A 63,307-nucleotide genomic window follows, 5' to 3' on the forward strand; every position below is an offset into this window, starting at 1 on the left:
TGAGTTTAATGTCATGTGAGTAACATAAGCCCTAAAATAAACTAAATAATATCCAGTTCCAGTTATTTGTCCCTGTCAAATGAACTCTCTGGTCCGCTTCCCCTGTCGGCCACTCGAGGGCAGCGTTCCTCAAAGGGCTCGTGAGGTTGCACAGAGAGTGATGCAACCCACGTTTTATCGTGTGTGTCGTATTCACAGTTGTGTGGGAACAGTTCAACTTTGATACACTTTTCATTAATACATTATCAATATACAGGACTTATTATACAGTTTGGCAATTTATTAATGATTTGATTAGTTTCAAATTTATCTGAAAATGTCATTCACTAAAATTACAATTATAATTGTGAGTCGGCTCCTGAATAAAAAATAGAAACCAATGCGTGAAAATCTCATTTAGATTATTCTTTGATTTAAATTTGACTGTTTTTGGCATATTCAGAAACAATAATTTAAACAATCTTTAATTTGAAAAGTAAAACATTTTTTGCCACAGCGATTCCTCTGATCCATTTCTTTATTTCGTATGTGAACAAGTCCCTCTAGGTGGCGCTATAACGAGGCGTTTGATTGGTGCTCCTGATCCGATTATTACCAAAAAAACAAAAATATGAATTTAATTTCTATGTAAAAAAACATACTGTGACCCAGAGCATCGACCATTTCAAAAACACGTGATCATGTTTTATTAATTTATATATATAAATGTATTTAATATATATATATATTAGGGCTGTGAAACGATTTCAATTTTTAATCAAATTAATCACAGGTTTCTGTGGATTAATCATGATTAATCACATATTACCGATATTCTCGGTATATTTGTGAGAACATAAATATTTATGACAAAAGACGGATATATACATTTATTCATTCTTTTTTTATTCATAAAAAAACAAACAATGGTGCTGCAACTCAGCAGTTATATAGCAGTTCTCTTCCATATGGAACATTAATATAAATCATCCTAAACAGAATGTTTAAACCAGTGGTCGCCAACCCGTCGATCGCGATCGACCGGTCGATCTCGGAGACGTTCCCTGTCGATCTCCAAAATAAAATGAAAATAAAATCAGAAACACATTGTTCCTCGTTCTCGAACATTTTCTGAAGTGTCTTCTGAAACGTTTTCTTCCTGACTGGAACATCGACGTCAGAAAAGATCTCCGCCTGATTTTAATGAACGCCTGAAAGCGGGTTCTCTGACAGCCGTGTTGTCAGCTGTGCTCCCCGAAAGAGCGTACCACAAGTGAGGCGCATAGAAATGCAGAAAGACCTTTATTCATAACTTTACATATTACACAAGTTCAAAGTACAAGGACATACAACTACGTCATCAATAAATAAATGTTGTAATGCCTGTACCTTAGTGTAAATGTTTACGTTACGGCATTTACAGGTTACGCCTGCGCATGCGCAACTGCGGAGATTATTGGCGATTTGCCAGGTCTTACCTCCGTGAGATCGGCTTTTCTGCTTTTGTCCTTCAAAACAAAAGCTCAACATTGAGCTTTTTCTTGTCTGATGGAGCAATCTGGTTTACTTGAAAGTGATTGCAATTATATTTATTCTATTATTTGAAAAAGCACAGATGCAGGAGTCACAAATGGTGATTCTCATATTTATTATTATTATAATTATTTAAATCTGAGGATGTCTTTAGAGCTGATGTGAATGTATTCACCAACGGGCTGACTTCAGAACCAGTCCCAGATGATAAAACTTTCATGAATACCACATTTGCCCCGAAAAACTCGTCAGTGAAGTTGAGAAAATCACCAAATCAGAGACCAGGAGCTGGATTACTGACAGCAGCTCACAGACGGCCTCAGACTGTCTGTCTGTGCTGATGAACTAACTACAAGCTCACAGACAGAGTTCAGTCACAGCCATCACACTGACTGGAGTCACATGACTTGATGGCATTATGATGAGAGCTGAACTTACATGAGTTGCACTGACTGATCATGTTGTCAGTGTCGTAATGTAAATAAATACAACATTTATATTGGTAGTTTATCCAGCTGCTCATTGAAATGTGTTTTTTCTTGTTCATATTGTGTGTGGTGAACAAATATCTTACTTTTTATATTGCACTTAAATTCTGTGTTCCTGGTCTCATCAATTTGAAAGCTGGACCAATGTGTTTTGATTTCATTAAATTAGAATTAGGCCAAATAAAAAGCCTCAAGTCATAAGTCCAGTCTGGACCGTCGTTTTCTCTCAACGCCTCAATAGGTAGATCTTGCTGGTCATGAAGGTGGAGGTCAGTGATCTTGGGCTCAAAAAGGTTGGTGACCACTGGTTTAAACAGAAATGTTTTCTCTTTTTTGTCAACCATTAACTCCACCATGATACAATCTAAAGGCCCTGTAGTCTTCCTTTAGCAGCTGCTGAGGCAAACTCACTGTGGGTTTTCTTCATGAACTGGGGCCATGATGAAACATTTGTTTGCATAACTATATGAATTCCAGGTGTCAACACTTGAACATAGACAGCAGAGTATGAGGGGCCACATCCTTAAAAATCAAAATGGTTGCAGAAAGAAAAAATTCTGTTTTGTGAATCCAAAATCAAGGCCTGAAACAATCTTTGGAACATGGTTGTGACACGTGTGTAGCCGTCACGAGTAGGTTCCCCACCCCTAAAGCACCAATAAGCAACAAGTAGCCAGAGGGATATTCGGTAATAAGGTTTATTCCGACAGCAGACTCTGTCTCTGCTCTCCACGCTCCTCTCATCTCCTGTCTGTCCAGCTCCTTTATGGAGACAGACTCAGCTAACCAACACAGATCGTCATCAGCTGGACTGATTACCAATCAGTCCAGCTGATGACAATCAGACACCGTTCCCTGAACCACCCCCCCGCTCCACCCACTCTGCAGTATTCCCAGTTCAACTCCTTTCACGTAAGATTCCTCCGGGTCTGTATTCTACACAAAAACAAGCATACAGAGACTATAATAAATATTCACCGCCTCTTTTACATTTTCAGATTTTTTCTTCCCATTCTGTAACAATACAATTTAAAAGTCAAAAGACATTTTTATGCAGATTTGTAAAACTAAAATATACCACTTTCATACAAGAGTCACCTCCTACACATTAGTATTATAGTATTTCAATCTTCATAGTCTGCTAAATTAAATAAATAAATTGAGCAAAATACAGGGAAACATTTGCTCTCACGGTACAGGCTCCCTTTAATTCAATAAGTGACAAAAACCTGAACTGGAGCAAATCTGCCATTAAACAATGGACAATATCCTTCCAAATCTAATCCATATCTAAATATAATAAACAAACAATGGTATCAAAAACCAATGTATTTTAAACAGGGGCTAAAGAAAATATTTTTATATTATTTAAAATATAAGATTAAAGTAGTATATACAGGACTGTCTCAGAAAATTAGAATATTGTGATGAAGTTCTTTATTTTCTGTAATGCAATTAAAAAAACAAAAATGTCATGCATTCTGGATTCATTACAAATCAACTGAAATATTGCAAGCCTTTTATTCTTTTAATATTGCTGATTATGGCTTACAGCTTAAGAAAACTCTAAAATCCTATCTCATAAAATTTTAATATTTCCTCAGACCAAGTAAAAAAAAAAATTATAACAGCTGAGTATTTGTCAAGGCTCAGGAAACCCTTGCAGGTGTTTCGAGTTAATTAGACAATTCAAGTGATTTGTTTAATACCCTACTAGTATACTTTTTCATGATATTCTAATATTTAGAGATAGGATATTTGAGTTTTCTTAAGCTGTAAGCCATAATCAGCAATATTAAAAGAATAAAAGGCTTGCAATATTTCAGTTGATTTGTAATGAATCCAGAATGCATGACATTTGTTTTTTTAATTGCATTACAGAAAATAAAGAACTTCATCACAATATTCTAATTTTCTGAGACAGTCCTGTATATGTATTTACATATATATGTATTTGTATATATATATGTGTGTGTGTGTTTACTGACATACATGCGCAGTGGCCTTAGTTACCTCAGCAGATGCCCAAACCACTATATTAAGTTTTCTCAACTTAACATTTTAAGTGGATTCCACTCTTTATTAATGAAATTGACATTTTGAGTTAGTTCAACTTTTTTCAAAGGCATTTGTTGACTCAACTTAAAAAAAAGGTGTTAGGACAACAAATTTAAAGTTGGGCTTTTTAGAGTGTGATCTGTCTAATAATGTCTACCGTTAATCTACGTTATAGCAAGTCAAGCTCAGAATTTAACATTTGTATTTACTCCTTTGGCAAAAAATTTAAACGCTAATAGTATAGATAATACAATAAAAGCGATAACACAATGTACCATCAGAACACTGGAGATGGGCCTCTACACACCTATGTAGAGACTTCATTAAACACCAGAGAATTGTCATTTACCACATTAACTATGTAGAGAGAGTATTTATGATTAATTTAATGTGTTCTTCATTGGAAAAAACAGTGCTTTGAAAAATAAGGACATTTCTACGTGACTCCAAACTTTTGAACGGTTGTGTATCTCTGCATGACGCTTCATTTATTAATAATTAATAAAAAGCTCTTTCTCTTGTTGTATCTTCTCGTCGACCGGAGGTGGTTTGAAGAAATTGATGATGAAGAAGAATCTCCGAGTGACACTGTCAGGGTTTTTCCTGGGTCAAAATGGGTCTTCGGTGCTCCCAAAAAATTGTTTGCCGCGCACAGCGCGCAACATCTATACGTCTATGGAGGACTTAAAATTACTTAAGTATAAAAAAATAAATGCATGAATAAATACAAGAATAAATAAATAAATGCTTAAATAAATGTATAAATAAATACAGGAATAAATAAATAAATGCTTAAATAAATGTATAAATAAATAAATAAATACAAGAATAAATGTATAAATACAGAAATTAAAACAGAAATTAATAAATATAAGTTATAACTCAACAGGACATCATTAAATAAATGTATTTCTACATTTCTTCATTTATTTATATCTCTATTTATGTGTCCACACGTATTTCTTCATTTATTTATGTGTGACATTTATGTGTCCGTATATTCAAATGAGCTGGGCGGTCCGAACCTCATTGTTGAACAGGATTGGTCAAGTCGGAGAGCAAGACAGAAGCAATCGATCCCTAGCACTTGGATCTGTAGACGAACAGCGTTTTTTATGCATTCTTGTCTGTACATTCTAAATACTACTGTTGTTGAGTCACGGAATGTAATTTAAGGATGTTTTCAGCCGAGAAGTTAGTAGTTTAAGCATCAAATCTGTGGTCGGTTTATCGAGATTCAGCCTAATAAGGATATGCGACGGAGATTTGAGGTCCTGCTCGCGGGACCTCTGAGCTCCGGCCCTCAGCGCGCTGTGTGGCCGCCGAGAGAAGCCTGATCTCCCCCCCCCCCCAGTGTTGCCAATTCCGCGGTTTAACTGCGGAATTGGGCTCCTTTTGAAGTGTTGCCGCGGGTTGAATTTGTTGTCCGCTGGTTCGGGTAGACCTATTTTGCATGCAAATTACATGAATATCTTTAAATAAAAATCCATATTTTAAATGAAATAATTTATTTCTACCCAAATCCTACCAAACTGACTCCAGATCAGCACGTACACACATGGACATGGGACATGCCCACATACACACACGCACCTAAAGCTCTCGCCGCTCTCAGTCTCCCGCGACCCGCTCGATCCCAACTCTGGTCTGGTAGTTAGTGTAGCTAGCTACACTGGAGAAACATGCCACCCGGTAAGTGGGCTAAATACGGGAAGAAATATACAAAAGAATGGGAAAGTGAAAACGGAATTAAAGAATGGATAGAACGTGTGGCTGGGGATGATACCAACTTATTGTAAGTCGCTTTGGATAAAAGCGTCTGCTAAATGACATGTAATGTAATGTAATACCAAAGCTTTTTGTCGGTACTGCAAAACCGAGATTCGTGCGCACCACAGTGATCTCCAAAACCACAGCAAAACTGGGAAACACATTCGAAATGCTGCTCCGTTCTCCAGTTGTCGAGTGCGTACATTGTTTGACAGTGGCATAACCACAGTGAGAATTGACCACTCTGTGAAGTTAGCCGAGCTTAAAATGACAGCGCACATTGCTTGCCATTCAAGCATTTTGACCGTGAATCACTTGGGAGAGCTTGTTGGTGAAATTGCACAGAAGGACATCAAACTGCACAGGACGAAATGCTCTGCACTCATAAACAACGTAATCGGCCCAGACATGCAGCACCAGCTTCTAAAGGATATAGGGGAAGAACTGTATTATTTAATTATCGATGAAAGTACCGACGTGGGCATGCAAAAACTGCTTGCTGTTGTCATAAGATACGACAGCCAAACACAGCAGCGCATTGTGTCTACTTTTGCTGGTATCAAAAATTTAGACGGCGGAGATGCCAATTCAATAACAGAAGCATTGCTGAATTTTTTGCAAGAATGCAAGCTGTGTCCAAAACGATGCATCGGGCTCGCAACCGATGGATGCAATACTATGTGCGGCAAGAACCATTCACTTCTCACAAAATTTCGAGAGCACAACCCCAACGTCGTGTTTGTGAAATGTGTGTCACTCGATTCAGCTGTGCTCCTCATATGCAATGCGTGTGTTGCCGAGAAACATAGAATACCAGATTTCGCAAACTTATGCGTGGTTTTCACACAGTACTCTCCGCCAGCAAAACTACAGGCAACTTTATGAAACAATTAACGTTGGAGAAGCTCCACTAAAAATCCTCCAACTTTCAGACACAAGGTGGCTAGCTGTCAGCGCGTGCCTGAATCGGGTGCTCGACCAGTACGAAGAGCTCAGACTGCACTTCTAGTTGGCAAAAGACAAGGACCGAAGCTACAGTGCGGAGATTGTCTTTCAGATGTACTCTGATCCAGTCAACAAACTTTACTGAGTGTTCCTTCAGCCCATCGTCCAGGAGGCAAACCGAGTGAACAAGATGTTTCAGATGGAAAACACAAATCCATGCAGGCTTTTCCACAAACTCATCACGTTCTATCTGAGCCTGCTACGAAGAGTCACAAAAATCAGCACCGTGGTCCTGGACAGCTCAAGGTGGACAGAGATCATAGCCTTTGACGGGGCCATTGAAACCAACCAGCTGCCTCTCTCCGCTGTTGATTATGGAATTCGGTTCCAGATGGAGCTGGAGAATGCAAATCTACATGCACCAGCAGCAGAGAACGTCAAACAACGTTGCAAAGAATACCTGCTTGAATTTGCGAAGCAAATGAAACAACGTCTGCCTACCAACATGCAGCAACTCCAGTCTCTCGGGGTCTTGAGTCCATCTACGGTGCTCAGTGTTCAGAAAAAACCCCAGCTAGCATCTCTGTCATTTCTGCACCTGTACACAGGAAACCTCGGCAAGCTTGATCAACAGTGGAAAGTGCTGGACACGCTTCAGTGGGAGAATACAGAAGACTGCAAAACCGAACAGTTCTGGATTGAAGTGAAAAATCACATTGATGCTGCCGGTGACAAGGACTTTGATGAGCTTGGATCGTTTGCCCTCTCACTTCTGGCATTGCCATTCAGCAACGCAGCTGTGGAACGCACATTCTCGGAGATGAATTTGATCAAGACCAAATTGCGCAATCGAATGAAAGACAGCCTTCTGGAGAACATCCTTCGCATTCGGGCCTTCATGCAGAGGCATGGAATCTGCTGCCACCAGTTCGAGCCAACCAGAGAGATGCTGGCCTTGTTCAGTACAGACATGTATGACAAGGACCAAGAGGGCGAGGGATCTCAAAGCGTCTAAACAAAAGACATTGGAAATTGTAAATAGTTCCATTTCAAGGAGTTTTTCTCTTTTTTTCTTTTTTTACTGTAAGGCACCTTCTACAAGTCAAACAGGTAAACTGAAATTATTTTAATTCAGTAAATGCATAGCCTATTTACACATGTATGAACTATAAGTATATGATAAAAATAAGGTGTTTCAGTTGAAATAAGGTATTGCATTAACTACAGTAAATGCATATGAAGTAAAAACAGTACATTCATGTTGTCCAGGCAGGGAGGAAGAGAGAAAAGGGAAGAGAAAGCCTCAAGACAAAGCAACAGGTTAGTTTGTCCGTCAGTGAATTGGTCTTCACGTTCACAGAGCTATATTTTATTTATGATAATATCTGTATCTAATTGCACAAGGCCATTTTAGGACATAGGGGAAATAACTGTTACGGGAAAACTGCTTTTAATGCTGGCATACTAACCATTTGGTGTTACTTTGTAGATATTACAATACATTTGGCAATGATAGCAATGCTGTTGGACTTTAGAAGCAGTGTATATGGTTTGGCACAGGCATATTTTGAGTTCTGAAATTGGGCTTGTTTTTTGGGCTTGTTTTATTGGCCATTGGGCTGGTTTGGGCTGGTTTTGATTGGCCATTGGGCTGGTTTTGTCACACAGACCTGGCAACCCTGCCCCCCCCTCAACACTTCTCGTTGAATATGAATATACACTTTTATTAATCCCCAAGAGAGCGATGCGCGCGCCTGCATCGAAGCTCTGCCGTGATGCGCGCACACATCCGCGCACACGGGTGAGCACACTCGCACCCCCCCGTCAACAACTCCTCTCGGCTCGCGCGCGCCAGAGCTCCGATGCCGGCGCGCGCCTCCCTCAGCCGAGATGCGCGCACACAGGTGAGCACACCTCAGTGTTAAATTAAGCTTAGCAACATGGCTAGCGGCACTAGTCCCGCCCCCCTGAAGCTGTAAACCTAGGGGAAACACTGAACTCGATTACTATTGATCAAAACAGAATGAGGGTTCGACTGTCGCCGACTTGAAACATACTATTGAGAACATATTCGCTGACATGCACCTGATGAACACATTATTATTTTATATTTTTCATCGCGGACTTTTTTTGCCTTAGGCGCTCGGGATTTGTCATAGGCGCTCGGGAAAACAGCGTAGGCGCGCGCCCAAATGTTCTCTATGCAGGAAAAACCCTGACTGTATTTCCAAGAATATTCAGTTTTATTCTTAAAGATACATGTCAAAAACAGGCTCCTGGGACGTATGGAGACTCTCAGGAGGTCGAATTTGAGAGAAGTCTGCCGATAATGCATTCTACCACAAGCTTTATACACAACAAACAAGGAGGTGTTCATTATTCCCGGCCTTTGTGGTCCAATCACACGCAGGCATACCAGGTCGAACACAGGGACGTGGACCCCCTAAGTCCAAACCTGAATCGAGGCCCGTTACACAGGTTCTTATCTACACTCAGGGACGTGGACTTGGACTTTCAGAGGTTCAAACCCAAACCGAGGCACGTCACCCAGATTCTCGAACCTTGAGCTCTGACTTGCATGTTTGAGATAATCTGACATTATAAAGTAGATGAAATTACACTACACTCTCTCTCCTTGCCCCCCCCCCAGAACGCCACCGGAGAGACAGCATGGGGATCACCGTCCGCCGCTCCCTCGTCCTGAGAAGCAAAGGAGGTCGCTTCCTGACAGTCAGGAAGTTCCGCGACGGACCGATGCTGTGTGCCGTCGCGGGTCAAGATCCCCAAAACGGTAAATGTGAAGGTTACGACCGGAAAGCAGCAGAGGAACCGTCGTGCAGAGTCACCCGATTGGTCGATCGCACTCGGCCCCGAGTGGCTTCACGTCGCTTCATTTCCATGTTGAACTCTGGCGGGTTACTTTGGGGCAAATGACTCGATGTCTGGTCTCGCTCTCCGTCCGCAGCGCCGCAGGTGGACGTTTTGATAAACGACAAAAATCAGCTGGCTTTCAAATTCGAGCGATCGGACGGGTTCTATTTCCCGAAGGTGGTTGGAAAAGACTTAAAGGTAAAAACACAGACTAATGAAGGAGCCACCTGGAACCAAAAACGGTTATTCAGAATGATGATGTATTTATTAAGAAACATTTTTGGTTCCACAAAGAACCTTAAAAATATGGTTCTTTAAGGCACCATTTTTGGTTCCACAAAGAACCTTTCAAACCAGGATTCTTTAAAGAACCATTACCTTAAAGAGATCTTTAAATAACCTATAAAGGTGCCTCAAATGAAAAACATGGTTCTTCAGTAGTTGATGGTTCTTGAGAACTACAAAGCCTTTTAAAAACGTTTAAGAACCATAACTGTTCTGTGTGTATACAGATATATTTATATCTAATGTACGTAGCATATATTTATTGTCCCTGTGTGTGTTCGCAGTTGGAGAAGATCGACGCCCCGATAGTTTTGACTGAGAGTCCTTGGTTTGAGAGGTACAGCCTCCACAGCGGGGAACATTACGGCCTGCGCTCCGTGGTGGAACCCAGGAAGTACCTCTACATCAAGGCCGGGAGGCAGAGGAAAGTCACCATCCGCTCCACCAGTCAGGACTGTTTTCAGATCACCGGCGTATGAGCGGCCAGGTACGGCTCCCTCATTATTTTATTTCTTTATATAAATGTACACTACCATTCAAAATGTTGGGGTCACCCAGACAATTTGGTGTTTTCCATGAAAACTCTCTTTTATTTATCAAATGAATATAAAATATAGTCAAGACATTGACGAGGCTATAAATAATGATTTTTATAGTAAATATTAATGTTGTTTTCTTGTGGCTCAAAGGAAGGCCAGTTTTATAGCTTCTCTCACCAGCATAACTGTTTTCAGCTGCGCTCACATAAAAAGGGTTTTCTACCCCTCCGTTAGTCTTCTAAGGCGATAACACAATGTACCATTAGAACACTGGAGATGGGCCTCTATACACCTATGAAGAGACTTCATTAAACACCAGAGAATAGTCATGTACCACATTAACTATGTAGAGAGTGTATTTATGATTCAATTAATGTGATCTTCATTGATAAAGACAGTGCTTTGAAAAATAAGGACATTTCTAAGTGACCCCAAACCTTTGAACGGTCGTGTATATCTACTCAGCTTTTTGTGGAAGAAAACTTTATTCTTTATTCTAGCGCGACGACGGATCCTGACTGTCGACAGTGTCACTGTAAATGTAATAAAGTGTCTAGACGCCATCGCGCTTTTCATTTCAAAGGTAACATCATGCTTCACGCAAAAAAAGCCACATTTTAGATGAAATATCTACAGTCGCCAGATAGAATAACGGAGATGACAAAAATAACATCCACTAAAGAGCAAAGACATCACTTGAGCAAGTGAGTCTTGATACCATTCTGGAAATGAATCAGATGATCAGAAATGCCGTGCAGACCTTCGTGGAGTAGAGCATGCTGGGTAATAAAAAAGATCCAACACTGTTACAGCAGATTCAATTTTCAGCGCTTTTAAATTATAAAAAAATGTCTGACTCACTGAAATCTGGTTTTGGCTGTAAAAAGGACAGGCACCATGCCCTTTTCCAGGAAAGAGATGTCCATGTGTTTTTTTATTTGGTTACGAATCAATGATTACAAATGTATTTATTGTCCTTTTATAACTTAAGGTTGCTCAACGAAGTGCGGGTTGTTTGAATCACAGTAACCAATGAAATGCTGTTAAAAACTAATTTCTGTATAACCCAAAGTCTTCTGTGGGTTGTGTGTGAATATTGAGGAATTCCTGGGCCAGACGACATCTACATATTCTCTCCAGCTCATTCTGGGTTCTGGTTCTGGAGCTCCTTCTTGCCTGTCTCAAAGATGGTGGCCGGGATGGTAGAAGTAAAATAAAGATTCTACTGCAGCCTTGCTACCAGCTCTGCCAAATGCCTTTCAAGCATTGTGGACCTAGAGTAGGAGTCAAGGGATCCCCTGAGTCATGTGGATCCACCCTCTTGGAAACATGAATATCCGCACTAAGTTGCATGACAATCAATCCTTCAACGTGCAACTAATGGGCGGGGAATCGCGGGGAATCGAACTGGGTACCTTGTGGTACCCTCATGAGCTATGGCCGACACCGAAGATTAGATCCAGAGCCAATGCAAAGACATGAAATTATGCAACATTTTGGCGACGTTGTGGTTTCCAGAAAGCCTTCAGCGTTGAGCTCCTCCTCCAGTCTACAGAGAGTTTAATGCTGTGTTGACATCAACAGCATTGAGAATTTTTCATGCGAGTAGATCCCATACAAAGTCAACGTAAAAACGTGAATGGTTGCGATTGACGCAAATTCTTCGCCGGGGGCGCGAATACCGCTTATTACGCAATGCGAAAAATGTGCCTCTTTTGCTTCAAGTTGAAATATTTCAACTTTGGCCTCCCACTCTTGCGAATATTCGCAACGCTTTTGGTGTGAACGCTGTGGATAAAAGATACATTTATGCTATGCTATGTTTGAATACATGTTATATTTAGCTCATTGCAGAATTGTAACCGTATATAAGAAGGTTAAATGCTTCGGGCCGACTAGCCTGCACAAAGGAGAAGTACTGACGGTTTCGAAAGAACGCTCTCTGCCCCACTTCCGTTTTCACGCTTAAAGCCGATCATGACAGGAAGTGGACTCATGATCGCCGCTCTTGAACAGGCATACTGTTCTAAACCAGCGAAAGAACAGATGACCCACAGATGACCCACGAAGAAGGAATCATGGATGTGAGCCAGTGTGGGTGGAGATACCCAGTGCTCCAACCAGGCCGCTCTGTTTAAACTTAGTTCCACCTGCAGCTTTGACTTTGACCAATAGGCTCCCTTCAGGAGAACCTATGTAACCCGCTGCGCACTATTGATTAAGCGCCTTTTTTCCTTAGTTTCGTCTGCTCCCCACGAGCTGACGTTGAATTAGGCCCGTGCACGTTTAACTGCCGGACAACCTTTCAGTTACTGAATAAACTCTATTGCTTGAATTGAGCTTAAACGCCTCGAACTCAGACTGTTTTAGGATATTTCTCGCTCAACAACGCAGCATAAGAGAGTCACCAAACATTGCCGTTCACCGTGTTGTCAGGTATTAGCTGGGATCAGGTCCCGTCAAGTATTTCCCACCTCATTTGTAAATCTAAAAAAACAAACGTGTCATGTTTAGGGATGGGTATCGTTTGGGTTTTTTCCGATACCGGTGCTAAACCGGTACTTTTAAAACGATACGGGTGCCTAAACGGTGCCTGAACCGATACTTTAAAAAAAAAACGCACAATGAGGATGTGTGTATATATATGTATCAGGGATCTCAAGTTTTGAAGGGGAAGGGGGGGGGTGCGAGTGACTTTTTATACTCCGACAAAAGTTGTTGGAGGGGGGGGGGGGTTTGCTAGTGACTATTTTTTTGCTCCGTCCCGATGCGCGCAGATCGGCCGGAGCTCTGGAGCGACCGCGATCGACCTATCGATCGGCGTATTGAGCACCCTGCATTCAAGCATTAAATAGCCGAGAGTTTTTCAGCGTGAGGAATACGATGTGTGGCGGGAGTGCGTGAGTTAAGACCGAAATCGTGAGTCTCACGCTCAATGCGTGAGACTTGAGAGCCCTGATGTATGTATTGTCATGTGCAGACCTTATAGGGTTAATCCTGTCACTGTTTTGATGGACAAAGAGAACAACCAATCAGAGGTACTGAAGATGACACGTGACAAATAAAGTTTTGCTTCTGATGGCGAGAGGTCCACTGAAACAAAGTGATGCCCCACGGTCTTTATTCCTCCGTCATTATATTCCCGGTAACATCGGGTATACAGCCGGGATCGCTGTACATCAACACATCTGCTAGCAGACTGTCACGCTCGTAGCTAGCGCTAGCTACGAGCTAGCTTAAACATGATTATAATGGCTAATTTATTATTTGTTTGCCTACTTTTATGAATGCAAGACTTGCAATCAACGTTCCGGTACTAATCTGAGTTACGGCTGTTCGTCATCATCGGTCTCCACGTGTTCAGGGGGACCGGTGACGGCCTCCCCATCGCGCCCAGCCTGACGCTGATGTGCTCGGGCTCACGTAGTCACACACGGCGCATGCCTCCGCTTTCAAAGTTAAATATGATAGGCTATTGTAACCTGCTGACAGGGCGGAGTCACCTGAGAAGTTCAAAATAATTGTTTTTTTTATTTCAATCGGCTCAGGCACCGAAAGGAAGCACCGGAATGTGCGTTGCGTTTCGGTCCGGGTATTGGCACCGGCTTTAGTTACCCAACCCTAGTCATGTTACATAAATACATTGCCACTGCATTGCGTTGCATTGTGAGGCATTTCTTCAGCCTGTGCTTTAAACACCAATAATCATAAAACATTTGATTGTCTTACTACATTGATAGCCGTGTGAAGATTAGAGCAACATGCTACAACAAGGCCTCCCCGAAGGCAAAGGTTTGTAATCTCTTACCTGTTAGGATTTGAGTGTTTCCTGTTTTATGTTGAAGTCCCTGTCTCGTTTCCTGTTTCCCTGCTCTTCCCTCCCTGTGCTTGTCTGTTTCTTTCCTGATTGTTTCCAGCCACGCCCTGATTGTTTCCACCTGTGTCTCCACCTGTGTCTCGTTCCCCTGTGTATTTAATCTGTGTCCTTCTGTTTGTCTGGTGTCGGATCATCTTTTTTTGTTCCTGTGTGGTGTTCGTCTGTGTTCCTGTCCTGAGAATAAACTGTTTTTTCGAGAAACTCCTGCTGCTTTTGGTCCAGCCCCCGGTGTTCCGTCGCCGGTTCTAGTCCCCGGTATTCCAGTTCCCTCTGTCCCGTCTCCATCCCTGGCTCCTACTTCTGGCTGTTCAGTCGCCGGCTTCCCGTGACCCGTCCCGTCCAGCCCAGCCCCGGTTCCCCGTGTCCCGTCCCGCCCAGTCCCGGTTCCCCGTGTCCAGCCCCGGTCTCATCGCCTGGTCACGGTCCTCTAGCTCCCCGTTCCTGTCCTCCGCCCGCCTCGAACGCGTCCCTCGGCCGGGTGGTCGTCCTCCGGCCCGCCCCCCGGACTCCGGCCGTCATACCCTTGGCCCCTCCTCCGGCTCCCCTCCACCCACCCGTGTTGAACACTTTGGGACGTCTGGAAGCCGTCTTTTAAGGGGGGGGGGGGGTAGTTAGGATTTGAGTGTTTCCTGTTTTATGTTGAAGTCCCTGTCTTGTTTCCTGTTTCCCTGCTCTTCCCTCCCTGTGCTTGTCTGTTTCTTTCCTGATTGTTTCCACATGTGTCTCGTTCCCCTGTGAATTTAATCTGTGTCCTTCTGTTTGTCTGGTGTCGGATCGTCTTTTTTTGTTCCTGTGTGGTGTTGTCCGTGTTCCTGTCCTGAGAATAAACTCTGTTTTTTCGAGAAACTCCTGCTGCTTTTGGGTCCTCCGCACCACGCATCCGTAACATTACCCTTCAACTGTATTACTCATTGCCCCAACACTTCACCAGGCTGCCGTGTTGTGTAGTAACTGATTGTGATTAACTGTAATGGGCGGAGGACCAGGGAGTGCTTTATTTAACATGCAGACGAATGTAGAGGCTACTCTGAGTCGGGCTCACACGTATAGTATGTTTGATTTAAGTTCTTTATCAGTGCTGGATCCTCCCTGCATTAAAGTCATCCGTGAGCAAATACAATGACTACACTTGCAGAGTTATTAATGTGTGATGGAGAGATGTAACTTCATCCAGAACCAACATTAGTCACGGAGTTCCACAAGGTTCTGTGCTCGGACCAATTTTATTTACCTTATATATGCTTCCTTTGGGCAATATTATCAGGAAACACTCCATAAACTTTCATTGTTATGCAGATGATACTCGACTAGAAAATGCTTTTCCTGCTGAAAATGCGTTGGAATGCTAACATCTGAAAGCTTGAAACTGAAAAATATATACTAAATTGCTCAAAATGTTTGAAAATGTCTGAAAATAGCTGAAATATGAAATGAATAACTGAAAATCTCTGGAAATAGCTGAAAATGTCTGAAATTAGCTGAAATATATATTTTTTAAAGCTGAACATAGCTGCCAACAGCTGAAATTGGCTGAAAATAGCGTAAACATCTGCACATATAAAGGGAAACTTCCTGCTGAAAATGTTGAAGCACACACATATTGGGTGGAAATGTATAACTGGAAAAGATAAGCAAAATGTTATCTTCTAAATATTCAAAGATATGAATCACAATCCAAGAAATGAGAGAGGGGGGGAAAAGTCAGACCTGAGAACAAGAGAGAGAAGGAAATTGAGTCAGAAGGAGAAAGATAAATAAAAAAAGAGAGGGAGAAACCATGGTGAAGGATAGACGAGATCTAAACATTGAGTGGATTTTCTCCAAAAGTATTTGTTAAACCCTGTTAAAAAAACATGATCAAATCACCAAAATAGTATAATCAATAGAGAGGAAAGATTCAGCCGAACGCACGGATATGTTTGTTATTTTTGTGGGTTAAATGTGACCTGAGAAACTCTGAGCTGATATCTCTCCATTTAAAGACTGGGCCACACACACGCACACAAACGTTGATCTGTGTGTGTGGGTCTCACAATAACAGATACACAAGAGTGTGTGTGAGATCCGCCACTGATTAGCCTAACGTGAAACACCTGTGTGACAGAGAGACAGACAGCTCAGAATCTGATCAAAGCAACGTGTCAGAACCTTTGGATTTGACAGAGAACTATAAATCTGATTCTAAAGGCGTCTACATTAGGAGATGCTCAAGGCTTGTGTGAACGTTTACATGTCCTTTAATATGTTTTAGGTTAAGAAATGAGTTTAATCGCAGTTTAGAAAGTGTTCCTGCTTGCTGTAAAAAAGTTAAAATGTCGTCAGGTTTTCAATGGAGATGACTGAGGAGAAAGCCGGACTTCTCCCCTCGTTAAGGCTTCTCTAGAAAAATCTGGGAAACTGTTGGATTCCACAGTCACATGTCTACGATAAGCACACTATTCTCTACTACTTTACCAGAAAATAATGCCTAAAGAGTAAGAATTGTGGCCGTAGTGACGATATACAAAAATAGTTTCCGCTTGAGCCTGACCAGCTGTCCCCTCTAGCGATGACGTCACAGCTCTAGACTTCCCCATACACACCCATTGAAAACTCCAGGAGGAGCGGAAAAACACATAAAACTAAAACGGGGACAGTTAAATAACTATAAGAGCTATCAAAAGAAGCTGAATTATAAAGTTTGAGCTAACAATGTTGTCAACATGGTGGAAGGTGGAACTGTTTCTTTAGCTTAATGCTGATTTTAAATTTGAACAAGTTTAAGCGGATTAACAATAAAAAAAAAAAATGATTGAATTAACTGAAAGTATTAAGATCTTAGACACTTTTAAAGTTGAAGACTTTCTCCATTGTGATCCCATTCAAAATAATAACCATAAAATATTATAATATCAACAGCTGAAGAGTTAGAAATATGAAAAGTCATTCCCCTCTATTCCTGAAGACGCTGCATTTTTTAAATATTTGAATGGTTTAAATAGCTGAATATATGAAGGACTAGAAGAGGGACAAAAAAGGTACGGAATAAATAGAATAATACGTTTATTAAAGAAGACAAGAACAATAGTTGGACTGCTGAAGCATTCCAACTAATTATATCTATCGATCAAACCAGAGGAGTCCAACCAGCTAAGTAAAATTCAAGCATGACTTAAAGACATAAAAACATGGATGACCTGCAACTTCTTGATGTTAAACTCAGACAAAACTGAAGTAATTTTACTCGGCCCTGAGCACCTCAGAGATCAATTATCTGGTGATGTGGTTTCTGTACATGGCATTGCCCTGGCATCCAACACCACTGGAAAGAATCTTGGCGTTATCTTTGATCGGGACTTGTCCTTTAACTCCCACTTGAAGCAAATCTCAAGGACTGCATTTTTTCATCTACTTTATTTTTCAAAAATCAGGCACATCTTGTCTCAAAAAGATGCAGGAAAATTGGTTCACGCGTTCGTTACTTCTAGACTGGATTACTGCAACTCCTTATTATCAGGCTGATCTAATAAGTCTCTTAGGTCCCTCCAGTTGATCCAGAATGCTGTAGCTCGTGTTCTCACTAAAACTAAGAAAAGAGATCACATCACTCCTGCATTAGCTGCTCTGCTCTGGCTCCCTGTAAAATCAAGAATCACTTTTACAATTCTTCTCTTAACCTACAAAGCCTTGATTGGTGATGCTCCATCATATCTTAAGGAGCTTGTAGTACCATATTGCCCCACTAGATAGCTGTGCTCAATAAATGCGGGGCTACTTGTAGTTCCTGGAGTCTTAAAAAGTAGGATGGGAGGCAGAGCCTTCAGTTATCAAGCTCCTCTTTTATGGAACCAGCTTCCACCTTCAGTCCGGGAGGCAGACACAGTCACCTCGTTTAAGAGTAGACTGAAGACTTTCCTCTTTGACAGAGCTTATAGTTAGGGCTGAATCAGGTTCACCTGGTCCAGCCCCTAGATATGCTGCTATAGGTTTATAGGCTGCTGGGGGACGTTAGGATACACTGAGCACCTCTCTCCTCTTTTTTCTCCTTATGGATGAATTTTCATCTCTCTATTGCACATTCCTAACTCTGCTTCCTCCCCGGAGTCCTTTTGACGTCATAGATCCTATCTGCCAGATGGATCATCGAGGTATGGATCGTGGAATATGCCTACTACCAACTATGCCATGGCCCTGCTGAGACTCCGCCCACTCCTCCTCTCTACCTCCATCTGCCTGATGGATCGTGGAGGTCTCGATCATGAATCATGCCAACTACCAACTATTTATATACTCTGTCATATTCATTGATTGTGTTGTTACTGTGTTTTAATTTGTGTATAATGTTCTATTTCATCCTTCCTGACCGCCAGAGGCGGTGCTTAGCACTGGATATCTTCCGTCTTGCGCATAGCAGGTCGAGTATTAATAACAACAAAGTCACCCGTGACCTCGGATGACCCGCCCACCGGGTATAAGTTCCGGTGTCATCCCGAGATCAGTTCTTTTTCATCTTCTGGCAAACGCAGGCATCAGCTAAGGCTGAAGTTTAACTGAAGCTCGTCGCGGGGAGCCTTGTGACCAAATGGTCGGAGTTGCGATCCGTCGCCCTCCAGAGGCTGCGACGAGCTCTCCTCCTCGGAGGAGGACGTTGCGTTTCTCTACGGCGGACCGGAGAACGCACGAGTCTTTTTCGGTCTTCACCAGAGCGCCTTCACCGCGAAGCTTCAATCGGGTGAGATCGAATACAATTGTTGCCTATGACGGCATATCCCACAGGAGCAGAGCTCGTTCCTGCTAACTGTGTGCTAACGAGCACGTCCGCTCGGTGCTGCCACACCGCGGCGCGACCGCTCTCTGTAGCGATTGAGATAGCGTGTGTGTTGACTTTGGTAGCATTGCCGCGTGCATAGCTATCAGAGTGTCCACTCAGGCTAACGGAGCCTACGCTAAAATCCGACAGCTACCTCCTGTTCCACAGGACCTCGGCCCAAGTAGTGGAGCTCTCGCTCAGGCTACTGGTGGCGATTACAGCGCTAACGCGAGCTGGATCTACACTGCCACTACCGGCTTCCACCGGTGAGCAGGCCGCTCAGGCTCACCGGGGGGACGCTAAGGAGGCTATAAGTCGATACTGATGCATACTGCACATGTACCTCCATGACATCGCCGCTGTTGCAGCTAGCAGAGCGTCTCCACTCAGGCCAACTAATGCCACGCTAATGCTGACAGGACATGCTGGGTTCTGACCCGTGTTCACGGGATCAGCGTCTACAGTAGCGCAGAGCTCTCGCTCAGGCTTACTGGGAGGCACCAGTAAGTACAGTTGCCATACTAGTGGAGAGGGTCCTCGACGAGACCTGCCCTTTCACTACGACTGTTTTCCACAGGACCTGCTCCCCCGTAGCACAGGCTTTCGCCCAGGCTACTCGTGGGATGCTTGTAATTACAGCACCAGTAATAACAGCTACTGTATTGAAGAGGTGTCCTCGCTCTAGACGGACTGTCTCTGTCCTGCTCGACAGGACCTGGGCCACAGTAGCGGAGTGCTACTGCTGCGACCCTGGCTGCTACAGCTACCGTACTAGCGAGGCCAGCGTCCGCGCTCTACCCTCGCTAGACGGGCTGTCTCCGTCCTGCTCGACAGGACCTGGGCCACAGTAGCGGAGTGCTACTGCTGCGACCCCCAGCAGTTACAGCTACTGTACGAGTGAGGGCAGCGTTACGCTCTCCCCTCACTAGACGGGCTGTCTCTGTCCTGCTCCACAGGACCTGCGCTGCAGTAGCGGAGTGCGCTCGCTCTAGCTCCTGCTAGGACCCCAACAGACAGGTCAGGTCAGCTCCAGGCCAGCCGCCAGTTGCTAGGCCGAGCCGCATGGGCTCCCCTAGCAGTGCAATCGGGCAGGCTAGCTTATAGAGTAGGTCTGCTGACCGCAGAACTAGCTCAGATAAGTCGCCACCCTAGTGCAGGGAGGACTGAAGCATCAGATCCACCCACGGTTGATCCATTCCCAAGGGAGGACATCCCAGTGGCAGTGTCCACCAATCTCCTTACTGGAGGACGGGGACAAGCGGCCCACCCACGCTTCTGGGCCTGGTTCCCATTCCTCAGGCCATAGCCCCTTGTAGGGGGCAGTCGACGGCCCCATCGGGTTCGTCATTCGCAGGGCACAGGAACTGCTGGATATACAGCAGCCGGAACCCCACGCACGCTAGTGCATTCTTCAAGGGCATTCCGGCCCTGCCACCTTTTCAGTCTCCTCCAGAGACTATCTGAGGGGTTACCATCTTCGATAGATCACCGAACCCGGCGTCCATGCAGGATATGGCCAAATGTGGCCTTCGTGCCATGCCATCCATTGAGCTGACTATCGCATCCATCGGTTTCCCCAAGGGGACTCCGAGGCGGATGACGGTGCCCTCGAGCCCAGGCGGTTCTCAGGTGACCATGTTACCGTGCCTCCTACACGACAACACCCCCTCATATGTCATACTTGACTACAGCCTCAGTGATGCTTCGCTGCAGGCATGTGCACTACCTCAAGAGAACCTGGGCGCCTAATGCTCTCCAGGGTTCAGACCAGCTGTTTGGCGGGAGGCACCCTTGTTGGAGGCATGTAGGAACAACCTCCCTACTGTCCCAGTGAAATCAGGGGACCTGCTCTACAGGCGCAGCACGGTGCAAGCCGGTTAGACCAGGCAGCAGTTATCTGGTCTTCGCAGGACCGTGTCCACACCCCGCAGACTCGGGGGCGCCACATCTTGACTTTCTCAGTCTGAGCCCAGCAGACATCCTTCGTGTGGTCTCCAGAGGAGATCGGCTCATGTCTGTCGACTTAAAGGAGGCCTTTTGTCAGGCTCCTAGAATGCTTCACAGATGGTTGCTCTGTTATGCTTTCCAAGGCCGTTATTCCCAGGCTTCTTCCATGTGGACTTCCCCAGGAGTTTCTACAAAGGGCATTACTGCCGCCGCCTGCAATCACCAGGGCGTGAGGAAACTGCCATCCTGGACGATCTGGCTGATATGTGCGCCATACCCATTTAAGGCCACAGTGCATTACTTGCTCTCTCACGCCGCCGGTTGGGCCTTCGTGAACAAACAACTGTCTGAGCCATTCTCAGAGCATAACCTTTATTGGTGTAGCTCTAGATGCAGCCACTAAGCGGGCCTGGCCGTCACTCAGACAGGTGGACAGCATCCTCTGCAGCCTTCCCTCTCTGAGGGGCAGATGGCTGTCTTTTATCCTCTCTTCTTGCCTATCGGGTAAATTGACAGCTGCATCAGCTGTCTTACACTCTTTCTCACGCTGCCCGGTTGGGCCTTCGTGAACATAAAGAGTTTTATGAGCCATTCTCGGAGCATAACCTTCATTGGTATAGCTCTAGATGCAGCCACTAAGGGGGCCTGCCCGTCACTCAAGCAGGTAGGTACTCTCTGAGGGGGCAGGCAGTGGTCTTTTATCCCTTTTTTCCTTGCCTATGGGGCAAATGATTGGGCTGCTGTCGCAGCGCCCTTCGCATGGAGGGCCTAACAGCCTTCGCCAGGGGCCACAGGCACAAGATGGGGGTCACAGTGGTGCCCTCGGCTCTATCCCGTAGAGGGTGAGAGCATACCCGTCAGAGGGTATCCCAGGAAGGGTCCGCCCACGGGAGGTCGCCACAGCAGACTCCCGCCTCAAGGTGGGCGCAGTCTGGCGGTACAGGACTTCCAGAGGACAGTCTATTCGCGACACTTGGGTCTGGAGCCACAGGCCATGCACCTAGCTCAAACAGTTCCTGCCATACTTGGGAGGAATATGTACTTGTTGGGCGAGACATCGCCTCAACCACGTGTTGGCTTGAACCTCCAGGGGCCTCTAGGGCGGCAGAGCTGCTACGAAGCTCCCGTGCCTTCTGATTTTCTTACTCCGTAACCCTTCACCTGACCAATTGTCGGCGAGGTGGCGACCAGGAGAACGGAACCAGGCGTTCACATTTCCGCTGATCTTGCCAACTACTCGGGTCTTCAACAGGGACACCGAATTTTGCTGGTGGCCTTGCCGTCCAACCAGGACTTGGTTCCCTGGCTGCACAGACTTCGCTGAGACGCCACGGTGCCTCGCTGACATGCGGGACCCCTAGCACAGCTAGATGGTGGGACCTGCCATCCCAATCCCGGCCGTGCCCAACAAAGGGCTTGGCCGCAGGAGAGCAGAAGCAGCTGAACAGAATCAATCAGTCCAGAGGACTATTCTAAATGCTGGAGTGCCATCCGTCTACGAGACGTGCAGACCGAAGCCGCTTCCCGACCAGCGGACGGAGGGACCCAGTACGGTGCCTCGTGCCTACGGTACTCACGCCTCCGTCATCCCTTCTAGTTAAGGGCATGTCTGCCTCTATCCTGAGGGCCTACATAGCTGCCATTTCAGGGCAGCATGCTAAAGCCGACAATGATGCGGAACAGCCACAAGCTGGTGTCCCTCTTCATAAGGAGGGCCTCAGTGACTATCCCCTGAGCCCCCCGAGGGCTCCTCCAGGGACTTGCCCGGGTATACTGGACACCCTATGCTCGCCTCCCTTCGAACCCTTGGCAGAGGCAGAGCTGTGGTTGCTGTCGGCAAAGACCTTTCATCCTTGCCATAACTGCGGCAGAGCAAGTAGGCAAGCTACACGCCCTGTCGGTCAATGAGCCTTGTCTGAGGGGAACTCAGAGGGCTCGGGTGTCACACTGTGGCCTAAAGCAGTGGCTTCCCCCAAGGGTGCTGGAACGCTCGGGTCTCAACCAGCCTGTCCAGCCTGCACAGCTTGACCACCATAACTAGTCAGTTAGAGTGGATCTAAGAAGGGCTATGCCACTGCAGAACAGTGCCTGTTCCACTAGATAGTGGAGGCCATTGCCTGTGCATAGGTGGTGAACGTCCATGCTCTGCCATCCAGAGCAGGGTGTTGTTCTACCAACGGCGTTCCCACATCACAGGCGACCCAAAGAGGTATGCCCGTAGGGAATATAGGTGCATATGTATGCAACAGCCTCAGGGGCATCGTTGCGCACATTCACCAGAGACTACAGAGTGAACGGGAACACCCTCCATGCATTGCAGGTGGTCCAGATCCTCTGCTTGAGTCATATGAGGTAGTTTCCTTGGGATTCCTCGTGACTCTGTTGGTATAAGTCATCCAGTGCTAAGCACCGCCTCTGGCGGTCAGGAAGGATGAAATAGAACGCAAGTTACGTATGTAACTATGGTTCTATGAATCCTGGATGACCGCCAGAGTTCTTAGTCACTCGGAATCTCGTAAGTTCGCGAGAAGATTCCGTAGAACTGATCTCGGGATGATCCTTTATCCCAACCAGAAACCGTGGATAAATGGCGGGAGTTCAGGAACAAGGTGGAGGACAATCACGGACTTCAGAGGGAGAACCAGCGGTGAAGAGAACCTGATCATCTCAGAGGCTGGCATGTGCAGACCAGTTGGCACATCTTCAACCTCTCCTGTCCCAGGCTGTTGTTCCTGAGAGCTTCAAGATGTCCACCATTGTGCCTGTCCCCAAACACCCCAAGGTAACCTGCCTGAATGACTGGAGACCAGCCCTCACCTCGATTGTCAGTAAATGCTTGAGAGGTTGGTCAAGGACTTCATTTGTTCCATGTTGCCTGCCAGGTGGTGAGGATGGGCAGTACCACCTCAGAGCCGCTGACCCTCAACACCTCACAACAGTGTTGGGGCTGATCAGGAGGTTGGATCACTGGTACAGTGGTGCCAGGAGAACAGCCTCCCATCTCCATAGACGGCATCTCCGAGGACCTCACATGGTTGCATCACGGAACTGCACCGCCTGGGCACTACAGAGGTGGTGCGGTCGGCAGATACATCGTTCGGATGATGAAAGACAATAACCACCAGGCTGCTGAACAAGGACTGAGACCCTCATTAACACTACTAGAACATATTCTGTGAATATCTATGGCCATGGTGTATATTTTATTACATTGTTTATTATATATTGTATACATATATATATATATATATATATTGTTAATACTCTTGAAACTTGAAACTTGAAACACCGGAACTTATACCCGGTGGGCGGGTCATCCGAGGTCACGGGTGACTTTGTTGTTATTAATACTCGACCTGCTATGCGCAAGACGGAAGATATCCAGTGCTAAGCACCGCCTCTGGCGGTCATCCAGGATTCATAGAACCATAGTTACATACGTAACTTGCGATTCCTTCTGTACACATTACATCTATTGCACCTGTCCATCCTGGAGAGGGATCCTCTGTTTTGCTCTCCTGAAGGTTTCTTCTCTTTTTTGCCCATGAAGGGTTGTTTGGGAGTTTTTCCTGATCCGATGTGAGGTTCTGGGACAGGGATGTCTAAATGTACAGATTGTAAAGCACTCTGAGACTAATGTATAATTTGTGAAAATGGGCTATAGCCTAATAATAAACTGAATTGAAATTGAATCCATGAGGAGAGAGAAGAGGAGATAGGTGCTCAGTGTATCCTAGAAGCCTATAGCAGCATATCTAGGGGCTACAGTGCTTATTTTTTAAAGACATATAAGTTGGAATTCATATTAAACCAATATACAACTTTTGTGTTTGTAAAGGGGATCAATGGCCTCTGTGTCACTGCAATCTGCATAGGTGTGGTGGATCTATCCGCTAGCCAACGTTTTAGTGGGCTAATTCAACTCACGACAATAAATGTATGCCAGTGTTAGATCCTCCCAGCTAACGAGTGAATCACCACGTGTTGCCTCACCTTCCTGCAGTTGCTTTGACGCCGGATATAAACTCCTAAAATGGAGATCTCATACCAAAAGCAACTCATTCCGACAGGCACAGGAAACGAGTAGAGATGCTACACGAGCCCTGGAAGTCCTCTAAAAGGTCAAGCTCAATGCCAATTTTTTTTTTTTCCAGCGTTATCTTCCTTGTGCATGTTTCAAATAGTTTCTTGTCACTTCCTCGTGTCACACGATCTGTGAGCTGGCACAGTGCACTGCTCTGAAGTGCCAACACAGAAATGAACGAACATACCACACCGCAAAATGTGATTCCCTTCTTTATTTAACAATACACTTAGTTTGCTGAAGGAACAGTTTGAATCAGCCTTTGTGTACTGTGTGTACTGGCGCTCTTTTTATATTGCACAACAAAACATTCAAATCTCTAAAACATGTATATTGATAACATACCTTATTTCAGGCTTCTGATTATTTATTTTTTTATATTGACTTTGAGACCGGAAGTGCTGACTTAGTTGATATCCGAATGGCTGCTTCACATATTCAACGCAATATATGACGACGTGGGAGTGGCGGTAGAAATGGTCAGAAGTGCCATTACATTACAACGGTGAACTAAAGAGTCACCGTTACACGGAGTCCCTCAGGAGTCTGGCAATGGTGAACTAAAGAGTCACCGTTACACAGAGTCCCTCAGGAGTCTGGCAATGGTAAACTGAGGAGTCAATGAAACAAAACATGTATTTAAGGGAAACAAGAAGGAGGATCCAGAAGGAGACATTTGTCTTCAAGTTTCTTGGTGAGTGATCAAATGATCAGGTCCCTTGATGAGTAGACATTGAAAGATCCTGGGAATCTGTCCTTTGTTATAATTTGTATCCACTTGTGATTGTTTCTTTGACAAAAGGTACAGGGATGGTATGCAAGAAGATGATTTACATAGCCCCTTCACAAAGTGTGAAAGATAATATAACGAAGAATATACAAAATTCCCATTAAATGACCCACACAGCAACCAACCAACCAATCAACACAGCTCATCCTAAAAAAAAAAGGGACAAAAGACTCTGTGACCGACAGTCTTGCATAGTTCTGTGTCACCAACTGCCAAAGCGGCTGATGGCTGTCAGCTTTCCCTCGAGGCGCCATCTACGAGAGAGCTACACATTCAGCACCACACCCAGAAATGCACATTTCGTACACACACGTGAAGAGCGGTGGTATCAGTGTCTTTTGACAATTTCTGTGGAAACACAAACAGTTCCTGGGGGTGAATTCTATACAAACTGGTTGGCACGCCCACAAACATGGAGCGACAACGTCCACTCCGTCGTATTTGCAGCACTGAAGGAACATTAAGATGCATTTTCCTGTATTGTTCCTGTACTTTTTTATCCTGCATCACCCACTACGGCGTGAATCAGACTCATCGGCACCGCTGAACCGTCGGAGACGAGCCATCGAGGGATCTCCAACACAAGTGGCTAGACGACGCCGGCGAACATCGTCACGTGTATGCGACTAACATGCGGAACCAATGGTTTTACGTCTGCGTGCTACTACCGGCCACTGAAGGCTGTTTCATGAGACTATCATCTGTCGGGTGGTTTTCTTCATTTGCCCATGTGTTTATATCCATGAGTACCAGGGACATTAACTCCATAACTCACCCAATAGCGCTGGCTCTTTGATAAGCCTCGCACCACGGCCAATCACAAGCTGTTTACTGACGTCATGTTTAATGGAGAGAGAGAGAGAGAGAATTTTCTATGTGTTGTATAAATGCCGTTTAGAAAATTTTGAAAGTATGTTTATAAATGTCACGAGAATTGACAGCTAGAAAATAGCAGCTAGACAATGCGAGCTCTCTGTGTCATGCTATCCTTGTGCCTCATTGTTTTATGTGTTATGTATCTTTTTGTTTGGTCTGTTCCAGTCTTACAACGACCAATCTTGTAGAAAATGGACAACGCGGCTCAGCTAAAATAGTTTTAATTTACAGTAAAGTAACATCACAAGTGATCCAAACTATAGTTTCTAGTCTTCATCATTTTCAAAAACACATTTTCGCTGCTTCTAAATTTCCTCTTGGCTGTTGATGTCTATCAATATCGCTCACTTTGAAAATTAGGTCAGAGGGCAATACGGATCCATATCAGACCAGCGAGGAGGGCGATAGTGGCTGGCATGACGACCCATTAGCCAATCAGAATGCTTGTACTGTTGTTGCCATATAATAATTCATCTTTATTCATAAAGAAAATGTAAGCTAGCTGTCTAATCCTGCCCAGAGGAAACGCAGGTCGAGGACAGCATCATTGGTGTTTTGCTACTTATGCTTCAATTCTGTCAGAATTTCTTTTTGGCAATGAGTGCCCTTTTTTTGGGTTTGAGCACCTGCCCCCCATAATGTCTGTGCACGTGCCTGTAGACGACACATCGCCGAGCCGTATCAGCTTCCTTATAAGCTTCCTTATAAACTTACTGATAATCTTCCTTATAAGCTTACTTATAAACTAAGTTATAAGCTTACTTATGAACTTACTTATAAACTTACTCATAAGCTTACTTATGAACTTACTTATCGGGAACCTTATAAGCTTCCTTATAAGCTTACTTATAAGCAATGCAGGTTCTGAGGCCCAACAGGTGGCCTCAGTAGCTTCTCTCACTGCAGGTGGCATGAACAGGTTGTGTGATGCTAACTGCCCGTTAGCTCCCTACTCACTTGATCTCTGCTGCTGACATGTGGTGTGCAGGTGACATTGCCACTGTGGCTAATAAATTAAAAAAATAAAGAACCTGATGCAGAGCTACCAACTCTCACGGTTTCGCCGTGTGACACACGCTTTTGCATGTTTTCACACACACTCACGCCACACAACCAATTTCTCACGGGAAAAGAAATTCTGATTTTTGGCCGAGGCGCGTTGGTTTCTTTTCAAACTCTGCGACGATAGATGGCGCTAAGGAGCGCATCTATAAACCTATTCGCTGCATAGACATCTTATTTACCCCGCACTCCCGCCACACATCGTATTTCTCACGCTGAAAAAACTCTTGCGGTTATTTAATGTTTTAATGTGCCACAGCATGAGCTGCCCTCACCATGAAGGAATCAAGCGCTCCCTTAGAGTTCTGCTGTGAGGTGCCACTTATCAGCCAATCAAAAAAAAGAAATGGGCTCCACAACAGCCAATCAGAAAAAAACGTATCTGTTGGATCTGGGTAAGATTTAATCCAGCAACCAATGAAAATAGAGCATCCTGGATAGATATGTCACTCTTGCCTGTCTTCAAAACTTGAGAGCCCTGTTAATGACATGTCGTTACTTCTAGACTGAATTACTGCAACTCCTTATTATCAGGCTGATCTAATAAGTCTCTTAGGTCCCTCCAGTTGATCCAGAATGCTGCAGCTCGTGTTCTCACTAAAACTAAGAAAAGAGATCACATCACTCCTGCACTAGCTGCTCTGCACTGGCTACCCATAAAATCAAGAATCACTTTAAAATTCTTCTCTTAACGTACAAAGCCTTGATTGGTGATGCACCATCATATCTTAAGGAGCTTGTAGTACCATATTGCCCCACTAGAGAGCTGCGCTCACTAAATGCGGGACTACTTGTGGTTCCTGGAGTCTTAAAAAGTAGAATGGGAGCCAGAGCCTTTAGTTATCAAGCTCCTCTTTTATGGAACCAGCTTCCAATTTCAGTCCTGGAGGCAGACACAGTCACCTCATTTAAGAGTAGACTTAAGACCAGGGGTCTCCAAACTTTTTCCTGAGAGGGCCACATAACGTTTCCCTTGTCTGCCGGAGGGCCAGCCAGGGGGGGGGGGGGGCATCACGGCTGAGCGATGCGCGCGCCACACGCTGTGAGCACTGCGCGTGCAGACAGCATTTAACGGAGCGGTCTGATCGCTCTTTTAATGAAGTATCGATACTAAAAATATGCTAAATCACATCGTTTTTAATGTACGGGTACTTTGTTAGTATCGCTACACCGTGCAGCGTGACAACAACAGATGTAGCGGACTAACATTCAAGCTAACCTAACTTCCCAAACGCTGTGGACATCTGAACGCTGATTGGCCGAGACAAGACACGTTCCATCAAAGATGTTTTATTGTGAAGAGCACCACTTCGCATTTTCTCCGCGTCTCACTGCAATCTCAACGGCAGCGGGCCAGGTGAAAAAAATAATAAATCGGAACGCGTCTCTGGTATTGTTCAGGGGGCCGGTCCAAAGGTGGAGGCGGGCCGGATCCGGCCCGCGGGCCGTAGTTTGGGGACCACTGCTTAAGACTTTCCTCTTTGACAGAGCTTATAGTTAGGGCTGAATCAGGTTCACCTGGTCCAGCCCCTTGATATGCTGCTATAGGCTTATAGCTGCCGGGGGACGTTTTAGGATGCACTGAGTACCTATCTCCTCTTTTTTCTCTCCTTAGGGATGAATTTTCATCTCTCAATCACACGTTACTAACTCTGCTTTCTCCCCGGAGTCCTTTTGACTTCACGTCTCATGGGGTCATCGGACCCTATGAGACGGCATAGATCCTATCTGCCTGATGGATCATCGAGGTCTGGGTCGTGGAATTCCTGCTACCGACTGCGTCACTGTCCTGTTGGGACTCCGCCCACTTTCGGGACTCCGCCCGCTCCTCTCTGCCGCCATCTGCCTGGTGGATCGTGGAGGTCTCCATCGTGGAGTGTGCCTGCTGTGGACTGTTCATACACTCTGTCATATTCATTGAATGTATTTTAACTCTAAATCTGTCCTTCTGTACACATTACATCTATTGCATCTGTCCATCCTGGAGAGGGATCTTCCTCTGTTGCTCTCCTGAAGGTTTCTTCCCTTTTTTTCCCCCTGAAGGGTTATTTGGGAGTTTTTCCTGATCCGATGTGAGGTTCTGGGACAGGGATGTCTATGTGTACAGATTGTAAAGCACTCCGAGTCAAATTTGTAATTTGTGAAATTGGGCTATACAAATAAACTGAATTGAATTGAATTGGTTCAATTAAGTACTCACTCTCTTAAACTTTAAATCTTGAAATAATGTGTTGTGTTTGTGCGTGTGATTTTGTGTGGTGATGTAAACTCAGCTGTCATAACAAGCAGCAGGAGAGCACCTTGTTAACCTCTTGGTATACTGCATGCTCAAAACATCAGAGCATTGTTTGTTAAGGCTGCCCACATAGCATTTATCTTTTTATTTGCAGGCCTAGGAAAAGGACCCTCTCAAAAAATTCCAAACAGCACTTTGAACAAGTAAGATGTATTATAAAGAATTTAACATAAAGACAGGACATTTGTGCAATAGAATTAGGCATGTTTTTGTAAATGAGAGTAGAGTTATTAAAAAACATTTAAATTCTTTAAGGTAGCAAAGATGCCTCGTAAAAGACCTTTGCCAGGCCAGAATGCAGGGTACAACATGGGTACAACATGGGGACAACATGGGTACAACATGGGTACAACATGGGTACAACATGGGTACAACACCAAATTAAATCACATTTCCTGATATTTGAGCCACCAACCTGTGTGGCTGCGTGCGCGGCAAAATGTTGGTCACCCCCGACAAAATCTTCACTCCAAGGTTTTTTGAAAAGTTGGCAGCTCTGCTAATGTGCGTGTTAAACGTATTTCGGGTACAGTACATTGTGCTAATGCCTGTGCACAAAGAGTTTAATCTATATCTGCCATTGTACACGGCTACTTGTGCTAATACAAATAAATGTGAGTTCCTTTTTCGATAGCCGACGCTGCCTAGAGGCAGGTGACGCTCTGCCTGCGTTATTGTCACATTAAAATTAATACATTGTGCAAAGTCACCATTACGTCAGCGTTTTTACATTACCAACTTTTGCCAATGCAAATTGAAGTAAAGGAAGTCGAGAGCCGGAAACATAACATTATTCTATTTATCCTGTCTCCATTAAAATAATAAAAATAGAAAGAAAAGTACGTGGATGAGGTGGGAAAGATTCTCCAGTCACTCACACACACACTACACACACTCACTCAATCACACGCACGCACACACACAAACACACACACACACACACACACACACCTTTTTAAACTCAAACTATTTAAAAATTAGAATTACTTTCCAGTTGTGGAAAGTAGAAAGTCCTTTTACATTTACTCTACTGGTATTTTCTTGTTTTGTTAATTCTACTAAATATTTAAAAAGAGAAATATTGTACTTTGTTTGCTACTGTTACACACTAAATGACCAAAAATATTGTTTACAGCTTCTCAAAACGTTGATATTTTCCACGTTTTCTTACTGTTCTAATTGTAAATGATTATTGTTATAGATATTTTGGACACTTGGTCAAACATACAAAACCATTTAAATTAAATTAAAAGGTATTTACTCACTTATTTTTCATTTTATGGAGACAATAATTTGTCTATCAGTTGATAAAATGACTAAATGATAAATAAGTGAACTTCAAAACGTTGTTGCACTCATCCTCTAAGTTGTGGAAAGAAGACAGTCGTACGTTTACTCTACTTTAAAACAATTTTTTAAATTCTACTGAACATTTTAAAGACAAATTTTGTACTTTTTTCTTTTCTACTTTTACACACTAAATACCCAAAAATATTGTTCACAGCTTCTCAAAAATGTTGATATTTATGAAGATATCTAGGTGTTCCTACTGTTCTAGTTGTACATTATTATAATAAATATTTTGGACAGTTGGTCAAACATATTAAGCCATTTTTTTTTAAAGAAGGTATTTTCTCACTTTATTAAAAATGTTATCAACACAATAATTCATCTGTCAGTTGATAAAATGACCAGCTGGTTAATAAATGATAAATAAGTGAACTACAAAAATATCAAGAACAATGGTACAAACGTTGTTGCACTCATCCTGTAAGTTTTGGAAAGAAGACAGTCGTACATTTACTCTACTTTTTAATTATTTTGTTTTATTCTAATGAACATTTGAAAGATAAATATTGTACTTTTTTCTCTGCTACTTTTAAACACTAAATAACCCATAATATTGTTTACAGCTTCCCAAAAATGTTGATATTTATGAAGATATCCTGTTCTAGTTGTGAATTATTATTATTATATATATTTCCGACACAATAATTTGTCTGTCAGTTGATAAAATTACTAAATGATAAATAAATGAACTGCAAAAATATCGAGAAACAATTTTACAAACGCTGTTGCACTCATCCTGTAAAGTTAAAATGACGTCCACACTTCTGAGCAAAAAAAACGTTTTTATTTTTCATTGAAAGGAACTTGTTGGATATTACAGCAGAACAAACACGACTGAAACAGCTGCCATTTCACATAACACAGTACAGGATGTAGCTCAAACTCATGTGTAAGATTATATATATATATATAGAATATTTCTATGAATATTAAAAAAACTATTGCTCCCATGTGTTTATTTGTTTTTTTTCCATATGGCATTTCTCTGCTGTGTTTAGTATAAATTCAACCAGAGGAAGTGGGACGATGATAGTGAAATTTTTCCCAACGCACGGGAACTTGTGTAGCTTAATTTTTTTTCTTTTATTAGGCTGCAAAGTTAAAACGAAAACACTTTTTTTTTCATTTGCAAGAGAAAAAAACTTGAAACCGCTCTAAAAAAAAGGGGAAAAAAGATCAATACCATCATACAGCAATCAGAATAAAGCAAAATATAAGAACACAAGGCAGCTCCGCGTAAGAGCACGCACGCATGCAAAAACTAAAGTATAATATTTTTTAAAAGGGGAACACGAAAGACATAAATGTGGATGATTGCAGGTGTTTATGTTTTGCGTCTCCTGGCAGCTGATGCAACACCATGACACAGAAACGTGGTGAAACGTGGTGAGACTCGATGCTTTGTAAAGTGAACTGGAGTGCTGCGCGTTCAATTAAGTTTATAGAAATTGCTCCAACATACGTCGCTATCAATTCGCCGTACTCTTCTGAAAATGTCCTCTACGGAATCATGTATGCATGTATGAAACATAATCACCCTGGACAGGTGCGTCCAAGTTTAGTGTTTTTTATTATTTAAATAAGCCACTTTTAGGCAGAATTATCTAATAAGGTCTCAGACATATTTGAATACATCATTTAAAAAATATTTATATCTATACTTTATATTTTTAGTAAGTAAATTCAATTCAATTCAGTTTATTTGTATAGCCCAATTTCACAAATTTGTCTCGGAGTGCTTTACAATCTGTACACATAGACATCCCTGCCCCAAAACCTCACATCGGACCAGGAAAAACTCCCAAATCTCTTCCACTTTATATATGTAGATATATATTTTCTTAAAAAGGTACAGCGCCCCACTGTGGGTTTTGTTTACCAAGAGGACCGAATTGTTCTGACAATCAGACTGAATCTGGTTTCAGTCGTTAATGGTTCAAGATTACAAAGCATCCAAATGGCCCTAAATAAGTCCAACAAGGACTACTCGCGAAAGCTCGGCAATATTAAGCTTCTTTTTTTTTCGAGAAAGAAATCTCGACCGATGCTAGAAGCCTCGACCTCACTGTGACTCCTGTGACAAAAAGGTCACAGGGGTCAAACATGGGCCTGCGTCATACTGGCTGACCAGATTCTGCACCCCTGTTGAGGATGATGCAGACACAGGTGATGCCGATATATATCTGCAAAATACAGATTTCGGAGCAGGAAGTTAGCACCTGAGGGACGCCCAGGGAGGGGGGGGGAGAGAGAGAGGTCGGTTGGACTAGTTTTGGATTGTCCGGAGAAATCGGGAAAAAAACGAGCTGTGTGTGCTTGTAACCGATCACCTTCCAGGAACTCGCTGGGCTGAGTGGACGGTGGGGGGGGGGTTTGCAGGTTGTTCGTCCCACTCTGCACCTGGTGTGTGTCACACACATCCCAAAACTTCTTCCTCCTCCTCATCATCACCATCATCATCAAGCAGACTACAGGTTAGCACCAGGTGAGCCTCTTACCATTATAACATCACACCGGTAGTGGGTCCGGTGAGCTATTGGTGCATCTTGAGCACTGTCAAGCTTAAATTTGCTGTGGCTAACATTACATGGAAAGATTATCAAATAAAGAATCAATATACAAATATATATATTCATATATATATAGATTTAGTTTGTATATCAATGGGGAATCTTATACAGGGAGCTGACTACTGCAGTCTGACCTCATTTATAGCTATAACATCCACCTAAACTTTAGGACATGATTATCTTATATAGACAGTTATTTCTCAGTGATTTTATATATATATATATAATTTGTACTCGGTTGTTCTAGCATTTTAAAGTTCGATTCGTCATGCACAGAATAGTCGTTCCTATCTTGTTTATCGCCAGGCTTTTGGATCAGGTTTCATCAGTTTCCCTCCTCACGAGTGGCCGCCACCGACCCCACTCTCTCCGGGTCAGTCGTCGTCCAGCTCCTCTTCGCCCTCCGACTCCTCTCCGGTTCTCCTCTCGTACATCTTATCCCGGTGCCGCTCCTGGATCTCCTTCATCTCCTCGGCGTAGCGGCTGAACGCGCCCCCGAACTTGCCCCACGCCTTGAAGGGGATCGTTATAGAGTTCCTGTAGCTGGGCTTCACTTCGCTCACCCGTAAGAAAACTCCGTACTTGTTGGATCCGACGTCGAAGAAGAACCGCTTCGAGTCCACCATGATGGAGGTGCCCTCCGGAAGCTCGCTGTAGCCGCCGGGCCCCCCCGCGCTGCCGGCCAGCTCCTCTTCATCTCCCCCGTAGTCGTCTACTAACTTGGCCAAGGCGTCGCGGAACTCTATCAAGCCCTGCGCCGGAAGAGCAATGGTCTGTCCGGCCTGCAGCCCGGACCCGGGGATGCCACCCGCTCCGACTCCAAAACCGGGGCCTCGGTTGACGGTCTGCCGGATCCGGAGGAAGCGACCCCGCTGGTTCTCTTTCAGGTCGAGGTAGTATTTTCGGTTCTCGCGCACCAGGAACTCGCTCTTCAAGGCCCGCCTAGGCCCGGGTTCGTCCCCGCCGGATGATTGAGCGATCTGCTCCGGGGAGCTAGGCCCGAGCTGGGCGTAGTGCTCGATGAAATCCCCCAGGTAGTCGCGGAACTCCGCCGCGACTGACATGGAGAGGGTCAGTCGACTTTTAGAGCCCCCGGCGCCGACTTCGGCGATTTTGATGAACCGGCCTTTGGCGTTCTGCTTCACGTCGAGGTAGAAGCGTTTGTTCTGAATGTCCAGACGCTTCGACGCCAGCTCCTGGGTCTCCGTTTCCCGTTGGTAATGCTGAAATCCGCCGCCGCCGCCACCTCCGCCTCCGCCTCCTCTGCCTCCTCTGCCTCCGCCACCGCTGCTGCTGCCTCCACCGCGCTCACTGCCACTGTCCCCATCCGCCATCTTCGCCACCAGCAGCCCGTTTCTCTGCGTATCTTTGACCCCCACCCGACTCGGCTGCGAAACTCGACTGAGGATACCGGACGGACCGTTGCTGAGCTCCGATTGGCTGCTGACGCTGTCAGTCACAACATCAGACTGAAGGTTCGCGTGTCCATTCGCCCATAATCCTGTCTGTCATTGAACGTTACCGCCTTCTTGATGACTCACGTACATACTGTACTTGCAGTTCAGAACGATTATTTACGTCAGTATTGAACTCATGTGTGACGAATATATACGAAGGCGAATTTGTCGATTGGTCAATTTGCTGCGGGCATAACCAGTTGTATAAAGCAGTTAGTAGAACAACTTTTTATTTTAATAAGTTGTGAGTGTCCTTGTACTGAAACCCAGTAACTACGGCATCCTGATTATGTATTTTGTCATTTTTTGGGACGGATGCCCATGGAAGGACACTCCAATCATACTGTCCCGCCTACTTGTTGGTTCCGTGCGCAAAGGCAGGCACCATCATCTCGGGGTGGGGGATGGGTGGACGGTTTGTAAGCCGTTCAGCGATTGGTCTAAACAGAGATTCGAAGCAACAAAACGCAATCTGATTGGCCGATCAGACTCCCACGAGGGTTCGCATGCAAAAGATTTGCGAAAGGGTTTATTGTTTCTTTGCTTTCGGGAGCCGGAATTTGTTTGCTATCTGCTCAGTTCTACAATCAAATAACGCGACGGTAAAATGGTAGGTGCACCTTGGTTAACGCTAAACACTTCACCGGGGATGTCAGTACACTTATACTTCAATTTAACGTACAATTGTAGAAAGTGCTGTTTTGAATTAGAACTGAGGAAATTTGACCAGTGTGTGTGGTTAAAAAAAAGAAGCTTGATAAAGAGCTAACGCGTTAGCTCCGAGTATTTGACGTTGTGTCCGTTAAATACGACATTATATTCACCGTGTGACGGGTGGTTCGTGTTTGGTTAATCAGAAACGCAAACGGGGATTCATAAGAAGTTCATTTTTTTGTTTTTGGTCGAAAGGTGGATTAGTGAGCTAAGTTTAGCTAACGTTGCATTAGCCTACGGGATCGGTTGACGATGGCCGATACCAGTTGACCGTAAAGCGTGAAAGCAACGATAATGTAGTAAAATCCGCCGTTTGTTTTAAACAATATAGCGCTATTTGTTTACGACGAGGAGACTCCACCGGGAGAACTTTTATAACATTAAACTATATTGCTTAAAAAATAATTTAAATGCCTGAAAGCAGCGCGTGTTTGGTCGCTAACATCTTTTCGCGATTTTGTCAGAATCAATATGTACTGCTTTTATCACCTTTTTTTTAACGTTTTAATTTTGAGGTTTTATACACGTAATCTCTTGCACCGGAGCGTGTGCACGCCTTCTGATGCGTTATGTTACGTATATGATTGGCGGGAAAGTGACACCAGTTTAACCGGCCGTCCGTAACGTTTCCTCTTCAACTGTTGGACTCATACTTTCACCATTTCATGCGCATGCATTTGAAATATTTTTTTAAATACTCAACCTTCGTCCACGAATCATTACAAATAGATGTTTTAGTACATGTGCAGGAATTATTTCCGGAAATCTTTCAACATTATAGCCTCAGTTATCTTTTACTTTCCACCCTGATTTCCATTGTTTGCTATAATCGCCCCTGCAGGCTGGTGGCAAGGCAGGAAAAGACAGTGGCAAAGCCAAGGCCAAAGCGGTGTCTCGCTCCCAGAGGGCTGGACTGCAGGTACAAACTCTTAAATCTATTCGTAGCCTAGCTGCACATGTTATGCGTCACCCACCTCGAAAGCAGAGTTTAACCCTCTTTGTGTCTTTTTCCTTCTGCCAGTTTCCAGTGGGTCGTATCCACAGGCACTTGAAGACTCGCACAACCAGCCATGGCCGTGTAGGAGCCACAGCAGCTGTGTACAGTGCAGCCATCCTTGAATACCTCACTGCTGAAGTATGCCCGTCCCCATTTTGTTCATGTTTGAAATTAACACGGCAGGCGCTGTGCGTGTGTTTTTACATTAGTCTTTTTCTGTTCTCAGGTACTAGAGTTGGCAGGTAATGCCTCCAAAGACTTGAAGGTGAAGCGTATCACTCCCCGTCACTTGCAGCTCGCCATCCGCGGTGACGAGGAGTTGGACTCTCTCATCAAGGCAACCATTGCTGGAGGAGGTGAGCCGACATGCATTATTATTATTTATTTATTCCATTTTCAATGAAGTTTGTCTCTTGATTAAGTGTCATAGTGTGTTTATAAATACTGTATATTGACACTATGCTGTTGTAATATTTACAGCTACAGTTTGCATGAAATATTGAATCTTATGTTTTTGTTATTTTCAGGTGTCATTCCCCACATCCACAAATCCCTCATTGGAAAGAAGGGCCAACAGAAGACTGCATAGACGCATGTTGACCACCCATTTCGGGGCTTAGGCTTTGAAAGGACCAGGAGTTCACATTTGTTCTTTTTTTATTATTAATATTATAGCAAACAAAAGAGTGATTGTTAGAATTTGTGTTGTAATATTTTCCCATAACAAAAAAATAAAAGTACAGAAAACCCCGTAATGACAAAAATACCCCCCTGTATGTTATTGTAGAATGTTTGATTGGGGATTTCACAATTATGTCATATTACTTTGTTCAAGTGAATTTGTTTGATTGGCCTGGGACTCTGTAATGTTTTATACTGAAAAAAGAATTGTTAAAACCGTTTTTATATATAAAAAGAATCCTTGTATTGTGGTTATTTTCTTGGAGTTACAATATTTACTATGTTTTTTGGGGGTAGCAAATTGGGTAACAGCTTAATGTGAGATGGTGCTTCCCCTCTTATGAACTGCACATGGAAAGTTATGTATTAATAATTTGTTTTCCTTACATCAAACAAAGTAATTGAGTCGTCGTTCAGCCCTCTGGCCAGTGTTCTGTGTCTAGCACTTCAACTCGTGTGTTCGCCTGAAAACAAGCGTGTTCCTCAGGTGCCGTGAACCGGCGACACCGATCCTGTGACGCCGCGAACGCAACTAGAGTTATGATCCCGATGTTTGGATTGATCCAAATCTGTTCTTTAAAAATGTATTCACAAAACCTAAATGTATGCACAAACTGCAATGTCCTGGCTTTGAGTCATTATTACATTCTGCATGTCCAACAAGCTGTGTTCAGGGAAATGCCATACTTTATCTTTGAATAAATACCCATTGCATGTCATCCGTGGCCTGAAACCACTACTGGAATTTATTTCTTGCAGTTTTTGAATGAGATATCTTAAGTGATGGGACTAATGCAAGTTTTTAAAATATTTACTTGGAGATATTTTATAGATTGAACCACTATGAGAACTTGGTTGTTTAAGAATTTTATACAATTATATCCTGTGTTAAAACTATATGAAAATGTGGTTTTAGTGAGACTTTTAAAAGGGTGTCACTTCAGCTTTTGTCCTGCAGCGGGCGCCAACGTACATTCACAATAACACAAGTTTCCTGAATCAGTAAGTAGAGATATACAGTGCATTATTAATTCTACCCTCTGATTCCAGTTTCTTTATTGTGTGGTCTTTCTCTGCTGACATAAATTCCTACAGGCTCTAGTTATACGTATCATGATGATACGTGCGATGTATTGAATGGTGCTAGTGAGTGCTCACCTGTGTGAGCGGATGTGTCGGCGTGTACGTGCTGATCTGGAGTCAGTTTGGTAGGATTTGGGTATAAATAAATTATTTCATTTAAAATATGGATTTTTATTTAAAGATATTCATGTAATTTGCATGCAAAATAGGTCTACCCGAACTAGCGGACAAAAAATTCAACCCGCGGCAACACTTCAAAAGTAGCCCAATTCCGCGGGAAAACCGCGGACCTGGCAACACTGCTGGTATTGTTGTTTCCATGGGGATGTAGCGCAGGATGAAAAGTTCTTCGTATGTAAATGTGGTTTGAGTGAGACTTTAAAAATAGTGTCACTTCAGCTTTTGTCCTGCAGGGGGCGCCAACTTAACATTCACAATAACACCCTTTTCCTGAATCAGTAAGTATATACAGTGCACATTAATCTGCATTAACAATACGTTACAGATATAATGGTGGACCCTGTTCCCAAATCCAGTTGCCCGAAAAAAGTCTCAATGATTTTAGACCAATTGCTCTCGCATAAATTTTAATGAAAACCTGTAGAGTAAAGTACATACACTCTTTATTTATTAATGACTTAGTTTCATGTCTGTGTACGTTGTAATATGGGAAGTTCTCAATAAAGGTCTTGAAGTAAAACAATCTGCATTTCCCCTCACGCCCCACCTGTAATGCCTTGGCGCCCCACTAGAGGGCCGCGCCCCACAGTTTGAGAACCGCTGCTCCACACAAATGTGTGTCAGAGCAGATGTGAAAACAGGACCACATTTAAAATAGGATTATTGTGTTCTTGTTAGTCGGCTCCAGGCCGATGAGACTTTGTGAAGTGGCGTGAGCATTCCCGTCTTAAATTAAACATATCAAAAACTGAAGATATTTGATTTTAGAAAATAGCCCATGCACATGAGGTCTTATCCATTTAGGGTCAGACAGTGGAATGTGTGGAATCCTACACAAATATCTTGTCGCCGTTTGTTTAGTTTGAGGAAACTGTCCTACACGTCCACATCGAGAAAACCATGATGACTTTATTCTATCTTGCTTCTATCGAATACATGTTTATCTTTATCTTTGGTGTTATGGTTTGGAGGCCTGTCTTTAAAAAAAAACTAAATTCCTTTACATCAGATTGTTTCTTGGTCCAGCAGGCTGGTTGGTGAGTCTCAGCTGAGCCCAGAATCCCTGAACGCCTCACAGTTACAACGGATACCCGCTCCATCTTAAAGGACCGCCAATCATTTCCTGTGGCCCCTGACGGCTTGAAAGACACACGATCACCTTTTCGTCAAGGAATGTAAGAAACATATCCCGTGCTTTTATTTTGAAGGTTTCAAACGTAATGGATTTATTATGATATTAGAGAAATATTCTTATGTACATTCTTTCTACACTCGAATAAACAATAGCCAAATGCAAAAATTAACAAGTTAAGAGTTAGAACACTGATTTATGGCTCTTTGCACTTTTATCATCGAGGCTGTCTTGGGTTTTTTGGTGTTATTTTAATTTTTTTTAAAGAAGAAAGCCTCAAGTCACAAATAAAGTAACTTGTCTTTGTTTGATCTCTGAAACAGAAACATCCAATCGGATGCACAGAAACGAAATTATGAAGCCACCGCGACCCCCCCCCCCACCCCCCCGGAGGACCCCGACGTACGCGGTAAAGATGTCTCTGATCAGATGTGACACCAGATGTGGCGTCCACAGCCTCGGCGGGGACACATGAAAGACGCAGCTGCCTCCCATCTTCAAAGAGCCAGACTCATTTGTTTATTCTTGCATCTCTCTCTCTCTCTCTCTCTCTCTCTCTCTCTCTCTCTCTCTCTCTCTCTCTCTCTCTCTCTCTCTCTCTCTCTCTCTCTCTCTCTCTCTCTCTCCCTCCCTCCCTCCCCCCCTCTCTGGGGAGGGGGCCAGCCGGAGGTCGGCCTTCAGCTCCCATTCTCTTCTCTACTGCTCAGCGCCACAGTGTCAGTGTTTCAGGTGATGAAAAGTTAACAAGAAAAGTTTTCATATTTTTTCTGGAACACGAGTTGCGGTTTTAATTGTCATTAACCGAGGAGAAAACTTTTCTTCTTCTTCTGTTGCACAGAAATTACGCATTCAGCATTACTAATTAAAAAAAACATTTTGGAAGTTTGTTTGTGTAAATCCTCCTTCAATAACAAGTAATCTGGGTCAAACACATGAAATACTAAAATACTAAAAGATTTATTTTTTATTTAATTTAATTTATTTTATTTGGTTATTTTGTTATTTTGTTATTTTTATTTTTACAATTTGTAATATTTTAATTTTTAATATTTGTGTTCATTTATTATTTATTATTTATTAGTATTTGTTTATATTTTTACATTTTAATATTTTAATTGTAATTTTTATTGTTGTATTCATTTGTAATTTTTAATTCATTTTTAATTCAATTTTAATTAAAAAATATATATTTATAAAATACTATTGTGTGTGGCAAGCTTCTTTCTTCATGTTAAGCTTTGATGTTTTATTTAAATTAAAAGAAAATACAAAAAAAGAAAAGAAAATTGCAGCTCCGCAATTGTGAGAATTTCCATGAATGTTGAATTTAATTTAATTGAGTATTGTTGTGGGCGTTACTCCCCATGTTCAACATGTTCTACACCAAACTAATATTTAGTTAAGAAAAGAACTGGCAGCTTAAATAGTAATATGAATTATCACTAAATGCAGATTTAGTTGTGTACATATATATATATATATATATATGCTAGTGAGAGTGTGCTCACCAGTGTGCGTGCATCGCGGCTGAGTGATGCGCGCGCCGGCATCGGAGCTCTGCCGCGCGCGAGCCGAGAAGAGTTGTTGACGGTCCCGATGTGCGCGCACACGCCGGCATCGGAGCTCTGCGGCGGCGCGAGACGGAGAGTCGAGGTATATTGGAAGCTCATTCTGCGCATGCGTTAAATGCGTTAAAAAAACAACGAATTAATCCTGTAATTTAATCATAACGCGTTAACGCGTTATTTTTCATAGCACTAATATATATATATGTATATGTACTTGTGTATATAAGAGACTGTGCATATAAGAAGTGAATGAAGTCCCTCATTGGTTTGTGAACAGCGGTTTCGAAGCCTTCATTTTGGCATTTTGGCCGTTGCCATCTTGTTTTTTGGAACCAGAAGCGAAACAAGTGGGCGGAGCCAAGTGCAACCGAACGCTTTGTTTTTTTACGATTAACTTTTTATGAAATTGAAAACTGAGAGAGGATGAAAGATCAGATAACAGTGTGGAGAGAACTGTCAATCACCCTGTAGCCCCGCCCCTAAAGCGTCCCCTGTGTTATGGTCTGTGTGACTCTAAATTACCATAATGTCTGAAATGATGACATCATGCTGTATAGAAGACTTGAAACTAGAAATTGAGACATAAACTCATGTTTACAATGTTTACTGAGATAATAAATCAATGAGATAATGTTCTCAAAGACTTCTATACAACCAGACTTCTATGCAACCTGACTTCTATGCAATCTGGCACCGGACAGGAGACTGAATACATTTTATTAGAAAGACATCTTTATAAAAATCAGCAGTACTACATTGGCCTTGAAAGTAAAAAGAAATCCCCAAAAACAAAAACCAGAAGAAGTCAAAACAAAAGAATTTAACAGAAAAGACTCTAAACTAAAACATATCTACACAAACATATCAAATAGGGGCGTTGTTTTGTGTTTGTTGAATTTTTTTTGTCCACATTTAATGAAATTAAGAGTTCATACAAATTAATTAATTAAATCATTTTTCACTTCAGAGTCTCGAACTTCAGACTTTCACCCGAGGCACGGGGTGGTTCATGGTATAAAGGTTTGACACACACACGCACACACACACACACACGCACACGTGCAGCTTTAGTTGGTCACATTTACAACCTGCAGGGTTCGTACGGTCATGGAAAACCTGGAAAAGTCATGGAATTTTTAAAGATGTTAATTTCCAGGCCTGGAAAAGACCTTTACAAAAATTACGCTGAGTTTTAAATAATCAAAATATCTTTTATGGAGAGATGCTCAAAATATACACCGGCACACGAGTGAACGCACCGAAACTGAAAATATAAAAGTTCTCATTGTTAGTTTAAATACAACATTTTCTCAATTTTTTAAGATTTCACAAAATGTTTGTTCTTGGAAATTTGGTTTACAATCCTGGAAAATCTTGAAATGGAAAAGTCCTGGTACCCTACCGGTCACCATGTGTGTGAACCCTGAACCTGAGTCGGTATCAACAACAACAACAAAAGATGTTCATGACAAACAAATCTGTCCCTTCGTCGACCTCCGCCCCCCCCCCCCCGCTGTGTCCTTGTTGGCATCATTTGGGGGCGTGTCTTCGCGCCACCAGGTCAGCACCAGGAAAACGACCTCCCCACCATGCCGAAGAACACTTGGTTGGGCTTCCTGAGGTAGCGGCACAGCTTCTGGAAGGCCCGGGCGCCGAGCGGCGCGTGCGGCCGGCCCTTGGACTCGTCTAGGCACTTGTCGCGGCCGGCCGACAGGAGGCAGTAGAAGCCCTTGGTGGAGTTGAAGTAGAAGTTGTCGGGGCTAATCCGGCGTGGCAGGTCCAGAAACCTCTCCGCCTTCCTCAGCTCGGGGAAGGGATCCCGGATGAGGGCGTCGCCGTCCACCACGTGGACCTGCTCCCGGGGGAACACCTGCAACCAGCGGGCCAGATGCTGGTGGTACAGGCTCCGCTGCAGCGCCTTGTAGGCGGGGTCCACGCGGCCCTCACGGATCAGGAGCTCCTCCAGCGGCTGGTAGGGCTTGTGGCGGGCCAGGCGGTTGTGGAGCACCTGGGTGTAGTCGGACACCAGCCGCTCCGCCGGGTCGCGCACGATGAGCAGCAGGCGGACCGCCGGGTTCATGCGGCGGACGCGCTCGGGAACTTGAGGGGACGCGAAGTAGCCGGGGGTCTTCTCCACCGTCAGCTGCCCGGGGAGGCTGAGGGGCATCTGGGCTCGGTACCACGCCAGGCCCCGCCGGTAGTGCTTCTCCACGTTGAAGTAGTGCACCTGGCGAAAGAAGGCGGGGCTTAAAGTTTGACGGACAGACACGTGCGAGTGTTGTGACGTACACCATGTTCAGAAGTTTAGGGTCACCCAGACAACTTTGTGTTTTCCATGAAAACTCTCACTGTAATTTATCAAATGAATATAAAATAAATATAAAATCTAGTCAAGACATTGACGAGGTTATAGATAATGATTTTATTGTAAATATTAAGGCCGTTTTTTTCAGGTGCGCTCACATGAAAAGGGTTATAAAGGGTTTTCTACCCCTCCTATAGTCTTCTAAGGCAATAACACAATGTACCATTAGAGCACTGGAGATGGGCCTCTACACACCTATGTAGAGACTTCATTAAACACCAGAGAATAGTCATGAACCACATTAACTATGTACAGAGTGTGTTTATGATAAATTTAATGTGATCTCCATTGATAAAAACAGTGCTTTTACTTTGAAAAATAAGGAAACTTCTAAGTGACCCCAAACTTTTGAACAGAAGTGGTTGCTCATAGGTTGAATAAGAGCAATTGCATAAATAATACAAGATAGTTTATAATTGTATATTATTTAATCTTAAATAATGGGCAACTTAATTAATGTAACATTAATGGTAGCAGGAAAAAATGCCAGCAAAGAAAACAAAACTTTAAACTTCAGTAATTCGGTCGTTTCTTCTTTTTTTCTTGCTCATTTCCTCCAGTTCAATAAATAAAAAACTATCGATGTTAATGAGGCGTGAAAAGTTCTGCTGACAGAGACAGACACACACACACACACACACACACACACACACACACACACACACACAGAGACACTCACATGCACGAACATACACACACACGCTCACACACACATACACGAGCGCACAAACACATGCACACATATGCACACGCACACACACCACACACACATGCAGACACACATACACACACCAATACACACACATGTACACGCATACACACGCACACACATACACATGCACACACACACACACACATAGACATACTCACACAAGCACATACACAGTTCCCCTGTGAGATGTAGTGATAGTAGAAGTGTAATGGAGAATAAATAGGGAGTAATCAGTAGTTGTCATAGTACTTATACTCAGTGAGTACTGGGTACACGTTGTTCATAGTACTTATACTCAGTAAGTACACAACGTTCATAGTACTTATACTCAGTAAGTACACATTGTTTATAGTACTTATACTCAGTAAGTACACGTCGTTCATAGTACTTATACTCAGTAAGTACACGTCGTTCATAGTACTTATACACTGTATATACATGTTGTTTATAGTACTTATACTCAGTAAGTACACGTTGTTTATAGTACTTATACTAAGTAAGTACACGTCGTTCATAGTACTTATACTCAGTAAGTACACGTCGTTCATAGTACTTATACACTGTATATACATGTTGTTTATAGTACTTATACTCAGTAAGTACACGTTGTTTATAGTACTTATACTCAGTAAGTACACGTTGTTTATAGTACTTATACTCAGTAAGTACACGTTGTTTATAGTACTTATACTCAGTAAGTACACGTTGTTTACCTCGGCCTTCGCCACTTCCACGTCTGGGTGCAGGTTGAGCATCTCCAGCAGCGCTCTGGTGCCGCCTTTCCGCACGCCAATAATAATCGCTCCGGGCAGCCGCAACTGGGTGGCATTGTGAGAGGAGGAGGAGGGTGAAGAAGAAGAGGGTGAAGAGGAGAGGAGGAGCTGGAACCCCCGCCGCGTAATTCCCTTAAGCACACAGACAGCTGAGTCTGCAGCAGCAGAATCACCAGCAGCGCTAGTACCACTGTCCACAGCATGGTGCCACACACACACACACACACACACACACACACACACACACACACACACACACACACACACACACACACACACACACACACAGACTATGTGCACACGCTCATGAAGCTGTGAGGAGTCGGGCTTGTTGGCAGGCAGCAGGGGGCCTCAGGAGGAAGATCTTCAATTGGACAACCTATGAAGGCAAGAAAAAAGACAGACGAAGAAGAAGGTTATTGTCCACTTCTGCTGTCTCGCTGTCACACTTTACTCTTTTCAATACATCAGTAGAAAGTGCGATGTGTCTCGATTGGTTTCGTCTGATCAGCTGAACATCAGACACGATCACACCAACGGACAGTTAGCCTAGCTTAGTACAAACACTGGAAACGGGGGGGAAAGCTAGCAGGCCTCTGACCGGGCATTAAACTTGTGGCGTTGTGTCGCGTTTTCACACAACAGACGTTTATTTTGCTTTCTTTTATATTTCCTCTGGTCTCCGAGGCAGCGGAACGTTTGTGGGAGAATAAAAACGTAACTCTGACGTGGCCGTCTGCTTCGGCGTGCACAAACATTTCCTCGCCGTGTGGACCTTTAGTAGTTTGACTAGTCGATACCGCAGGTGAAACTCATCACACTAACTATGGCTGCAGTCGTTGACCTCATATTTTACACCTGTGTGACGACGGTCTCCGAGCAGAGAAATCGCTGTTGCTGCAATGCATTCTGGGCGTTTAAAGCTGCTTTGGAGGGAGGTAGATTTGTACGTTGGCTTTTTTAAGGATAATTGTGGGAGTTTAAATGTTCATAAATATTTTAGCATTTTAGCTGTTTGTGTGTGTCAGTGATTAGAAAATACACAACCTGTCACGGCGCTATTAGAGTGGACCCAAAAGCACGACTCAGACAGGAGTAACAAAGATTACTGTCTTTGGTTGGAAACAGGCCGGGTCAAAACCGGGAGATCAGTCGAAGAAGGAAACTAGTCCAAAAAGGGGCGGGGCAGAGAATCAGAGGTCAGGGCAGGCAGGTCAGGAATATACTCTAATAACGCTGGAGAACTTGGCACGAAAACACAAGACAATCTGGCAGAGGACAAGTGGAAGTGAGGGAGCTAAATAGTGAGGGACTAATGAGGGGATGGGCTGCAGGTGAGAAGGGCGTGAGGACCAGGTGAAGGGAATGAGGGACTAACGAGGGAGTGATCAGAGGCAGGTGAGGGGAGTTGGATTGACGAGATGGTGTGACAGGATGAAAACAACGATTACAAAAAGGAAGGCGTGGAGCTAAACTGTTACACAACCGCTATTAAATAAACTGTAAAAACCAAACGGCTTGCAGATTTATTTATTTGTTTCACACGTTCACCTCTGACATTTTAACGATGACTTTGCAGTAGAAGTTTAAAAGGAATTAAAAAACAAAAACGACCTTCAGCTTTTTTGTTTCATTATAAAATAGAGGAAGCTGAAGCTTTTGATTTTTATAAATAAAAAAATAAAATGTAATACATCGACCTTGAAAACAGACCCAAAAAAAAGGAACATTGTAACCTTGGATCATTAATTGAAATTTTTTTTTTAAAGAGTTGTTTTAGTTTAGTTTATTTCGATCAGCAATACTAGACAAAAATCAAAATTTCAACAAAAGAAGAAAGTGGCCGACCGAAAGGGTCAAGGCTGAAGCTATCAAGCTTATAAGTGCCCTAACCTATGCTTTCATGAAAATACTTATTTTAGAGAACCATATACATATACCAATATATATATATATATACAGTATATATACATAAACATATACACATGCATACAAATTCACACACCCATATAAACATATATACACACACATACCTACATATACATAAAACAATCAACAAAACAAAAACAAAAAAGCTTTTAATTCAATATTTTAGAAACATTGCAGATGTCATTGATGTACAGTATAAATAATTGTATAACTCTATTGTTGAACTCTGTCTCTGTGTCCTTCAGATTTTCCATATGTTGTCGTTGTTGTTGTTGTTGTGTTGCAGCCAACTGAGTTATTAATTAGTGTAACAATGTTCAGAGGAACCGGTTAGCATCGGAGGCTAATTGCTCCTCAGGGGAGGCTACGCACCTCGACCTCCTGCTTCTTCCCCTGGCTCTGCGACATTGTCGTCATCGATGTTGCAACCTTTATTTCCATCCTACGAGGGTGTGTGTGTGTGTGTGTGGCGTGTGATTCATAACTAATATGATCCTCTGTGCCCGTGTTGATGTTGTAAACTAAAGTAAAGATCCAACATTACAACGTTCCTTATTTTTTTGTTTTGAATGTCGTCGTATAGAAAAATAAAAAAGTATTTAATATTTATAAAGATCAAAAGCTTCAGCTTCCTGTATTTTATAATGAAACTAGGAAGCTGAAGGTTATTTTAGTTTTTTAATCCCTTTTGAATTTCAGAGGTGAACGTGTGTGTGTGTGTGTGTGTGTGTGTAAGCGAGAGATAGAGAGCGAGAGAGGGAGAGAGAGAACATCTAAGACCCCGTTTACGCGATGGGAAAACGCATATATTTTCATGCGTTTTGGCCTTTCATTTACACAAAAACGGAGGTTTTATCACGGAAAACGATCATTTCTAAAAACTCCGGCCAAAGTGGAGATTTCTGAAAACTCCGTTTTTGTGTTTGCGTGTGAACTACACTGTAAAAAAAGATCCTAATTTTACGGAAAATAACTCTAAATATTTACAGTATTTTTCTTTTTTTTTGAATTACATGCAAAACTCTGTGAAATTACAGACATTATCTTTAAATTAACAACCCAACTGTTAATTTAAGTTTTATGCTCATAATACAAAATAACATGTTTTTCCCATTTTTGTAAAGAAAAATGACTGTATTATTAATACAGTCTTTTTACCGTTTTCTTAAATGACATACAAATTCATGTAAAACAACAATTATTACCTGTAATTAAATGTGGAGCTCCTTATATGAAGGTTTATGTCCATACTAACAATTTAACGATTTTCTTTGTAATTTTAAGGTAGATCATATTATATTTATATTAATGTGTACTTTTACATTCAAACTCTGTAAATCTGAATCTAAATGTAGCTAACTTTTGTCATTACATTAAACATATTGCATTTTTTTTAAGAGTACAAAGTAGAAGAAATAATAGGTTTTGATACTTGTTCTTTATAGGAGCATTATAGGGCGACCGTGAGTATTTGTCCAGTGTCGGTGTCCCGGAGCGAGACATCTAACTTCTAACTGTAAGTCGCTTTTGGATAAAAGCGCCAGCTAAATGCATGTAACATGCTTGAACGTTTCAACCTCAAGAGAGCAGTGCAGCAGAAACTTGCCATATAGGATTTAGTGTCAACGAGAAAAAAGACCGTCACAATGGCAATGACCACCACGAGCGGAGTGCGAAGCATCCCAGATAGCAGTAGATCCTATCCGCCCTCCTGTCGCACTCGGTTTGGTCATGCCACCGGATCCGCGCACCATCAGACAGCGTTGTAACTGCGGTGGATGCTCCAAGTTGTTGCCCTTCGACTTTTCAAACTGGTATTTTCAAAACTGCAGCTCTTTGCGCCAGAAGTACGAGTTAGGTAAGTGTTGAATTGTGTTGCTACTGTCGAATTATGGCTCGTTTTCTTAAGAGTTCCCTCTTCTTTTGGCTGCCGCTAACATTGCTTTGTGAAGTTTGAGGTATTGTTAGACTTCAACGTAAATAAGTTATTACCGTAACATCCCGGTTTTAAAAGAAAAAATCGTATATAATCACACACAGTTGGTGATGGTGTATAAGCTGATGTTGCTACTGCACGTGTCCCCTCTGCCAGGGCTGGTCCAGCTAACTACCATGTGTGGTTCTCATGGAGCTATCTTCTGCAGCTAGCGCTGAATTGTCAGTGGTTAGGTTACTTAAGCTCCAACCCAAGGGTGCGCGATGGAAGCTGAGCGAGCTAACCGCAGCCCGCGAGCTAATAACGGCGCTAGCTCGCGAGCTAATAGCGCTAGCTCGCGAGCTAATAGCGCGCCAGCACAGACCTGTTTTAATTTAATTCTGCATGTATTGAGTTCTCAACACGTAACTTAGAATTTGCAATGTCATCCTCACAGTTGTACAGAAGTGACAACACTGTTGATCGCCATCTCTACAATTCAGGTAAGCACACATTCTTTGGAAGGAAATGTTTTCACAGCAACTTAAAGACACATTTGAGAGGGAACCGTATAACCTGTTTAACTTTATAATGACCAGATTTGTATTAATTCATTAAAATACTATCTTAATAGCGTAGTGTTTGTTAGGATCTGTGTGTTTCCTGTTTTATGTTGAAGTCCCTGTCTCGTTTCCTGTTTCCTGCTCTTCCCTCCCTGTGCTTGTCTGTTTCTTTCCTGATTGTTTCCAGACACGCCCTGATTGTTTCCACCTGTGTCTCGTTCCCTGTGTATTTAATCTGTGTCCTTCTGTTTGTCTGGTGTCAGATCGTCTTTTTCGTTCCGTGTGGTGTTGTCCGTGTTCCTGTCCTGAGAATAAACTCAGTTTTCGTGAAACTCCTGCTGCGTTTGGGTCCTCCACACCACGCATCCGTAACAGTGTTTTTATAAAATGACTTGACATGCTATATAAGCACTACAAATTAATACAATTGAGAACAAATAGATATTGTATATTTCCTGAAAGAAAAGATGCATTTCAAACATTGTTTGTATTTTGGTTTGTTTTAGATAAAATGAACAGAAAGAATGGGCCTGTCTCCAGCTCCACCATTAGACGGAGGGTCCGTCAAGATGTTTAGACTACATCACTGTGATTGATGGGAAACTGAATACAACTTTGACTGTTAAGTAAAGTTTCTTCTCTTCAATGTGTATAACACGCCTATTATTGCCGTTTAATCTCTTTTTTACGGTATACCTCGTGTTTTCAAACACAAATTTTCATACTCCTGGTTATAAAGAACTTTAATAGTTGCAAAATATTATTTTTTTCAATGTTCTTGGAACAGAAGGTTATATTTCTGTGACAAGTGACACTGTTTGTTTCTTTCCTCTGTAATTCAGGATGTTCCTCTTCATAGAATTCTTGACTAACAAAACGGTAGCAGTAGTGCCACAAAGCTATACCAGCTTTGTGGCACTACTGCTACCATTTTGGCCGAATTATCCGAGGGACGAAAGGGTGGACAAGGCTGTCAGAAGCGCCGAACAACCTGGACCAGACTGGCAGACACGTGACGTCAGAGTAATTGGATCATGCGGTATTATATTAATATTGTATTAATTGGCCGTTTTAAACGGATATAAAAAATCACTTTTATATATGTTGGGGGAAACAACATTTTAAGCACATTGTTCTGTTTTTAATTCTGTACTTTTTCATTGTGTTTATGTGACTTAATTTTTAGATAATTACTTGGTGGAAATATATGTTTTGCGACACATCAGATCTCCAGTCAGAAGAGGAGGCAATTCCTAAAGAGGAAGCCAATGCGGTGTGAGTAAATGTGTATACATTTTATTCTTTAGAACACTTTTACCTTAATAAAATAATGCGTCTGTCATTCATTTTTATAGTATGACCAATTAGTTTTTTTCTATCTCTTTCTAGCCATTTCTATGGAGACTCGGATGGAGACAATGAAAATGAAAATTCCCCCCACAAAACAGGGGTCCAACCACGAGCGGGACAGTTGTCCCTCCAATCATTGCCTCCTCCTAACTATTCCATGTACTCCATCACCAGCAGGACAGCGAACACGCCAGGGGACACGCCCACCTGGCGAGGCGTGTGGTTCAGACACCATTGCCTGCTGTGGTGAGCAACACCTCAAATGGCTATGGGATTCAAATTGAACCTTTTAATCACTTAATTTTTTTAAATGTTAACAATTGTTAATTGGATACAAGACATGCAATACACACTGTCACATTGAATCCAAGTGAATATGATTATTATGATTGCATTAATGAAATTGTATAAAACTTGATATTTCCATATTTTATGTAAAATCTCTTAATTGTTACATTTTTTAACTGTTTTTCTAATGGTTTTTATATAGCTGTTCCAGTTCAAATCCTAGGCATGCTGGAGACAATTACAGAGGTGAGAGACGTTCCGTTTCCGTGTACCACAATGGAGGAAGTGGAACTTTTGAGCAACGCTCAAAGATCCGTCAACATTCTAATGAGTGGTGAGTTTTTGTTTTAAGAATCTCACAAAGCTGATTAAAATCTATTGTATGTAATTTACACTAGACAATACCATGTTTGATGGAAATGTTTTTTCAAACATTCTGTAAAGTATCAAATATTAATCGTACTTTTCGATCCATTTTCGATTTCCTCCCTGGCAACGATCGGACGACATGATGCCAAACGTGGAACATCCTCGAATGAATGGAAAAAAATTATTCAGTCAAATGACATCTAAGACTTTGCTCCTGCGTAAGTAACTAATATTTAATGAAAACAATTTGGATTCACCCAGAGGTCTTGATTAGTGTTCAAACTTACGAATAACCATCTTTCCCAGATCTTTTTTAACAGTGCTAAATAAAATGTTTGAATTGCAACTTTATTCTCTACTTGGGTAAATGTTACTCGACTATATCTTTACATAATAGTTATATGATATATTGGCTCTAAATATAGCATAGCACACCTTAAGTGCCAGACAGCTACTAGATTTTAGGCTGCATTTCTGCTCTATGTTGCACTGAGGATTCATGAGATTTTGTATCTGCTTGTGTGATTACAGATGCCGTCAGAAAGAATCATGCCACATGCATCCACTGTTTAACAGATTCTAAAGCATGCCATTAGGTGGTTCAACCTGGCAGCAAACCGGGGTAGCTCCAGGAGGCGTGCTACTGACATCCCCACACTGAACAGAATTAAAAATATATATTTATATTTTTATATATAATATATATTTATATATATATATTAGGGCTGTCAATCGATTAAAAAAAATTAACTAATTAATCACATTGTGAAATTGCGATTAATTCCAACCTTTTAATCGCAATTGAAAGTGTTGACAGACAAACGGATTGACCAATCACGTTGAAGGTTTCATGTGACGAGTTATTTCCGCGCCGCGTCCCCCGACACGACGTTCCTCTGTGTATCAGAGGAGACAGGAAGGAGGAGCAGGAGGAAACCCGACTGATTCATCCACGAGTTAAACTGATTTCTGCTCCTTATTTTTGCGGAGAAATAATGGTTTAAAAAACGGAAACAGTGTCAAACTGTACTGCCGTGGTTTGACACTCAGAGGAGTGTAACAACTTCAACGAACACCGGAAGCAAGTCGAAGTGTCCTTGAGCAAGGCACTGAACCCCCAGTTGCTTCCCGGGCGCATCACTGCAGCCCACTGCTCCTTAATAACTAAGGATGGGTTAAATGCAGAGAACTAATTTCCCCTTGTGGATTAATAAAGTATATTCAACACAAAAAATGTGCGCTAATTGCGTTAAAATATTTTAGTGCGTTAATGCCAAATTAATCGCATAGATTACGTTAACGCTGACAGCCCTAATATATATATATACACACCAGTTCTCAGTTGGAAGTTCCACCATTCACTTGAGGCCACTGACTTATTCTCCGGGAGAATTGTGGTATTTGGGTTAGGTGGTCGGTATGTATGGTTGCATTAGTTGGAGCTCTTGTGTTCTAATGTGAGCTATAGTTTTTACTCTATATGTATGTGTGTATATATTGTCTCGAACTAATTATCAATAAATATGATTCATACATGTACAAGAAATAATTTGATGTCCTTTTAATAAACTGTTTTTGATATTATTTCCGATTGCATTTCTTTTTTCCCCATTGATGCATATTAAATATATGTCGGTATGTAAAGTAATTGATTCGGGCCAAATGAGCTGCTTTATGGAAGGATCCAAATGGAATGAATATGGGTGCATACGGCTGTACATCTAGCCACTGATCCGGAGCCTATGACGCATCCGGGAGTCAGTTTGCTATCTGTGATATTAATTGTGTTACATTGAACTGGAATAGGCCTTTACTGTTCAAAATATTGAAAATGACAATGCTATTAAAAACATTTGATTTCCACATTCCAAGTTGTGCAAGTAAAAAATAGAGTGAGTTTGGCCTGTATTATAGACACTTCCAGGCCGGTTAAATTAACTGGGTTTGCCCTAACGACGGAGGCCCGATTCTGCCATAGTTGCTTGCTACTTTGGGCGTCCTTTAGCCGGCAAAAGACAGTAACCTTTGCCCATGTGATTGAGGCCCAGTGCTGCTATAGTGCATGCCGTCTTGGGCATCCACACAACGGTGAAAGAGGGGGAGTTTAGCCCTAAGAAAGTAGGCCTTGTGCTGCTGCAGTGCATGCTGTCTTGGGCATGCGTAATTCAGCCAAAGACTGTGCATTTAGCTGGGGGAATTGAGGACAGCAGTTTCTTTATCCGAGAAACAGCGTTGTTGGCTGCCTTTAATTCAACCTTTTCAGCCTGGACGCAGAGCTCAAGTAGTCTTGAATGTGCCTCCAAAATGTATGGTATTTGTGGGTTAAATCAGCCTTTTCATCGTTTTGACGTTATACTCAGCCAATTTAGCCTGGAGATGATGCTGTAGTGCATTATCAAACTGCACAATTACTGTTGAATCTACCTTGCTTCCATAGACAACTAAAATACTTTAAAGACATTCACTGTCTACAGTGAGCAGTTGAACAATTAAAATGTACATTGTCCCATATAAAGGATGGCTAATGGCCTAACTACTTTGGCCAACACCTTGGATCTGCTGGATTTGAGCTATGCAGAAGAATAAAGACAAGAAGAGGAAATGGCTTCACAATGGATTGACTTGCTACATGCGGTTAAAAGTTTGAAAACATGTTGCAACTTGTATGGGATAATGGCCATGTTGGCAAATGAGTGTTGCTGTGGGCAAAGGCTGAACTCTAAACCAACCTGCCGCATAACACTGCAACACAGTTCGGGAAAATGACATTGTCATGTTTGCACAGTTGGCATTTTGGTGGTTCTAAAGGAAAGGTCAGGATTTGTTAAAATGCAAGAGGGTCATACTATGGGCCATCTGAATGTAAATAGAATGTCACCATGATATCAATCCAGCGATAAGCAATATATGCAGTGATTATTGTTGATTGTTCCATCTCAATTGTCATCAGTCCTCATTTGGGTTATTGTGCAGGAATGGCACTAAAACTTTTTAAATATTTGGGTGCTTCATTTTCTTTAATTAAAGAACCACTAAACACTGGGCCTCTACTTGTGTGTTCTTGTGTTGAGGCTAACCGGGGAAATAATAGTAATAATACAAATAATAATCTACCACTTCTGAGTAGACTCAATGTAGAGGAAACGCTTCATATGGATCAATGTGTTGGAGTTCTGTTGACTGTAGAATAGTAAGTATACTACAAAGGAATTGAATGACCAACCGTCGCCCCTCTCAGGCCTTAAAAACATACTAAGTGTGGAAATATATATATAGCCTACCATGTGTCTATGTGTGTTTGTGTTAACCTATAGGTATTATTACAACTTTACCATATAGTATTTCATTTGTATTCATACACTGCAATGGAAAGAGTTAATTGAATATACCAGCCTATAAATACAACTAAATACAGACATTTCTTTAGTTTCTTTCAAAACAAGTCATCTTTTTCTATATTAGTTATGTTACCACGCTAAAACCATTGCTATTGGCTGTCTCCCCTGCTTTGAACATGATTGGATAATCTGCCTGTCACTCAGAAGAACTGTGGCCAATGAATGTCCCGCGCTCGATTTGAAATACGTCTGTTGGGGGCGGAAGCCAGCGGGGGCAGGGCTGCTACCTCAGGTGTTCTAGTGTGTGTGCTGTTGACTGCATTATTACCTTTACCTGTATTTTTATGCCTGCCTTAACTTTTGGGATGGATGTCAAGAAAGAAAGACTGGGGACACAGAGAAGGATCATCACGGGGGGATGTGGTGACCAGCAATTGGAATATCCGCAAAATATCCTGCAAAAAGATAAAGATATCAGGTAAACATTTTCTTTTCTAACTTCTGAACCTAATTTTATAATTTCTTAGCATAGTTTAAACAAATTTAGACATATTTTTACATGTTAAACAATTATGTTATTTTAAGTAAAAGTAATGTTATTAAAATAAAATAATTAGTTTAATGTGTGTTCAATTATATTCATAAAAAATTATAATATAATATGAGGACTGTTACGAAGGTTTTTTAGTTTGGTTTTTAGCTAGCTTAAACTACGTTCAGGCTTCAGGTAAACCTTGCTGATTCTGTTCCACAAAAACAAAAAGGAACTTGATGTGGGTTTTGGGTGGGTGACATGGACATTATTTCACTTTTCGAACCGTACTGCTTTTTGCACACACAGCACTGGACCAGACACTGTGCAGAGATGAGGAAGAAGAGAGAAGAGAAGAACCAAAGGTGACAAGATACCACTGGATGGTGGGGCACATAATTCCACTCAAGGACAGGTAGCAAACAGACAAGACATATGAGAGATAGGATTTGTTCTACAAAAAAAACAATAAAAAACAGCAACATGTGCATTAAACAGAAACAATACACACACATACTGTAAAATCTTGTGTTCATTTAAAGCCTGCTCAAAACAAATGCATGCATGAGTTACTCTAAGTCAGACTGGAAATAAAGCCTCTAATTTTGTAAATGTTTCTGAGTTCATTGTTGAACAGGATTGGTCAAGTCGAGGGAGCAGACAGAAACAATCGATCCTACTTGGTGGGACCAGGAGTGTGTAGTGTATAATGCATTCTGTTTCTGTAAAAATACTACTACTGTTTGTCAGTCACGATTTAATTTAATTTATGTTTCAGCGAGAAGTTAATGGTTAACATCCCCTCTCTGGTCGGTTTATCGAGATTAAGTTATAATATAATATGTGCTTTGAGATTTGAGGTCCTGTCATGGGACCTAAAGCTCAGATCACTCGCTGCTTAATGTGGTCAAATAGCCTGATCTGGCAGGACTAGGAAAAATCACTCTGTAAATAAATAAATAGCGGCATAAATAAATGTATAAGATATAAAATAAATACAGGAATGAATAAATATAAAGTTTTGTATTTATCAAAACGTTACGTTAAATCTATGTGAATTGACTTCTGTATTTTCATGTGTTTATTTATCTATTTAAGACCCCTAAGCTCACGACGTAGTACCATTTATTATTGGTTATCTGTATTAAATGGAAGGCAAACAACAGTGAACACTCCCAACATCTAGAAAGAACAGTTGGTGAAACAGGTGGAATAAATGACAACCTCATGAGCAAATGTGTTGATGCGGCAGGCGTGTGGAAAGTCCTAGATACTGGAGTCACACTCGTGGAATTTAATTTAAGGATGTTTTCAGCAGAAAAGCGTGAAGTGTCAATTCAGTGTACTGAAGTGTGCAAGCTGATGAGCCTAAGTAGCCTAAAAAGCGTCTAGGACGGTTTCTGTTAACGGGACCTGCCAACTTCACACTCCATTCAAGTAGCCAGGCAAGTAGTAGACACAGGCTGTTCTGCATGTCATCCTGTGAGCAATGGCTCGTAAAGGAGAGTCGGAATAGTGGCTCATTTTAGAATATCGACACGTAAAAATACAACAAAATAAAGATAAATTTATAATAAGATAATAAAGAAATAAATAAATGAAGAAATATCTGAATAGAGATTATATTATATTAATGTTTATATTTGTTGACAATGAGCATTATATTTATTGATTTTATTTATTTATTTATTTATTAATACATTTATTTAAGCATTTATTATATTTTTATTTATTTATTTATTTATTGATGCATTTCATGATTTATTTATTTTATTGTATTATTTATTCATGCATTATTTTATTTATCCTGCGTCAAGAATGTCCTCCATATTAACCGTGCCAAAGGTGCATCAACTAAGTACCAAGTAAAGGGTCTGAATACGTATGTCAATGTGATAATTCAGTTTTCTTTTTATTACAGGGTATTTAGTGTAGATTGATGAGGTAAAATTAATTCAAATGATTCTATCATAAGGTTGCAACATAACAAAATGGGAAAAAGTGAAAAGTCTGAATACTTTCTGCATGCACGAAATATGTGGTGGCAGTTTTTTCTGATTCATTTTCACATTACCCTTTTCAACACTGATAATAGCTAATTACACGAAACTTTCTTATATTTTTCAGCTCAATAAGGATTGGAACAACATTGACGGGAGGAAACACCCAAAGTCCATCACTCGTAAGTATCCACTGCAGCATATATAAAAGATATTAGTCCATTTGAACCACTATTGCAAAACCTTACATTGTGATTAATATTAGATATGATTTCTCAAGTACTTTAATGATCTGAGCAAAGCACTTTTTAAGACAGTTCTTCCACTGGCCATAAAAAACTGAGGAGCTTTTCCTTGGCCTTCCTTTGAGTTGCGGTGGCCCTGAGAGGTCAGGGCACTGCAACTTAATAAAACATGCTAATAGACAAAACACAAGCAAATTAAGAAAACAACTTCATCAAATTGACAGCACATGTGCAGCATTTAGAAAAAGCGCTGCAAATTCAGACGACACAACACGGTACAGAAAAGCGCTGCAAATTAAGAAAAAGTGTTTCAAGAGGACACTAAATCGTGATGAACACAGCTTGGACAGGCTTGCTGTTGCTATGGTTTGTGACTCATGAAGTTATTGAAATCGGGTATTGTATCATCTGTTTACGTTGTGGACCTACAATATGCTACTGCTCTACTCACCGGAAAGTGAGCTGCATGCACCTCGCAGGACCTTGCAGAGCGGAAAAGCTGAATTATATCAGTCATTCTAATTATTTCTGAGGAGATTTGACAGATTTTAAACTGTACTATCCGGTTTAACAGTGTGGACAGACAGCCTTGTAGCCTGCATCATATTCATGTAGGCATTATTAGACAAAAAAAATATACAGACGTATAGTCTACAGTAAGCCAAGCATTCCCATGAGACTTCTTTCCTTGAAAAATCCCCAAACAGACCACTATTACCTTACCTGAAATGAACATACCTCGTACTACTATCACCACCATAAAGTTATTGCTTATATGGTTATTATGCAAGCTACAGTTAACGTAACTTTTCAATTTTGAAGATGAGGTCATATGAGATTGAATTCTGCTTTTCGCTCTGCAAAGTCCTATGAGTTGCGTGCAGCGGTCACTTTACGTGCAGAGTAAAGCAGCAGCAAAAGTCAGTTCCCAACATAAACAGATGGTATACGGAGCCGACGTCACTTCAATAACTTCACGAGTCTCAAACTAGCAGCAACAAACATGTTCAAACCGTGCTCAGCACCATTGTCCTTTGGAAACACTTCTGTTTTCTGTATTTATGCATGTTTTCTAAATGCTGGACATGTGTTGTCAAATTGCTAAAGTTTAATCTTAACTTGCCTGTGTTTTGTCTTTTGCATGTGTTTTCTTAAGTGGCAGTGTGTTGATCTCTCAGGGCCACCGTAGAGTTAGCATACTTTTCAAAGACATGTCGTCATCATTATCATCATCTACCCTTTTTTATTTCTAAAGGGCATTGAGGAAAAGACCCTCAGACATGTCACAATATAATTATCGGTGGTTGGTTTGATCTAGATGTATCAATTAGCTTCTTTTTTTTGTTTAGCTACAAGTGTGTTTACCTTGCTATGATACATCTGTGAAACGTGCCCATTGTTGTGAATCCACATCTTTCTTCTTTTCGTGATTCACATGTTTCTGATGGAAGTGCTAAGACATGCACTGCGTGCAGCTTTAAATAGGTAATCATTTAATTACTATCATTCTCAAAGCTGACTGTTCAGATTGACAGAATGTCAATTGGTACAGACAATTTCAAAATAGTTAGTTTAAGTTTGTTTAAAGGAATGGTAAGAAATGAAAGCCAACTTTCTCAGGACTTTCCAGTGAATTTGTTTGTCCTTCTTCCCCCCAGATGCACCGAGGATCTGGCTGATTACTGGAAATTTGGAAGATTGTTCTTTATCTGCACTGTCACTTCTGGTAAATATTTATGAAGAAGAAATATACTTTATTAATCCTCAAGGGGAAATTAGTTCTCTGCATTTAACCCATCCTTAGTTATTAAGGAGCAGTGGGCTGCAGTGATGCGCCCAGGAAGCAACTGGGGGTTCAGTGCCTTGCTCAAGGACACTTCAACTTGCAACTAATGGGGAGAGCGGGGATAGAACCGACAACCTTGGGGTTGCAGGACGGCCCTCTTACCCCACTGAGCTACAGCCGCCCACAATTATGGACCTTTTGTTTATGTTTTGCTTTCACTTATCAACTGATAGTGAATAATTGGTTGATTTTGAAAATGTACATTAAATAAAATGTTTTAAAATCAATATTGGTGTGTACTTTATATGTAATTCAGTTTCTAACCCCTACTTTAATTGAAACATTGAATGTTTTGTAGATTTTTCACAGTAATCTCAAAAGCTTATATTTCATAATAATTGAACACTTGTAATAGTACAGGAGAAATCTGGAAAATCACAGTATTTCACTGCAAAACCTTTATAAATATCATTTTATTGAAGGTGTTTGATTGTAATAATATAGGAAAAATCTGTAAAATCACAGTATTTCACTGCAGAACCTTTAGAAATATCACTTTATTGAAGGTTTTTGATTGTAATAATATAGGAAAAATCTGTAAAATCACAGTATTTCACTGCAGAACCTTTAGAAATATCACTTTATTGAAGGTGTTTGATTGTAATAATATAGGAAAAATCTGTAAAATCACAGTATTTCACTGCAGAACCTTTAGAAATATCACTTTATTGAAGGTGTTTGATTGTAATAATACATACAAAATCTGTAAAATTACAGTATTTCACTGCAGAACCTTTAGAAATATCACTTTATTGAAGGTGTTTGATTGTAATAATACATACAAAATCTGTAAAATTACAGTATTTCACTGCAGAACCTTTAGAGATATCACTTTATTGAAGGCGTTTGACTGTAATAATATAGGAAAATCTGTAGAATTACAGTATTTCACTGCAGAACCTTTAGAAATATCACTTTATTGAAGGTGTTTGATTGTAATAATACATACAAAATCTGTAAAATTACAGTATTTCACTGCAGAAGCTTTAGAAATATGACTTTATTGAAGGTATTTGACTGTAATAATATAGGCAAAATCTGTAAAATTACAGTATTTCACTGCAGAAGCTTTAGAAATATCACTTTATTGAAGGTATTTGACTGTAATAATAAAGGAAAAATCTGTAAAATAACAGTATTTCACTGCAGAACCTATAGAAATATCACTTTAATTAAGGTGTTTGATTGTAATATTACAGGAAAAATCTGTAAAAAAACAGTATTTCACTGCAAAATCTTTAATGAAAATTACTGTAAATTTATGGTTTTCGTCCTTTATTTGAAGTAAGGTATTTTACCTGAAATTTACGGTTTTTGTTTGGCAGCCGTAGCTGCCACTCATTTGACCTTCTTTTTACGGGTTTTTTTCTTACAGTGTAGGTCAAACTGAGTTTTAGGTTGTCAAATGTCACAGTATGCGACTAAAAATGCTTCACGTCATGTGAGCGTCCTGTGTTTACAGTTAGTTTGCTTAGGTGCGCCCGAGTTATTTCCTCCTTGACATGAGGATACTCCTCGGAGGTCTCGGACGGGTCCTGTTCTAAGAACAATGCCAACATATCCCAATATTTAGTTTGGCATGATTCCCAATCCACATTATCGAGTGCTTTATTTGCCTTATAATCTAAGGCGACTCGAAGCAGCAGCTCCACTTCGCTGTCTGTCCATACAAATGAACCTCGCGCCATATTTACTCTCTAAAGGAAAAGGAAGTTGATCGTGTTTTTCGTTGTTGGTTTTGAGAATTCTGATTGGTTTGCATGTCTTTATCCTTCTCGTTACACTGCCGACTACAGGTTTGGCATAGTTATGATGGCGCCCGGGGGCGTATTTATGCGGGTTCATATAAACAGAAACTTTTTTGAAAACGACCTTGTGTGTACGACGTTATTTTTGAAAACGGAGGGGCAGAAATATTCGTTTCTGTAAATACCCGGCTTTGTGTAAATGTGGCCTCTGAGACAAAGAAAAATCTTGTGGGAGGTTTATGTCTGTCTGGCTGTGTGTGTGTGTGTGTGTGTGTGTGTGTGTGTGTGTGCACAGCCAGACACTTGTTAAGTGGCAGTGTGAGTCCCTCGTGACTCCTGTTAGCTGGAATCTTCCGCCGCTGTCAAAATGTATCGCTTCCAACTCGTCGCCTCCTCCTCCTCCTCCTCTTCTTCCTTCTCTCTCCCTCCCCCTCCTCCTCCTTCCTACCTTTCCTTGTCCTCTTCAACCCTCACCTTTTTGTCCTCCCCCTCCCCCTCCCCCCCTGGCAGGGCGCTAGTGGCTTTGCCCTCAGCGCATCTCAGAATCTCATTAATAAAACACCGGCGCTCCTTCCTGCCCCTGAAATATATAATTTTTGTGTTTTTTTGAGGGGATGAACTTTTAAACTTGACGCATTGGAAAAGACGCCATGTCCAAAATATTATTACAATTTCGTTGCACTTTTTTCGTTGAGATTAATCATTTGATCATTTCTTGTGTACGACTTCACTTCACTCTGAACTACTTGTATTCAAAAGCTTTGAGTCTTTGTTCTTTTAACATCATGATGTTATAGAAACAGGACAATACACTTATTTTATAATTATCCTCCACTCAGTACTCACATCATTTCAACTCATCTGAACACATGATTACACTGGCTTTTGTTTCGATTAAATTTAGCTTTTTATCTTCTGTTTATATATTTTACTGCACCATCTTTTACAGTGCATTGTACTTAATGTTCTTTTAACTGCTGACATGTTTTGGTCTGTTATTGACTAATTGTTTTAATTAAATACTGAACTGCACTTTGTGACACTGTCTGTGGTAAGTGAATTATAAATAAACTTTACTTACCTACCTACTTACCTACTTACTTACTTACTTAGCTACTTAATTAGCTACTTACTTACTTAGCTACTTATTTAGCTACTTACTTACTTACATACTTACTTAGCTACTTATTTAGCTACTTACTTACTTACTACTTATTTAGCTACTTACTTACTTACATACTTACTTACTTAGCTACTTATTGAGCTACTTACTTACTTACATACTTATTTAGCTACTTACTTACTAAGTTACTTACATACTTAGCTACTTACTTACTTACATACTTACTTACTTAGCTACTTATTTAGCTACTTACTTGCTAAGCTACTTACTTACTTACATATTCTAGTTAT

General features: G+C 42.0%; 4 protein-coding genes and 2 long non-coding RNA genes across 6 annotated transcripts in view; 4 read left to right on the forward strand and 2 right to left on the reverse strand.

Annotated features, from left to right (window-relative positions):
* LOC130196078 (cytoskeleton-associated protein 2-like) overlaps positions 1-9,457 on the forward strand; it is an 18,170-nt gene extending 8,713 nt beyond the window's left edge. The window contains exons 8-10 of the mRNA XM_056417939.1: positions 6,931-7,883; positions 8,043-8,093; positions 9,424-9,457. Of these exons, the coding sequence (XP_056273914.1) occupies positions 6,931-7,788 (858 nt within the window). The 3' untranslated portion in view covers positions 7,789-7,883; positions 8,043-8,093; positions 9,424-9,457. The remainder of the gene's footprint in view (positions 1-6,930; positions 7,884-8,042; positions 8,094-9,423) is intronic.
* Positions 9,458-32,301: 22,844 nt separating this feature from the next.
* LOC130197340 (transcriptional activator protein Pur-beta) lies at positions 32,302-35,568 on the reverse strand. Its single transcript, XM_056419984.1, has one exon. The coding sequence runs from the start codon at positions 35,441-35,443 to the stop codon at positions 34,484-34,486; it is 960 nt and encodes a 319-aa protein (XP_056275959.1). The 5' UTR covers positions 35,444-35,568; the 3' UTR covers positions 32,302-34,483.
* A 499-nt stretch (positions 35,569-36,067) lies between these two features.
* On the forward strand, positions 36,068-38,677 carry LOC130197341 (histone H2A.V). The gene is made up of 5 exons (XM_056419985.1): positions 36,068-36,176; positions 37,122-37,199; positions 37,302-37,415; positions 37,504-37,633; positions 37,805-38,677. The coding sequence occupies exons 1-5, from the start codon at positions 36,174-36,176 to the stop codon at positions 37,864-37,866; spliced, it is 387 nt and encodes a 128-aa protein (XP_056275960.1). The 5' UTR covers positions 36,068-36,173; the 3' UTR covers positions 37,867-38,677.
* Positions 38,678-42,624: 3,947 nt separating this feature from the next.
* On the reverse strand, positions 42,625-46,014 carry hs3st1l2 (heparan sulfate (glucosamine) 3-O-sulfotransferase 1-like 2). Its single transcript, XM_056419979.1, is given in 3 exon segments — positions 42,625-44,148; positions 45,712-45,860; positions 45,863-46,014. Coding segments are annotated over 3 exon segments (927 nt in total). The 5' UTR covers positions 45,975-46,014; the 3' UTR covers positions 42,625-43,482.
* Positions 46,015-49,385: 3,371 nt separating this feature from the next.
* Positions 49,386-50,752, forward strand: LOC130197344 (uncharacterized). Its single transcript, XR_008832427.1, has 3 exons — positions 49,386-49,558; positions 50,073-50,118; positions 50,685-50,752. It is a non-coding gene; the product is annotated as an uncharacterized LOC130197344 (long non-coding RNA).
* Positions 50,753-58,173: 7,421 nt separating this feature from the next.
* LOC130197345 (uncharacterized) lies at positions 58,174-60,373 on the forward strand. The gene is made up of 2 exons (XR_008832428.1): positions 58,174-58,237; positions 59,959-60,373. It is a non-coding gene; the product is annotated as an uncharacterized LOC130197345 (long non-coding RNA).
* The last annotated feature ends 2,934 nt before the right edge of the window (positions 60,374-63,307 follow it).

Source organism: Pseudoliparis swirei, chromosome 7 (assembly GCF_029220125.1).
Source record: "Pseudoliparis swirei isolate HS2019 ecotype Mariana Trench chromosome 7, NWPU_hadal_v1, whole genome shotgun sequence".
NCBI classification, from domain to species: domain Eukaryota; kingdom Metazoa; phylum Chordata; class Actinopteri; order Perciformes; family Liparidae; genus Pseudoliparis; species Pseudoliparis swirei.

Excerpts from the sequence above, each read along its gene's own strand:
- LOC130197341 (XM_056419985.1), top strand. Across the intron at positions 37,200-37,301 it reads CCCAGAGGGCTGGACTGCAG|TTTCCAGTGGGTCGTATCCA; the intron begins GTACAAACTCTT and ends TCCTTCTGCCAG. Across the intron at positions 37,416-37,503 it reads TTGAATACCTCACTGCTGAA|GTACTAGAGTTGGCAGGTAA; the intron begins GTATGCCCGTCC and ends TTCTGTTCTCAG.
- LOC130197340 (XM_056419984.1), bottom strand. The coding sequence starts at position 35,443 with ATGGCGGATGGGGACAGTGGCAGTGAGCGCGGTGGAGGCAGCAGCAGC.